Source organism: Canis lupus, chromosome 12 (assembly GCF_048164855.1).
Source record: "Canis lupus baileyi chromosome 12, mCanLup2.hap1, whole genome shotgun sequence".
NCBI classification, from domain to species: Eukaryota; Metazoa; Chordata; class Mammalia; order Carnivora; family Canidae; genus Canis; species Canis lupus.
Genome location: NC_132849.1, coordinates 36,240,180 through 36,312,268, shown reverse-complemented (window position 1 = coordinate 36,312,268; position 72,089 = coordinate 36,240,180). Strand labels below are relative to the sequence as shown.

At 38.0% G+C, this 72,089-nt stretch overlaps 1 long non-coding RNA gene across 1 annotated transcript; it reads right to left on the bottom strand.

The window, feature by feature from the left end:
- Positions 1-15,441: 15,441 nt before the first annotated feature.
- Positions 15,442-58,318, bottom strand: LOC140600704 (uncharacterized). Its single transcript, XR_012003867.1, has 5 exons — positions 58,108-58,318; positions 48,223-48,442; positions 45,221-45,365; positions 16,927-17,080; positions 15,442-15,740 (listed from the first exon to the last, which is right to left on the bottom strand). It is a non-coding gene; the product is annotated as an uncharacterized lncRNA (long non-coding RNA).
- Between the last annotated feature and the right edge of the window lie 13,771 nt (positions 58,319-72,089).

Below are 72,089 nucleotides of genomic sequence, written 5' to 3'. Positions count from 1 at the left end.
GGTTTTCCCTAATCACCCTGTGCCCCAGAATTTTGTCTCTCCTCTCTTTCCACCTACTACTCGCATGCTTGACTATATACTACCTGTATGATCTTTGGCATTTAACTTCTCTTCACCATGGATCCTTGTTTAAAATATGAAATTAATAATACCCATCATCATACATCACTGTATTTTTATAAGGATTAATTAATATAGAGAGTTACAATGAAAACTCTGAAAAGTCATTCACATGATGGTGTGATTTTCGTATTAGTGTATGTGTCAGAGGGGGTTGGTTGCTTTTGAAACTTTAGAGGAAAGCTACAAGCACAGGACAAAGAATATTTTTTCCTTGAACTATTAAGTTCAGACTTATGCCCAATCTTTCCCTAATACTTTAGTGTCTATTTCTTATAAACAAAGACACTTTCCAAAACAACAATAAAATCAGGAAATTGACACTGATTCATTACTACTACCTACTCCTCAACCTTTCAAGGATTTCCAAATAGCAAAATGATCCAGGTCAGACTCACACATTACATTTAGTCTTTAAGTGTCTTTAATCTCCTTTGCTCTGGAAGAGTTCCTCAGCTTTTCTTCAACTTATATGACATTGACACATTTGAAGATTAAATGGCAGTTATTTTGTGACATGTCCATCAGTTTCACTTTGTTTGTTGTTTCTCATGATTAGGTTCTGGTTAGGAGTCTTTGTCAGGATTATCACAGGAGTGATGGTGCATTCGTTCTAGCAACCTCTTAGGTGATGTGTGATTTTTGTTTGTCCCACTGATGATGTGAACTTTGATCACTTGCTAGGGATCATATCCACCAGGCTTTTTTCACAGTGAACTTACCTTTTTTCCCTTATTAATACACATTTTGTGAGAAAGGATTATGTGGAAGAGGTATTTTAAAACTGTGTAAACATCCTTTTTTTTAATCAAAGTTTCAACTTACTCCTTTGTTTATGTATATCAGTATGGATTCATGATTTATTATATTCAATGATTATTTATTTTGAGGCTCAAAGAGTTCAAAATTTGCCTGGGAAGAGCCAAAATATGTCATTTTGATGTGTCCTATCATCTTTTAGTACTTCCTTATTTTCTAGTACAAAAAGTATTTACCAGTATTACTAGTATTCCAGGCTCATGTATTTTTCTTGTCCCAGCTCTGGAGTCAGCCATTTTTTTCATGGATATGTGGTGCCTTTGAGACCTTTCAGTGGAAAATGGTATTTGGAAGCCAGGATGTGGGCTCTGGGTATGTTCCTTGCTATACAGGATAGGAAGCTATTCCAAGACCTTTTCAGTGAAGAGAAGAGTGAAAGTATATATCTTTGTGCATATACACAAGCATACACAGATAAGCACACATTTACATCAAATATGAATAGCTTATAAGAGGAGATTGGCTATGAAAGAAGAGATAGTAAAAAATAAGATCAATAAAAATAATGTAAGTTTTTCCTTCCTTTTTCCCCCCTTTCTCTCTTCCTGAATAATTAAGTCCTAAAGCCATTGGATAGGGCAAAGCAAGAAAGCTATCTACAGGGAAGCATGGCTAGTGTGGGATGGAGGAGCCCAAGCAGAGTGAGGAGTATGTCCACACAAAGGAAAGGCCCGGTTTGAGATATCCTAAGCACAAGGCAGAAGACTGGGGTGGGGGGGTGGGGGCAGGTGCTACTAAACAGGATAACTGAGCAGAAGAATGAGCTGGCATGTGCTATTGGAGCCTAAGCAGGGTGAAAGGGGCCAGATTAGTCTGAATTTTCCAGGAAAACAGAATCAATAGGGGAGAGAGAGAGAGAGAGAGAAAGAGAGAGATTTACTATATGATTACTGAGGCTGAGAAATCTAGGATCTACAGTCAGTAAGCTGGAGACCTAGGAAAGCTGATGATATAAATTCTAATCTGAGTCTGAGACCAAGTCTTGGCCAATTTTGGACAAGAGGACCAATGTCCCATCTCAAATACAAGCAGAAAACAAAAATTCTTTCTTATTCATATTCTGTTCAGACCTTTGACGAGTTGGATGAGGCCCACCCACAATGGGGAAGGCAATCTGCTTTATTTAGCCTGCAAATTCAAATGTTAATCTCATCTATAACTACACTCACAGGCACACCCCAAAATAAATTTTAACCAAATATCTGGCTACCCCATGACCAAATTATGGTGATACATAAACTTAGTCAGGATAGTATCTGTATGTGAGGATATTCTAGCAGCAATTTCAGAATCTAAGGGAAGGCCCAATGGGAGTTACTAGAACCCAAATGAGGTGGGAAGGGCATCCATGAATGGAGGTCACAGCATGGCAAGATGAACATATGGTCCATGCAGAGATATTGCATGGTGAGCGACATCAGAGCCCAAGCTGGATGAGCAGAGTGTCCACACGGGAAAGTTCAGCATGGGGTATAGGACAGGGAGCTAAATGGGATATAAGGACAGCATTAAGAGAGAGGACAGGGTGGCCATGTGATGGGTGATTGGTTGCACACAGGAAGGTTGATCAAATGTGTAACACTTCACATTGGCCTTTCCCCCACGTGAGCACACTCAACCTGCTTAGTCTCTAATGTCCCATACCAGCCAGCCATCTGTGTGCACAGCTCTCTTGCTTTGCCCCGCCACCTAATGGTTTTAGGATTGAATTATTCAGGAAGGGAGAAGGAAAAGGAAATGAGGCATAGTGTTCTTTTTATTGTTCTGTTGTTGTTGTTGTTGTTATCTGTTCTTCCAGCACTGCCAATATTCTCTGACAAGTTTTTCATATTTGCTGTCCTCGTTTTCTACTCTTTAGTTATTCCTCAAACTACTCCCATCTGGCTTCAGCCCTCAGTACTTTCTCATGTCACTGGATCACCAAGATCTTCTTTATTTTTAAACCCAAGAGATCTTTTTTAGTATTTATGCCACCTGATCTCTTTGAGGCATTTGATTGACCTCTGAACATAGACCATTCCTTTTGCTTCCATGGCACAGCACTCCTGTGATCTTTCTCCTGCCTCACTGGCTGCTTCCCTTTTATAGCCTCTTCTTCCTTAGGCTACTGCTTGAATCCTGGCACTGCCCAAAGCTCAGTCCTAGGCCTTTTGCTCTTTTCACTCTTCATGCTCCCAGTTCCAGAACTGCTTTGGCTCCAGTTGTCATCTATATGCTAATATTTTATATTTTTTTGTCTTTATCTCTGTAAGCCTGACCTTAAGCTTAAAACATATAGACCCCATTGTCTGCCATGTATTCATTCAATTTAACAGTATTTATTGAGCACCTACTATATCCTAGGTGCATTGTTGTAGGCTCTTACCATCTTCCTTTAAATGTCTCAGGGCACATAAAGCTCAGCATACTCATACAATGCTATTATCATCATCTTTCCTCCATGGCCTATGCATATATCCAAGGTTCTCCAACTCAGTACAGGGCATAACCATATTCTCCTCTGACAGAGCCAGAAACATTTGACCCTCAACTCTTCATCCTCACATCCAGCCAATTAGTAAGTCCTACCGATTTTACCTTTTATTTGTGACTTAAATCTGTCCAATTGTTTCCATTTCCATGAACACTTAGACCTGGCCACCATTGTTCCTGGGGTATAGCCTCCTAACTGGCCTCCCTTCCTCTAGTTTTTGACCCTCCACATACACATACTTTCAAATTATTATCCATATGGTAGTCAGAACATTCTTTCTACAATGCAGATATAACCATATCACTCCCATTTTTTAAATCTTTCTTATGGGCTCCCTTTGCCCTTGAGGTAGAGAGGAAACTCCAACATAGCTTCAAAACTGTCCATGATCTGTCCTGCTTAGCTCTTCAGCCCCACTTTGTTTTTTCTGCACATTGAATCTTCTCTACAGGCTCCAGATGGTTCCTTTTTTAATTGAAGTTCCATATGCCAACATATAGTATAACTCCCAGTGCTCATCCCATCCTCCTCAGCGCCCATCACCCAATTACCCCAATCTCCCGCCCACATCCCTTTCTGTAACCCTTTGTTCATTTCCCAGAGTTAGAAGTCTCTCATGTCTCCCTCTCTATGGCTGCCCCATTTCTGCTACTTCCACCCAGGAACACACTTCCTCTTGCCTTTTGCCTGAATAACTTGTATTCACCCTGCAGGTCTCAGTAGGAAGGTTGCCTCCTCAAAGAAGCCATCCCTGATATGTAAACATGGTTAGGTCCTCTGCACCCTGGAACACCCCTATCACTTCACATATCATGCTTCCTTTCTTACAATCACTTTGTAAAAGTCTGTGGTCCTAGAAAGGCTGAATGTTCCATGAAATCAGGAATCCTGTCTGTTTTACACCATCTATATCTTACATGGTGACAAGCACACAGCAGAAGTTCAATAAATATTTGCTAAATGGATGAGTGAATTATTGGTGCTATAATAATAAACTAGACTCTATTAGGTTTATCCTTTTACAATCTGGAAACATTATGAACTGATTTTAATGCATTCAATTAGTGTTAATAAATAAATATGTGATGCTATATGGTGTAATGGTTAAGAGAACAGCCTGCCTTGTTTCAAATCCCAGCATCTCCCCTTAATCACCGTGTGCCTTGGGCAGCCACTACCATTCCTGTACCTATATTTGCCCATCTGTTATATGTTGTTGTGCTGAAGATTAAATGAGTCAATGTGTATATGTTACTTGGAATAGTGCCTGCCAATCTACAAAAATACTATATAAATAAGAGTTACTATTATTTTTCTGATATTTTCATCTAACAAAAACCTTGCCCTTACAAACTCCCTTGATCATTGGGAATAGATTCAAAAGATAAGGAATTTTAGAAAAGTGGACAGAATAGTGAACAAGAACATTTTGGGGAAATATTCCATGGGAGTCCAGTCTAAACCTGCCATAGGGGCATGATTATGAGTAGCACCTCCTTTTGATCTCAATAGTGTATATCTCAAAGTTAGATAGATGATAAATTATAATGCCAACCCGAGAAGAGAGCCTCTCCATGCTTTATGGATATCATCTCCACTTTGGCCCTGAAGCCAGGGACCCTGATCCCTTCTTTGCAGAGATTTCCCAAGACTCATCATGGCAACACAGAAACACCAAGACCTCCCACTAGTATCTGGACATCACACATTGCTTCAGGCTACACATGACACCTCTCAGTGCCACATTTGTTCTTCAATGGAACTTAAGTTACAGGAGGAGAGAGAATGGAAAGAGTGGCTGGCTTAACAACAGAGGTGCCTTATGGGTTGGTGATCTATACCCTGTTCTCTTTTGATGTTGTATTGGTCCCCAGATGAGGACAGGCACAAGTACAGTGGAAACATCAGGCGTAGATCATGTTGTTAAAAGCTCACTTAAAAGTACCTGGCATAGCGGCACCTGGATGGCTCAGTCAGTTAAGCATCTGCCTTCTTCTTGGGTCATGGTCTTGGAGTCCTGGAATCAAGCCTCCTATTGGGCTCCCTGCTCAGCGGGGAGCCTGCTTTTCCCTCTCTCTCTGCCTGCTACTTCCCCTACTTATGTGCTTGCTCTCTCTCTCTCAAATAAGTGAATAAAATCTTTTAAAAAAATACCAGGCACAGTATTTAATGCATAAATAAATAAAAGATATTTAAACTTTTTAAATGGCCATAACAAAAGAGAATTTTTTTAAGTAATTGAAAATAGGTTTGTTTATAAGAGGATAGAGATTTGATGATCTATGGGTTTTTTTTTCAATTATGACAAATACCTGATTTTAAAATGTAAATAAGTGCTGGGGATCTAATGCATAGCATTGTGACTATAGTTAATAATACTATATTGCATAATTGAAAGTTTCTAAGAGAATAGATCTTAAAAGTTCTCATCACAAGAAAAAAATTTTGTAATTATGTATAGTGATGTAACTATGTATAGTGATGCATAGTGATGATGTTAACTAGACTTTTGTTGTACATCTGAAATTAACATAATGCTATATGTCAATTAATAACTCAATTTAAAAATTAAAGACTAATATCAGATACAATAAATGTGTTTTTAAAAAGTAAGTAATGTCTAAGATTTAAAAGAAGTTTTCCCACAGAGAGGCTTTTGTTTGTTTTTGTTTTTTAGAGACGAGGAGAAAAAAAGAGAGCACATGCAAGTAGAGAGACAGAGGGAGAGGGAGAGAGAGAATCCCAAACTGGCTCCACACCCAGTGCAGAGCCCAAAACAGTGCTTGATCTCGTAACCCTGAGGTCATGACTTGAACTGAAATCAAGAGTTGGATGCTTAACTGACTGAGCCACCCAGGTGCCCCTCCCACAGAGAGGTTTAACAAATATGTAAATAATATATATAAATAAACAGAAATATTTGGTAAATAGCATATATTTCTAAAAGAAAAATCAAGGGTATTTGTTTTAAATGATAGAAAAATGCATTTTTTAAACTAAAACTAAGCATTATTTACAAACCCATGCAACAAATTGACTAAATTAACAGAGAATTAGTGTGGAAGATGTTCTCTCTTACTTCCAGAAGATACAAGGAAAATCTGAATAAGAAATTAGATATCAATCCCCTGAGATTAACTCAACACACAATTTCTGCCAGCATCCAAAATATGGCACAGATTCAGAATCTGGCAAGGTATTCAATAAGAAAAGGAGTGACTAGAACCAAAATCACTAGGGATTTTGCATCATCTAGGGTTAAAGAGGAGGCCTTTATTCACACAGAAGCAAGTCAAACCCGAGGTCCCCCACTTACTAGATGTGGAAGTTTATGAGTGTGACAATTACCTACTCAACCATAATTTGGGTATAAAAACCTACTCGCTTAAAAGGTTTTTGTGAGTATTAAGTTAGTTAATACCTGCAAAATGCTACACAATGCCTAGCACATAATAAACTCCCAGTAAATGTTAGCTATTACCATATGTATTGCATTGATTTCCACTGCATCCTAAGTAGTGACTTCCTATATGCCTATAATCATGTATATCATTTCTAAAGAATGATATTTGGAGGCTAAGATTTTGAGATTTGCGTTTATTTGCACTTACAACCGGAAGGAATTCACCTTCAGAGTTAACAAAACCTGGCAATCAATTCTAGCTTTTTTCATTTGCAGGTAGTGAAACTTTAGGTGGGCAGTTTTAACTCCCTTGTCTTCAGTGTCCTTTTCTTTAAGAGAGAGTAAGACCTACCTTGCTGGGTTGTAATAAAGATTAAGGGAATAATATGTAAAGTGCCAGATACAGAATGATGTTTCTCAAAGAGCAACAATATAATAGAAACTAAAAAGAGATGCTTTATCAATGTTCCATTAGTATCTTATTGGGAAATAGAAAAATGGAAATTTAGGCGAAGAAAAAATACTTCAGATTGATGCCAGTTCAAGAAGGAGACAAAAAAATCTCTAGAGTGATAATTCTATCTCACCATTCCTGATGACTGGGATAAGCTGGTATGCTAATTATAAAAATTTTTGGAACATTTGGAAAAAATAAGTCATTTGCATATTTTGGCAGCATAGAAAGGAAGCCCTACTTGGTATGATTTGCTGTAATGATATATTTATCAGAAGCAGTTCACTTTATCTGCTGCAAAATGCTCTTTGATGTTATTAACCTACAGAAATAATTATAGCAAAGTAACGCAAGATTCTTCAAAGGGTGAGGTGACAGGGGCTTTCCTCCACTCCTGAAGGCTACATCAATTAATGCAGCAAACCACAGTCCTCTGGAGTCCAGAAAGTAAGCAGTCAGAAAGTACCTGAATCAAAGGTCCTTAAAGATTCTTCTGATCACTTATATTAATCATATTGACATTGATTCTTAGAAAGAAAACACTGGTAATTATTTAATAATGCAAGTCTTATGTAAACTCCAAAATTCACAAATCTGAAATTTTTTTTATTTTTTAGATTATTTATTTGAGAGGAAAGAAAGAGGCTGAGCAAGAGGGAGAGAGAAAGAATCTCAAGCAGACTCCCCACTGACCACAGAGCCTGACCTAAGGCTCAATCTCATGACCCTGAGATCATGACCTGAGCCAAAATCAAGAGTTGGTCACTGAACCACCCAGGCAGGCCACAAATCTGAAATTTTAAATGGTATTATAAATCATGATCAACATGCTCTTGTTGGCTTTGGAGGAGACAGTTTGGATTTAATAGAAAGAATATCATACTTGGACTCAGGACACCCAAGTTCAGAACTCTAGTCAATCACTTATAGCTCAATGTACACTGCTGCTCAGTGAGCTGCCCAAGTCTGTTTCCTCCCCTGTGTAATAAGAATGCAATCATATCTTCCACATATGGGGGTGAAGATTACACAAGAAAAAATATATTTGTTACTGACCCAGAACAGAAGCTATAATTATTAACTGAAGATTACTTTTAAATAAAATAATAATAATAGCTAACATTTGTTGTTTGTGTAGTATGTACCAGTCGTTGTACTAAACATTTTATGTTAATTATCTCATTTTTTCATACCATATGATCCAGTAATCCCATTTCTGGGTATATATATCTAAATAAATTGAATGCAGGATCTCAAAGAGATATCTGCATTTTCATGTTCATTGCAACACTCTTTACAATAGCCAAGATATAGAAACAAATTAAATATCTATCAATGGATGAATGGATAAATATATATACATATACATATACATATATATACATACATATACATATATATACACAAACATGCAAGATATTATTTCACCTTTAAAAAGAAGGAAACCCTGCCATTTGCAACAACATAGATGAATCTGAACAATATTATGTTAAGTGAAATAAACCATAAAACATAAACACAGCTCTTATATGAGGTATCTAAAGTAGTCAAACTCATAAGAAAGTGGTTGCTGGAGGCTAGGGAAAGAGAATGAGTTACTGTTCTTTGCATATAACATTTCAGGTATGCAAGTTGAATAAGTTCTAGAGATCTGCTCTACAGCATAGTGCCTATAGTTAACAACACTGGATTGTACACTTAAAATTTTGTTAAGAGGATAGATCTCATGTTAAGTGTTTCTATCAAAAGAAAAAGGAAAAAAGAAGAAAAAGAGCTATGAGGAAAGTTCTGTTATTATCTTTTTCTCATTTGGGGAAAACGTTTAGAGAAGTTAAGAAAACAGCCTAAGTTTACATAAAAAATAAGTCCCCAGACCAGGATAAGACAAATTTTTCTTATATCAGAGCCTGTATGTTTCCAGATTATTGGTTTTCAAATTACTTCTTAACAGAAGAAGACTTTATTCAAATGAAATGTATTGTTCTGACCAAGTACATGTAATAGATAAAAAACGAGAGACTTGGATTCAATCAGGAACTGAGAACTTTACCCTCACAGTGGCCTTAGCAATACTTCAGAGGAACCCTAGAATTCAACAAAACATGGTGTGAAAGTCATTGCTATGATGATCACATCCTTTTCACATTTATGATTGTGACAGTTTGCAACCTGCTGGAAAGGTCTATGACAAGTAATAATTTGTCATGTTTCTAAGGTATTAATTTGAATCTTGCATTGCAAAACTGTTGGGAGCAAGTCATTTAGCTGGTAAGTGAGCTTTTTAGAAGTGTGAGAATACCTCTAGGTTACACATGATTTGTGATACATATACAATTTGGGAGAAAGCCAGAGCCTGGGCAAACATTTCCATGCTCATGAATCAGGGGATTCACAAAGAATTTGGACATAACTATTGACAAAATGTCTAGATTGTACCATACACGATTACTGCAAACTGGCAAAGTGTGTCTTTCATTTTATTGCTAATGAGTAAAGAATGTCATATTACTCAGCACAGTGCCTCAACGTTTCCTAAGATTGCCAGACTTAACAAAAATATGAGATACTCAGTTTAATTTGAATTTCAGACAGGCAAAAAATACCTTTTTGTATAAGCATATCCCAAATATTGCATGGGACAATACTAAAAAAAATTATTTGTTGTCATTTCCTTAAAATATTTTTTATTTTATATGCTTACTTAGGAAGCCAGGTTTTTAACAACAGGCAGTGAATAGTAACATATCTTAATCCATATACACGGATGTTTTGGATAAATTAGTTTAGGCAAATGACAGGCAAGATGAAACATAAATTATAAATTATATAAATGAATTAAATATAATAATTAAAATTAAAATGATATGGACAGATTAGCACAGCTGAGAAAAGAACTGGTTGGATAAAAGATACATATTAAGAAATTATCCACAATGAGATAGGGATGTGAAAGAGGAATTAAACACATGAAGAGCAAATGAAACTGTCCTATATTTATTTAGTCAGAATTCCAGAAGGAGAAAATATAAATAATAATATAGAAGCAATATTGAAGAAATATTAGCTGATAATTTTTCAGAGTTGATGAAAATCATCAACTTAAATAGAACAGCTCCCATACAAAAGGGGGAAGTGGAAAACTCCCAGTTTTATACTAGACATATATAGTGTTGAAACTACAGAATACCCAAGATGTTATGATAGGATCCTGAAATTTAACATAGTAAAGAAAGGTAAATTTTGAATTTTAGGACTTAGAAAAACAAAACTTTCAAAAAAGGGAAAACATTTTCATGGCTAGAAAACCTCCAAGTGAAATATTTACAAAAAAATTTCTGTTAAAAAAATTTTTGGTCATAACTCTGATCATGAAGACCATACTTGAAAACACTAGGATATTTAAAAGGAGAACATATCAGTTAAGATTAAGAACTCCTTGATGAACTCAGAGATTTAAGTAGGATATTCAGGAATGCAGTTTTATATAAGTGCGAGGACACCTGACCCTTTAGAAAGCTTGATTTCTTTACAAAGATTTTATTGTGGTTGTTAGACCTAAGTGTGTTTCTCATAGCCCAACAGTAAAATAATTTCTAATCATCTACATAATCAACTTGAAAATATTGAAAGCTTGCAGAGTTTTCATTTAGTTTTTGAAGTGAGGAATGGGAAAGCATGAGTCCTTGAAGAATATTACTTGCTCTGCTACTAAATGTATTTTTATTCTTTGTGGTTTGTAGCTTTGAGAGTTGCTTTTGTTTTCTGTTATTTTTCCTGACATCAAAGGCATTTCCACATTTCCTCTGTTGTATATAAGTGCTGTTGACCCTTCAACAACATGGGTTTGAATTACACAGGACCACTTCTACATGGATTGTTTTAGCAAATACGTACTGTAACTGTGTTTTCTCCACCTTATGATTTTCTTAATAACATTTTCTCTTCTCTAGCCTATTTTATTGTAAGAATACAATATATAATACATATAATATACAAATATTAGTTAACCAACTGTCTATGTTATTGGGAAGGATTTTGGCCAAAAGTAGGCGATCAATAGCTAAGATTTGGGGGAGTCAAAAGTTATATGTGGATTTTTGCACAGGGTTGGAGGGCTTGGCATCCTTAACCCCTGAGCCATTGAAGAGTCAACTGTACTTGGTTTCTTACTCACATGACTCTGACATTAAAACTTAGAAATAATATGATTTTGAGGTGGATTTTTCTCCAAAATGAAGGCACAGAAATGGAATAATGAAGAAGATAGAAGTATGTTTACATTGGTATGCATTTACTGAGCTTCTGTTATATAAAACATTCAATATTAAATACAAAAAGACATGCAAGGATATATATCCAACAAATCAATCCTACAGAAGCTGAAGGCAGTTGGTAAATCTACTTCAAGGGTTTTCATTTTTTTTCAGGTTCATCTCTGTTTATTTTTTCAAAACAAAACTAAAAATCACCACTCAAAATGTTTGAGAAGAGTGCTCAGCTCAATCACCGTTAAAAGCTTTATGTACTTTGCAGCCAGAGCATCATGGACTGGTGGTCAGAAACGAGAGCTTCTGGCATTGGCACAGACAGGGTCTAGCAGCCTGACACAGCCCTCTCCTGCCTCGTCAGCCCCATTATGGTTCTCTGTATGCTATCATCCAGGGGCAGCAGCTGGATAGCCCGAGTCTGCAGAAGTGGACGGCATCCTCACATTGCAAGACATCTCAGTTCCCCACTGTGCTTCCAATTTGCCCATCCGGGACCTCCCTTCCCCAGTAGAGGTCCAAAAACATCCACAAAGAAGGCAGGCATGTCGAAGCCCAGGTGCTAGTGTTGTTGGGCTGAAGACCAAAACACAGTTCTGGCTCTGCATCTTCGCCTGGAAGGGTGAGCTCCCTGCCTGGGGCCCCCACCTGTTATGGAGAGTCATCATCGGAAATAGTCACACAAAATTCTTTTCTGCATTTTGTAAAAGTGCTGTCAATGACACTGTTTCATTGCTCTACATCCCCTTTTGGGGATCCTACATTAAAAAAAACCTCTTCCAGAATTTAATGCCAAGAAATATTTAGTGCTTAAATGTACAACAATAGGGAAATGCACAGGTAAATTACAGAATTTTCACATAACGGAGTATTATATAAACATTAAAATGATCATTCTGAATACTATGTAGAAAGATGGGAAATAAGTGAATAAAACAATACAAAGTGACATCTAGACTGTGATTACAAATATGCAAAACATAGTCGCACAAGAGTGAACATGCAAAGGTAAGCTATACATTAGGAGTAGAATTACAGATACCTTTTCCCTCTTTAAAAGCACAAAAATACATATTTGTATGAAAAACTTTGTCTTTCACAAAATTTGGTGATTTTTAAAATATTTTATTTATTTCTTCACAGAGAGAGGCAGAGTCACAGGCAGAGGGAGAAGCAGGCTCCTCACCAGGAGCCCAATGTGGGACTTGATCCCAGGACCAGGATCATGCCCTGAGCCAAAGGCAGAAGCTCAACCTCTGAGCCACCCAGGCATCCCAAATTTGGTGTTTATTCTTCATAATTCTCTTTTTACCTTGGGAGAAAGGAAGCTCAGAGCCACATACGTTGTTCAGTAACTGCATTATATTAGCACTTATGGCTGGCATTTTATTCTCTCTTTTCAAGTCTTTGATTATATGCTACTTTATCTCCTTTTTTTGATGGACTAAAAATGAAGAAAAAAAACACACTTGACACCCTTATCTTCAAATAGCTTGTAATATGCTTAGATATAAATTTTATGCAGTTAGAGATATTAAGAAATGCATTATGCTTAGATTGAGGTTATGTTCCATTTGAAAGGATGCCACGAAGATGTGCTGTCTGCCATGAATCATATCAGAGATTACATGATGTTGATATGTGTTGCGGGAGATCACTTGGTTAAGGTGGCTTTTCCAGGTTTCTCCACTGTAAAGTTACTATTTTTCCCTTTGTAAGTTAATAAAGGTTTGGAGAAAGACACTTTGAGACAAATATTCTTACTCTTCACAAACTTTCATCCAAAGATTTTTAACACTCATCAATGGATCTTGATTATAGGAACTTTTTTCTATGTTCTAATGCTAATTTTTCTACTTCTCTCATTCCTTCAACATTTATTTTTTGAAGTGGTTCTTATTTTTAAGATTTTATTTATTTATTTATTTATTAGAGAACAGAGAGAGAGATGCAGAGACACAGGCAGAGGGAGAAGCAGGCTCCATGCGGGGAGCCTGATGTGGGACTCCATCCCGGGGATTCCAGGATCACTCCCTGGGCTGAAGCCGGTACTAAACCGCTAAGCCACCCGGGCTGCCCTTGAAGTGGTTCTATAGGAGAATTTATTTCCTCTCCACTTACATATTTATTCACTTATTTATTTACATCAGTATAGATCCATGGATATTTACTTTATTCTTTGGGTTAAAATCAAAGACTATTATTTATTTTATTGATCAAATTATAACATGAAACTAGCCTCTTTTTTTTTCAGTACTGTGCTTTCTGGTCGCTCCAAATGCTACAGGCTCATCCTATATTTTCCTTGCCTCAGCCTTGTAATGGACCACTCAGGCTGTTTTCTTTTACGGAAACCCTGATTTCTTTTACGGAAACCCTGATTTCTTTTATTGAAGAATGGGATTTAGAAACCAATATCTGAGCATTAGCATTAGGGATGCTCATTGCTCCTGGAGTATCATTGCTTCCAGGCACTAACAGACTAAACCTTCCAGGAATATGGTCATCTCAGTGCCTCTGCTCCTCCCTTGGCTGTGGTTATGGGAGGAGCCCTACCATCTTCCTTAATCCTGCCTCTTCCCCAGTGGTATAGCATTTTCCCTTGTTTTCCTTCTCCAGTTACAGTGGGTTTTCACTGGTATCATAAACGACTACATTGCTGCCCTTCCCCCTACAGATTAACACTTTCATTCAATGGGGAAAATCAGTGGAAGGAGTCCAGGTGGAATTCTGTAATCCACCTTCAGGAGCTGCTCATTCTCTCTCCAAATTAGGACACTTTCTTAGGACTCTCTCCAAACTTTTCTGCAAGTTCTCAGTAGGGTTTTTTGGGGGGAAGCCTGAAGAGATTGCAGATTCACCAATTTCTGTGACCCTGGGTGCTTCAACTCTGTCATCTGTGTACATTTGGCCTCCATCAACTCTCTAATCTCCCAGGAGGATTCTTACTAGTGTCAACATGTGTCTACACCAGGTACCTCAGTGCTCGTGCCTGCTTTTTCCCTGCAGGTTCCTCTCTCATCTTAGATTTTGAGCCAGGTAGCTACCCTGTGATAAGTTCTCTGACAGGTTCAAAAAAGTCATGAACTTGCAATTTGGTTCTTTGGTTTTTGTTTTCATTTTAAGAGCATGAAAGATGTTCTTTCTAGCTCTGCATCTCTGAATGGGAACTCCTCTTTGAGTTTTATTTGTGAAATCAGCCCCGGCTTGTTTTTCCAGTCTTGTCTTAACACAATTGACCATTTATTTTTTTGGACTTCATAATACATATTAGCTCTTTTTTATGTGTGAAATACTCCCCATTTGAATTGTAAGCTCTGTGAAAGTTAGAAGCCTTCATGGACTATGAACTTCAGAAACAAAAAGAATATGAACTTTAGAAACAAAAAGAAACTAAGCTCAAATCCTGCTTCTGTGATCTTTGTGGCATGAACAAAATAGTACTTGTGCTTCAGTTTCCTCTTAATGTAGAATGTAGATGAGAATATTCAACTGAGAGGCACCTGAGTGGCTCAGTCGGTTAAGTGTCTGACTCTTGGTTTCAGCTCAGGTCACGATCTCAGGGTCCTGAGATCCAGCCTGCTTAGGATTCTCTCTCTCTCTCTCTCTCTCTCAAATAAGGTACCAGTCCTTCATGAGGGTTGCACCCTCATGATTAAAGCACCTCCCAAACGCCCAACCTACTAATATCATCACCTCTGGGAGATAGGATGTCAACATATGAATTTGGGGGAAGATCCAAACATTCAGACCATAGCAGGAAGGAAAATATTATTTTAAAGTTATATTTGCTGAATGCAAAGCCAAAACTACGCTCATTGGTGACATGTAGAATAAGATAGAAGCTGTCGAGGTTAGGTTTATCAGTTTTTATTTGAGTCATAGACTTACAACTTATAAGGGCCACACAAATGGTTTGTGCTAGTGACAATGACTGCGTCCACAGTGCAGAAGGAGAGTCACGTAGTGTTGACTGTTCATTTATTTAAAGTACATTTGCAAATAAAACCCACATTGTGTTTCTGACATCAATGTCTAATTCTTCTAATTCTCACTAAGGATTTGGGGGAAACTTCTTAACCAGAAGGCTAAGAGAAGATGTCTTTGTTCTGTCAGTTCCATTGGGTTTCTCCTCTTGCCTTTACCGTTCTGATCCTCTTCCCAGGGGCTCTTCATTTCCATGGTTTTATTCCACACCAGCTGGGACTGAAAAGGTTTTCATACTTCCATCACAACACATGAAAAACTCTCAAGTCTCTACTCCCTTATTTTCAGGACTAAGAATTAACATTAATGCTTAGTGAAACTACTTCCTTTAATAGGATCTGAAAAATTCAGGCTTCCTATGTTCCTTTAGAACATAAGAATGACACCTCTTCCTATGCACCTAACCCTATACTTTTCTCTCTCTGATCTCATCATTCTAGATTCTAATGAGCTGTTTCTGAGTTAGTGATCAGCAGTATATCCACCTTATCATTTGTTTCAGTCAGAGGAATACCGCTCTGATTAGAGTTTGAAATGAAAATAGATTGCTCGTGGGAAGGAACCATTACATGACTATCAAACACTACTAACCATCCCCCCAAATATAGGGGGATTCAGGAGTCTACCATTTCATGCCACAAAACAGTATGCCCTCCTTTAAGAAATGGTATTACTACCCTTCCAATGAGGCAAGAGTCTCTGTGGAAATCTTCACCGATCCTCAGATACCCCAAGCAATTAGGTAGGACTTATTAACTCCATAGTTCAAGCAAAATTAGTTTCTTTGCCATAATGGGATGTTAGGAAAAATACATTTTGGTTAAATCCTCACAGTGTTTCTCAAACTGCAGGTTATAATCTAATCATTGGTGAATTCTGAAATCAATTTAGTGACTTGTAACTAGCGTTTTCCTTTTCATTTTGGAGGATTTTATTTATGTATTTGAAAGAGAGAGAGAGAGTGCACATGAGTAGGGGAAGAGAGAGGGGGAGGGATAACAGAATGAGGAGAGGAAAGGGAAGGGGGAGAGGGAGAAGCAGACCCCTGCTAAGCAAGGAGCCCAAAGTGGGGCTCAATCCTAGGACCCTGAGATCATGACTTTAGCCAAAGGCAGATGCTTACCTGACTGAGCCACCCAGGCACCCGTAACATTTTCCTTTTACATAGAATGGAATAGAAAAGATAAGGAGAGGAATGGGGGAAATGCCCATGTAAGGGTAGATATTAATTCAGGAACATTTTGCTTTGTTTTAAAGAATAACCAAGCACTTGTCTCTTTTATTCAATAAGCATCTTTCAAGCAACTTCTCTGGACGATTTAATGCACATACAAATACCACCAAAGTCTCAGTCTTGTATACATTCACATTTTACAAAGGAATATCCTTTCTGCCTTTTTCCTACCTGGAAATACTTTTCCTATCAATGTCGTGGGTCTTAAAGTTCAGCAAGTTCCGACTGTATCACAAGACCAGATCCAAATTCAAGGTCAAGTTTTCCAAGTCCATCCAAGGCAGATAAATATCCTGAGCCATTGTTCCAGCTCAGGATTAGACTCCTAAATGGAAAAGTGGAAGCAAACAAAACACAGGTTAATTAAAAAGAGATAGCAACTAGGCTCCGAATTTTGATGACCAATTTATGATTTTTCAGCTCTACCATCGTGCAAAAGTGATACACATTCAGTAAAAACTGTAATTCAAATTTTGAATTTTGATATTTTCCCAGACTGCTAATAGGCAGTATGATACTTTCTTGTGTTGCTGAGGAGTAGCCACAAGCCACGGCTCCCAGGCAGCCCCATGATCACGAGGATAAACAACCAATACGCTGACAACCATTCTGTACCCATACAGCCATTCTGTTTTTCACTTTCGGTACTGCATTCAATACCTTGCATGAGATAATCAACACTTTATTATTAAATAGGCTTCATGTTAGATGATTTTGCCCAACTATAGGCTAATATAAGTGCTATAAGCACATGTAAGGTAGGCTACAATAAGCTACAATATTCAGTTGGTTAGGTTTACTAAATGCATTTTCAAAACTATGGTATTTTAAGTTTATAATAGGCTTATGGAATTTAACTCCACTGTAAATCAGGAAGATCTGTACTTATAATATCATACTATGAAAATAATTCACGACCTCTGCTAAACAATGTCTTGGGTTCTTCTTTAAAACAGAGCAAAACACTGAAGGAAGCAAGATAAAAAAAAAAATTCCGATTCCTTGGAGCTAGGCAGAGAGTGCCAAGTGCACTGGCAAACACAGCAAAGTACTACTAGGGATCCCTAGAGGGGCCTGACTCTTAGTCAAAGATAAGTAACACCCATGGCCCCCTGTGAACTGGCTGCCTTATAGCCCTACCCTAAAAAGTGGAATCTTGTCATTCACACAACAAAACCAGAGCAGAGAGAAATCTCTTTCCAAGGATCAGTGACCCCATGAAATCTGATCATGTCATCCCCTTATGTAAAACCCTCAGTATCTTTTCAATGCTTTGAGGAGGAAAAAAAGATCCAAACTCCTTAAAATGACCCACAGGCTCAGCCTCTACTATCTTTGACCTAGCTTTGCAGCCTTGCCCCTTTCACTTCCCACTATCCTGTATGACCAGCTCCAATGAACTTATTTGCCAAGAGTTCTCTCTCTCTTTATTGTTTTAAGATTTATTTATTTATTTATTTATTTATTTATTTATTTATTTATTTAAGAGAGAGAGAGAGAGAGAGAGAAAGACAGCATGAGCAGGGGGGATGGCAGAGGGAGAGAGAGAGCAGAATTCCCGCTGAGCAGGGAGCCTGATGCAGGGCTCCATCCCAGGACCCTGGAATCATGATCTGAGCCAAGGCAGATGCTGAACTGACTGAGCCACTCAGGTGCCCCTGCCAGGGAGTTCTCTTAACAGCAGGCCTTTGCACATGCTGTTCCCTCTACTTGAAACACAGTTCCCTTCCACTTCATCTGCCAACTTGTCTTCATCCTTCAGTTGTTAATTCAAGTGTCATTTCCTCTGTGCCTTCATTGCCTCATGCCTTGCCTTGCCTGGATCACTTGCCCCTCCTCTGTACTCTCATGGTTCCTGTCCTTCCAAATCATAACACTTTTCAAACTATGTTCTAGTCATCTGTATACTGTCCCATGCCCACACCCCCACATCCCATAGGACATTATGGCAGCAACGAGATCTTTCTAGTTCATAGTGCTTCTTTCCTGATCTTTGTTTCTCCTCCATCCTGCATCCTAGTCAGTGACAGGCCATAACAAATGTCTTATCATCTTTGTTGCTACTGTCACTGTTCTCAGTATATATTGAACTCTAGGTCTCCTCTGGGGCTTGTTTCCTACTCCCTATAGGTATAGCTTCTTTTTGTTTGAATCTTTTTGCTCTCTTCTTTGAAATGAAGGCTATGGTTAGGATTATATAAAATGATGAATATAAAACAGTGCAGTTCCTGGCACAGAGATATTCAATTTATGGTAATTCTCTTACCTCATCTCTCTTTTCTCATGCCTATTTAGTGGCACCTGTCTTACCTAATTGCAACCATCCCCTCCACCTGTCTATGGACAACAGTTGAGCCCCACTTCATGCATTTCCCCCTTTATCCTCTCGACTCTCCCAACTAGGGTAATATTCTGGGAGCTGAACTTAGCTAGGATATTTGGAAACTACTCTCCAAGTTACTGTATGGATCTCTGGATTTTCAATGCCACCAGTCTTTTCACGGAGTCTCTTCGTGGAACTGTTGATAACATCCTGACCATAAGCTGCTATATGTAGAAAATCTCTCTACTGACCAACCCTTTGGGGCTAACTTTCCTTGACAGACACCTTCAGTGAATCCCTGTGTGCTCACAACCTTCCAAAGAGGAGTCTGTTGTGGAAAACACACCAAAGAGATTCAGAGTATCTGGGTTCTGGTCCCTAGTCTGTTACATAGTAGCTGGTGACTTTGGTCAAATCTCTTGACATCTCTCCACCTCAATGTCCTCATTAGTAAAATGGGGAGGATTGAATAGATCATGTCTACATTCTATTGTAGCTAAACTATTCTTTGATATTATGATTCTGTGTTTAAGGTATATTTCAGCCTGGACTCTAGCAGAAACCAGATGGCTCACTCAAAGTAGGTATTTAAGAATTTAACAAGATGATCCTTTACAAAGGCATGGGCAGATGTATGGAAACCACAAAGGGTAACAACCCCAGGGTTAGTGACAGCAGAAAACTACAATCATCAATGAAGTTTTCAGAAAGAAAAGCTTTCAGATAGGAAAGGTGTGTTGGAGAGGACCACCTAACAGGAGCTGTGGCATTTGTATTGGAGGCAGCCAGCCTGAAGAGATCCTATAGGGAAGGACCCAAGAGAATATTTGCTCTTTCCAAGCCCTATTTCTCACTAATGCTCCTCAGTGGTGAATCAGCTGGAATCCAGAAGACCAAAGAACTCTCTCATATGACCCTTACAGAGCATCCTCACTGAGCACAATGCAGGGTGGAAAAGGACAAAGGGATGATTTGGGGGAGCAATCAAAAGATGTCCAGCCCACAGGATGCTAATGACATTTACGTGGAATCTTTTTGTACACGGTTTGTGGCTATCCAGATGAAAACGCTGTTATTGTCTAACAGAGTTCCACTGGTCCCTTAACATTCCATTTAGTGTAAATCATTTAAACTCCTTCAAAGAAATGGTGTTGTTACCACCAGCTCTATCAAATATTGAGAGCAAAGCCACAGGTTAGTGAAATCTGAATTTTTTTATGTTACTAGAGAGTATTTTTGGAAAATAACTTACGGCAACATGAAATGTTTAATGTCACCTAATAACCTATGTGCCTTATTTTAAAAATACTTTTGATTAGATGATCTACAGAGTATCCTTTTGAGAGCAGTCTAAATGATTATTATCCAATTCTTATGTAGATTTATAATTAATCTTACAACTATGATCTGACCATGAATATGCCTTTGCCATCTGGTATCTTTACCCTGAATTTGATCATGAATAATACATAACCATCTGACAGTTGAATCCAATCCATAATGTGACCATACATGATGCAGATCCATCTATAGTGTGCTAATTTGTATTCTCCATCATTTTCATCCAATTCCTACCCAGAGCTTTTTCATTGAGTTTCAAGCACCCGGGAACCATCTACCTACACAGTAGGCCATATGGGATGCAGTGCATATTCTCCAGTGTCCTGGGTCTGATCCTAATTGTCACCAGCTGAGCCAAAATGTGTCACTCCAAACACGGGCAGGGGCACTCTTGGGCATTCGTAAGATGCTTAATGGGGCTTTCAGTACAGTGTTGCTGACAGTGTGTGTTTTAATTAGACTTCTAAATGCACATTTATTTTCCCCCCTAGACCAGTCCCACATTCAGGTGAGAGAGACAGCCATGTGACTGTAGGTGTCATACAGTGGCTGGAGAGCAGGACTGCCTTGTAAGAAGTGCACTGTGAGCACTTAGAATTATTAGCCAAATAAAATGTTTCCCATCTGACCTCATCACCCTGCCCTACTTTGGTGTTACATCTGCACTTCATCTCCTGTGAGCTGGTACTCATCTATGGCTTCTTCTTTAGCTAGTCCCTTCTGGATTGGTGGAGACTGCTAAAATCTGTACTTCACATGCCTTTATTTGCATTCATATTCTAATTCAAATGCTTACAATATACAGTACTCATCAAAATGAAAAACACTTCTTGGCCCAATTTGGCTAGCAGTCCATTAGGTTATAAATTTTGTTTTATATAGTTATATGGTTATTTCTCTCCATCAATCTTAACCCCGGGGCATTCTAACAAGTGGAACCTAGGATATTTGCAATTCACAGCCATGATTTATTCCCCTTAACAATTAGTTCTCTACTCCCTATAAAATCTCTACTATAGTTGGAAATGGAGAAGCTTGGAACATGATTTAGTGCTGATAGAAATCTATGAGTTAAATTTTGTAGTTGTTGACTTTGAAGTGACAGTAAGCACATGACCTTGATATCTGAAAATAGTGCCACCTGACTTTGAAAGTGACCACAATCTATACGCATAAATGTGACAGAAGAGTTCTAACTTGTGGACAATGTATTTCACACTTTGTGATCACCAAATTTGGCTTTGATTTTTTTTCTTTTTATTGCAACTGTGAGTAGCAGATCCTACAGTTCCACTTCAATTAAAAGCTCCTTAGTTTCACATAGCCAGAGTCATTGTTGAAAAGCCATGCCATTTGTTGTTGAGCCTGTGGCCTAGTTCCTTTTGCGTGGGTCCGCCTAAGCCATGTTTATGACCACACTATCCTGTCTACTGCTAACTGATGGCTGGAAGACCTAACTCAAGGCTATAAAGAAAGTAACCTGCAAGTCAGTCAGTGATCCACAAGGTAGACTAAGACCTTGTCCATCAGGGAAGGAGCCTCAGATAAATAGATCAGATACCCAATTTGGGGGAATTTGAAAGTGACAGGTAAACATCTGACAGTTGGTTATAGGGGAAGAAACTGAAAGAGAACAGTAAACAAGAGCCAAGAGCAGACAAAAAAACATAATGTAAGAAGAGTGACATAAGCAGTTGAAACTGGGGCAGTTTGGATTCATCCCATGGTGGGTACAAGAGAATGAGCACACATTGCTTGGTAAGGGTTAGACAGCCACAGTGCTGAACTGCCACACATCTCAAAGACTCTTGCAGCATTGGGGGGAGTGTGGTACTGGTTAAATCACCAATTTACCTATTTATGTGTTTTGTCTAATCCCTACTAGCACTTGAGATTGCAATCCTGCCAAAAAGCCTAGGTAATCATGAATTTTCTGAGATAAACCGAAAAAGTTAGAAATTTAAAAAATAGAATAGAGTCTTTTTCTGAATTATCCAATTGAATCTTATTAATGACCAACCGTGATGTGTACCTATAATCTTTATGTTTGATTTGTTCTCAACATCTGGAATCTACTCTTTCTGCCCTCTATTTATCTAATTAGTGCTTCTGAATGGGGCCACTAGTAGTTTTGAGAGGGATAATTATTAACTAATTCCTTTCCATGTATTGCGAGGCATTTAGCCTCTTGAGCCCAATGACTAAAGTGGCTCTCCTCTCCCTTTCTACTTTTAAAAATAAGCCTACACATTTCCGAATGTCCGCTAGGGGGTAGTACTGGTCGGTTAAGAACTCTTGAACTAAGCCTTTCCATTCGTCCAGGGGCCGCACAAATCCAACTTTCTTTTAAATTCTTTGATTATCAGAGACTATAGTGATTCCTGTATCTTTTTTGAATTCCAACTGCACTAAGAGTCAATAATGCATCATTGACTTCTTACTTGTGTTTTAATTGCCTCATGTATGTTGGCTTCTCTTCCCAGTTTGAACATAAATTCTTTAAGAGCAGTAAAGGATCTAAGTATTTTTTGGTATCCCATATTTGTGCCTTACATAGTGCTGATTTTTTAACGAATTCTCATTGGCCTCAACGATCTAGTTTCTGCTTACCTCTTTGGCAATGTTTCCTACCACATCTCCACCCTCATGCCTGGCCCTTGTCCCTCTAGCATTTAGGTTCTCACTCTTTAGAGTTCCCCAAACATACCTTGTTAGCTCACCATCATGCCCCACAAACACTACACTTTTTGCATATCTAATGTTCTGCAGTTGCTCTTCTAGGTGAAATCTTACCCAGTCTTCAAATTCCAGCCTTTCTGGCTAACTATACCCTTCCATCTAGTTTGTATGAACTTGTATTGCTGTATAACCTCTTTGTTTACCTGTATCTTTCTCCAAAGAGGGCAGGAACTATGTCTAAATCATTTCTCTAACCCTTAACATGATTGGTACTTAGTAAGTGCTGAATAAGTGTTGATTGAGTGTTGATTGATTGATTATAATTGATTGTACCATATTTTTAATATTTATGAGCATGAGCCACACAGCAGAGAATGGTAAAGAATGTTAGTCACCAACTGGGAGCAGCCATTACCTTTCCCTTCACCATAGCTTGTTTTTTGCAAAATAACTCTAAAGAAATAGAATGTATGTGTCTCCCTACTTTTAAAGGCTTGATTCCAACTTACATAAATAACACATTTTTGTTAAAGCACCTGAAAGTCAACTTGGTCATGCCCTGTTTAACTTCTCTCATTTGGCTTGTTCCCTTTTACAGTGGTGCCAGGGAGATACTCAAGACAGGACATCAGCTGTTATCAGCCAGAAATCAACTAAGCTGAACAGTCAACAGGGAAGCCAAAGAAAGTAATAGTCTGCATTTTGTTGTTTCTCTTTAGCACTTGACTGGAGGAGGTTTCCTCTATTATTCCCCTATGGTAGAGAACAATGATGTCCATTTAAGCATAAAAAGCATCATACAAAATAATAATAAAAATAATCATATCAGAAATCCTGTCAACTAATGCGCTATCTAGGAGAGAAGCATTTGTAGATATGCATGCATTAACAGGTGTTCTGGGTCCAGGGCTCCTTTTAACAACATAGGTCTGGTAAGGAGAGTTTAGAGATCAGCAATGGTCTTTATTCAGTTCCCCTGATAACTGAGGAAGTTCTGGTTGATGAGGAAAAAAGCAAAGATAATGTCTCAGGGCTATATTCATCACTGACCAGCTAAAGACCGGAACCCACCAGCTACTGCTAGGGCCTTCTCCAAGAAGTAAAAAAGCTGTTATATCAGTGTCATTTTGTGAGGCCTCTTCATTTGCCCAGTAGTCATCCAGGTGGTTCAGGGTAGTCTCCCAAAGACACTAGGAGACTCAAGAAGCCACAGGCTTGGGATCCCTGAGTGACTCAGCGGGGTTAGTACCTGCCTTCAGTCCCGGGGCATGAACCTGGAGTCTCAGGATGGAGTCCCATGTCAGGCTCACAGCATGGAGCCTGCTTCTCCCTCTGCCTGTGTCTCTGCCTCTCTCTCTCTCTCTGTGTGTGTGTCTCTCATGAATAAATTTAAAAAGAAGAAGCCACAGGCTCAACCTCAAGGAGACCGTGATAAATGGAAAGGTGAAGAATCCCACAAGCAGAATTGCAGTCCATTTCCTTCCTTATATTTCATCTAACTCTCCAGCAATTAATAGGTTGTCAAAAAGGTCTCTAACTTAATAGATGTTTTGTTATACTATGGCTGGAAATGGCTGCACACGTGTATGAAATGGATTGGTGACAGAAATCTATTAGAAGAGATATGTTTGCCTTTGGCAGCACTGTTTTCATATAAACATGTTTTTATATTTAACTGCCTCATATAAATGGTATTAGTTTTATATTTGGCATGGGGGTTGAGGGGCAGCCCTGGTGAAAGGTCTTCAATCTCCTCCTTTGTAAAATGGAGATAACATTTCCTTTCCTAATTCATGGTGTGAAATAGAAATAAGAAATATATTACAGTGCTAGGCACAGAAGAAAGCAGTCAATGTTCAATGTTATTATTATACTTTCAGGGTTGAAGCGAGACCTAGTACCATTATCTCACCAGATTAACATACCATGTACCTAAATATCTTGATCATGCAGAAAGTTACTCAAAGGAATAAAAGAAACTATTTGAATCCTTCCTTTTTCTGAAGGAGAGCCCCTAAAGCTACAGAAAACTGGCCCATTTTGCTTCAGTCTCATCACTTACCACTTAAGAACTTTTCAGAAATTTAGGGGCATAAATTATAGTTCTGCTACCCTGAGAAATACTTTATGATAAATCCTTGCCACTCACCCAGCTGACTGCTTCTAGATATTTTTCTCTCATCTTTTCCAGTGGCTTCTCCACTCCTCTTCTCAAGAAAGGAAGCATCGAAGTATAATGGAAAGAACTTGAACTTGGGTCCTAGACAGAGGTTTCAATCTAGAGTTTGGTAATTATTTGGCCGTGAAACCTTGGCAGGTCACTTAATTTATTCGGCTCTCATTCTGCTCTTCTACAAACCAGGAATAATAAAACTTACCTAGTAGGACTGTAGGTAGCACGTTGTAGGGAAAGGAGTGTGTGTGTGTGTGTGTGTGTGTGTGTGCGCGCGCGCACGCAGGGACTGAACCATAGTTCCTATGGATTAGGAATTAACCAGAAAAATTAAAATTATTACTCTATAAATGTATTGTTATGTGATTGCTACATCAAGACATAGATTCTCCCCTTTCCCCACAAACAAGCATCCCAGGAATAATCTAGGACAAGAGTATTGGGTCAAGAGTAATAAACCCTCCATGTTGAGGCGGGTACTGTTGATATCCTCTGAAATATTTGGCAATTTGATTTGCATCTCTAAGCCTTATTTTCCTCTTCCAAATAAATTGATAAATTGGGATGATCTAAGATGTCTTTTCTGGGGTGCCTTGGTGGCACAGCCAGGTAAGCATCCAACTCCTGTTTTGGCTCAGGTCATGATCATCCTGGGATAGAGTTTCAGGTCAGGCTCCACACTCAGCATGGAGTCTGCCTGAGATTCTCTCTCCCTATCCCTTGCCCTTCCCACTCATGCTGTCTTTCAATAAATACATACATACATACATATGTATATCTTTTAAAAATACATAAAATAACATGTCTTTTCTACCCTTGAAATTCTGTCTCTGTCATTGGAGAGAAACACCTCAGGCTAATCATCTAATTGTTTTATTTCATTTTTAGTTTTGTTTTTATCTATTAATATTGAAATAATCTTAGAATTACAGAAAAATTTCAAAAATAATACAGTTTTCCATATGCTCGTATTAACATTTTATACATCCACAGCACATTTATCTCAAAACTAAGAAATTAACAATGGTACAATAGTATTAACTAAACTACGAATTTTATCCAGATATCTCCAGTTTATTCACTAATGTCATTTTTCTATTCTAGGATCCAATCCAGGATCCCACATTACATTTAGTTGCCACATCTCTTTGATTTCCTCTAATCTGTGACATTTTCTCGGTTTGGACACTTTTGAGGAGTACTGGTCATACTGGAGGAGTATTTTATAGAAATATCCCTTAGTTGTCTGATGTTTTATCATGATTAGACTGGAGTAATGGCTTTGGGAAAAGAATACTACATCATATCAGGGGTACATGATATTAATATGACATCAGTAATAATGTTAACACTCTGGCCACTTGGTTAAAGTGGCATCTGCCAGATTTCTTCACTAAAAAGTTACTTTTTAAATTTTTTTTTCCTTTAAGTACTCTGTTCTTTAGAAACAATTCACTAAACCCAGTCTACAATCAGAACAAGGGGAATAATCCTCCACTTCCTAAACAAAGTTGTATCAAAAATTCATAACCACATAACTTTAAGCCATCTGGATGGACCTTTCAGGCAGTTAGAGGAAATCCTCCAAATAAAGGCAGTATCCAAATACATTACCGTAGGCTTCTTAATCATCTTCTGCAAGGAGTAAATGTTTGACTTCCATCGCTCGATCTGTAAATAATCTTGTTACTTCATAAAATCCCAGATATGCCATATTGCTACCAGTAATGATATAGGAACAACTATGTTGAGTAGTCTTGCAAGGGGACCATTGTATGTATTAAGATCATGAATATCCTTTTATCTCAGCATCAATATTACAAATGGAATAATCTCTATTCAAAAAAAAAAAGCAATGCTATAGAGTAACTGTATTGTTTAAGGTAAAGCTACGTCTCTGATGGTATGGAGTATGGGGAGACAGCTGTGTGATCACAAAACTCTGTTTTATTTTTGTTTTTTTCCTCTCTGATCTACAGGGAGACCAGCTTCTAGTCCATTGTAGCTATGTAAGACCATAAATTTCAGACTTGGCCTCTAAAAACCTTCTGTGTGTGCCCTGCATGCTGCCTTTCCTCTTGACGGCTAGCTGGAATTAGAGGTTGCAGTGGAGGCCTCTGATGTCTTGTGGGTTAGGGGAGGTGCACTTAGATAGATGGAGCCTGGGTCCCTAAATAGTTGCATGGACCACAACCTCTGCCAGGCCTTGTTAGATTCTGAAGTAAATGACAAATGAACTTCTATTATGTTAGCCCACTGAGATTTGGGGGTTATTTGTTAAAACTATCAGATTCTCCTGATCAAAATAGATAGAAGTCCCCAGAGGGCAAGATTTTTTTCCATTAAATTTGTCTAGGCCCTAGCACAGTCCCATGTGCAGATGAGAACCTAAATGCCTTTGAAGATGGAGAAGAAGAGAATGATAAATGGCATGGCACTATAGGGAGGCATTTGGTTTTCAAGAATAGTATAGCTCAACTTTACTGTACTGCACCTGGTTTCCGATAAAAATCTTTGTCACAAAGATTACCTGCAAAAGAGAAAGGGGGATGGATGATAAAGTCTCCTGGAAATGGTAGCAAAAGCAATAGGCTTGAAAACAGCCCAGATCAAGTAAAAGTCCCATAGAGGTTTCTGGTTCACAATTTTGAGCCCATCTAGGAGCAATTATTCCAAGTATTCTTGAAACTAGACCACAGTGTACATTAACAGCACAAAATCCTTTTATCTCAGCACCAACTTACCAATAGAAAGCTGGTTGGGAAATAAAGCATAATCAAACTTAGTGAAAAATAAATAGAGGTACTTGACCAGGTTTCTATAGTTTTCTGAAGAATTGCCTACCTGGTAATCGTAAAGGAATGAATTTTAGCAGGTCTATCACTTATCAAGAGTCAGTGCTTTTCTGCTGCAACATATCCCATAAAAAGCCCTATTCTGCTATATTAACAATAGGAACTCAATTTTTATGATCAAACCTCAACATTTTATATCTCATTGAGTATACTGTTTTCCATACTTCAGTGTATAGTGAGACTTACTTATGGAAAATCTATTTATGTCAAGTTTTATGTGTAGACAACACAAAGGTTCCCTCTCCCCATGTCTTCTCAAAGATATCCCAAAGACCCCCAGCTTCCTGTTCTGACCTTGAACTCGTTGTCCATTTACTTGGCAAAAAGAATGGATTTACCTGAAACTTCTGAACTTTCTGACTGGAGTTCTCACATTTAGTAAGCTCCACATCTTGCAAACACAGAGTAAGCAGATTTTAGCAGACTTGCAAAGAAACATTGCCATCATCACTGCCGCAAGTTATATAAGAAAGTTGGCTGCTTATTGCTTTCTCTGGCTTGGCACCCAGGGGACTGGCTAAGAAAAGATGAGCGTTACCCATTGTAACACCTCACTGATGTTGAAGAGGACTCAATATCTTCATATGTGAATTTGTAGTTATTCAAGTATGAAAAGGCAAGGCCCAACACTTATTTCAGGAAAGATACAGAAGATAAATATAAATAAGGAAAGACTAACTCCTCCACAAGAGGTAATTTAATAATCGGTTCATTAATTTAATAGTTGCTTTACACTAATTTATTGAGGACCAACCCCACATGTGAACTCCTTCTAAGAGCCAACATATTGACATTGGCAAACTGGATTCAGTGTCACTATAGCAAGCTGTGAACAAACTCCAATAAATTAACTCCACCTTATGTCCCCTAATTCCTGATACTTAAGGTAGGTTCTAACACCTAGATAGATATTAAAACAACCCAGATATGATTTAAATTCACTTCAAATTTTCTCTGAGGAAGTCAGCCTTGTATATTAGCTAAGCCTTTGGCAGAGTAAGCTGGATGAAACACCTTCTTTGGAGTAGTTTTTACTAAATCTAACTATGCTGACTTGTTTGAGTCTTTTGCTATTTTCTATTTGTATTTTCTGTTGTTTTTTTCCCCTGTGTCTGAAAGGAGTTACTTCCTTAGTATTCCCATTATAGAACAAATTCTTCTCAACCCCATCCATCATATATATATATATGAAATCTTTATATATATATGTATATATATACATATATATATGTATATATATATATGAAATCTTCAGTACAGCACCTCAGCTGTCAAGTGGATTTAGTCTTGACCAGAGATTAACCATTTGCCTGTCTTCATAGGATGACTATATACTTTATCTTCCAAATTGGGATACTTTTTAGAGCACTATTATTGATTACACCTTGACAGCAGGCATAAACCAGGGCTGTCTTGGACAAACTGGGACATATGATAACACTATTGGGAATTCAAAACAGAACTGCGTGTGCTCCTGGGTCTCAGATATCATAAAATCTTCCCCCAGGACATTCATTTCTCTGAGGAACTCACAAAATAGGCCTGTTTGCATAGCATCAGCTGGAGACAGTATAGAATCTCAGGCTCCCCTATCCCACAAACCCCCTGCTCTTTGCCTCTGAATAACAACTTACTGTATCCCAGCTACAGAACCAGATCTCCTGGACTCAAATTCTAGTGCTTTCCTTTCTGAAAGATGTAGCTTTGGAAAATCCCCTAAACTTCTGTATCTTAGTTTCCTCATCTATAAAATGATGATAATATTTGAACATTATTCATAAAGGTCTGTGGAATAATATGAGTTAATAATTATAAAATGACTTTCAGAGAGTCTGATAGATCATAAGTACCCCATCATGCATTGGCTGTTTTAGTGATAACCCTCTTCTTTCATGAGAACATATCACTGGGATCCCTGGGTGGTGCAGCGGTTTGGTGCCTGCCTTTGACCCAGGGCGCAATCCTGGAGACCCGGGATCAAATCCCATGTTGGGCTCTCGGTGCATGGAGCCTCCTTCTCCCTCTGCCTGTCTCTGCCTCTCTCTCTCTGTGACTATCATAAATTTAAAAAAAAATTTTTTTTTAATTAAAAAAAAAAAAAGAACATATCACCATGAGCTTTGCCTTCCAGTCTTGCCTTCTGGTTAATACACTGCCTTCCTGCATGTCTTTCTGTCTAAATACTCTGTGCTGATGTGACCAGTTATTTTACACTCTGGTGATTGCCTGGGTGTTTCTGTCCCCACATTATTCTTCATAGTCTGGTTCCTTTTTATTTTCAGTATTGTCATAAGATTGCTTCCAGCCAAATGCATTGAGTCCCCTTTCACTATCCAGAGCCACTTCCACACAATCAAGTGTTAAAGAGCACGACAAAATGAATCTGCAACTTCACTTTTAGTGACACATTACTCTATCTCTATCTTCTTAGTAGTTTCACATCAAGCATTGGTTTTAGTCTGTTACTGCCTGAAGGTTACAAAAGAATGCATCTTTAGAATCATCATTAGTATCTTCTACTAGAATATGCATGACCCTCTGTGACAATTTAATAAATCTTGCATGAAAACTGGCATGGGGACACCCTTTGTCAAAGGAATCAAGGGGAAAAAGGTGTTTTCCAGGTCTCATAAGGAACATGACCTTCATTCTTACTGTGTATTATGTCCTTGGATAAGGTATCTCACCCCATCTGAGATCAGAAAAAAGAGAGAGGGAGAGATAGAGAGAGAGAGAGAGAGAGAGAGACAGGGAGAGAAAGAGAGAGAGAAATCTGCTCTTATCTCTCAGCAGGTATTAGCAATTGTGAAGTTGAAATTATTTGTGTGAACTATAACAATTAAAGGAAGGAAAGAAACAAATAGACTATATTGTGCTTATAAGCATTTGGTTTATTTACATTAACTGATTAAGATAGTTAGGCTTAATTTCAATATTTTATTCTTAAATTTGCAGGAGGGAAGAAAGGATAGAGGGAAAATATTCTCACAGCATTGACTACATCCTATAACCATGATTATTATCATCCTAATTGTCATCAACACTAACAATCCCTGAACATTTATTCTGCTTCTGGCATTCTGCATGCCTACTCTCATTTAATACTCAAAATAACACTATAAGATGGGTTCTGTCAGTAGTGTCATAGCACAGGTCACAGTATGAAGAAACAAAGGTGTATTAAAGTTAAATGACTTTGCAATGTCAGTGAACTGGAACATAAAACCAGATCAGGCTGGATCCAACACCCATATTAACTACTAGGTTGTACCTTATGTCTTGTTGAGGTGAAGTATGGATTAACTTTGCCTGTGAAGAGTCCTTAAAGTATGTGTTTACTGATGGTGAGTCAACAGGAAGATTTTTAATTCATGGAGAGCAGCATGTAAATATAATCATCCCCGCTTTCACAGGGAATATGTTCCAAGACCTGCAGTGGATGCCTAAAACCACGGATAGTACCAAACCCTGTATATACTCGTTTTTTTCTTCTACAAACATATTTACCTATGGTAAAGTTTAACTTCTAAATCAGGCACAATAAGAGATTAATAACAATAACTAATCCTAAAATAGAATAATTATTACAATGCTCTGTAGTAAAAATTATGTGGATGTGATCTCTTTCTCTCTCCAAAAATCTTAATTTACTATACTCATCCTTAATCTTGTGATGATGTGAAATGATAAAATGCCTATGTGGTGAGATTGAAGTCAATGGCATAGTCACTGTGACATAGGATTAGACTAGTCTTGACTTTCTGAAGGTAAGTCAAGAGGATCATCTGCTTCCAGACTGTGGTTGGCCACAGGTAAGTGAAACTTCAAGAAGTGAGACAGCAGGTAAGGAGGACTACTGTATACACAAGAGTATTTTACAAAAGGACAATTGATGAGAATCCTAGTATGCTAGTGTGTGCTATGCAATAATCTCAGCACTCTTGGTCCCAAAGACAGAAAAAGACTAAGTCAGCACTAAAACTATGAATGTGGGTTGGACTAGCTGTCATTTATCAAGCAGTTATTATTTTCTGGCTTTGCACTTAGTCCAATACTGATAGTATCTTATTTCAGCCTCCACTTAAGTCTTTTCTGATAGGCATTGTTATTCTAGTTTTAAAGACACAAAACCAAGATTTACAGAGGTTATTTGCCTGTTGTCCCACAATGATGAGTGGCACAATCAGTGCTTGAACATAGGATTTTTATCTATAAGTCTGTGTTTTAACCTCCATGACATTGAGCAAATCCTTGTTTAGATAAATTTTTTCTGCCATTTGAGCTTTGTGCATTTTGCTTTTTTATTCTTGCATTTTATCCTAATTTGTTAAAACCCATTGTTATGCTTAGTTTTCCCTCTCAATATTTAAATTTATCAATAATCATGTCTCCCAAACAAGGCAAAATCTGGAACACACTTTTCCTTAAATCCTCTTTGCCCTTGCCTTGGCAGTATCAACTAGGGTATTCATTCTTCATTGTTAAAATTATAAAGCTTTTTATAGAGCCATTTTTTCTTTAGACATTAATAAACTTGATCAGCTTCTTTAAATGCTTTATTTTCCATACTCATTTATCCCTCGATATTGATCATACATTTTGGTAGAGCACTTCTCACAGAAGCTCTTCAAAAGAGGATTTTTGAGTGGCAAACTTTTTAAAACTTTGTTATTCTGAGAATTTCTTTACTAAAATGGTAGTTTTTCTGGATATAAAATTCTAAATTCAAAGTTCTTTTCCTTCTAAACTTCGAGGACATAATCCAGTGTTGCTGTTCAGAGGCTCACCATAAATCTGGCACTTGTTTAGGTCTTTTCTTTCTCTCTGCAAGCTTTTAAATTTTCTCTTTGTCTTTATGCTCGTAAGTTTAACCATAATCTGTCTGGATATTGATTGTAGTTTTCTTATCTGTCCTGCTCAGCACTCCATTAGCCTTTTTATCCTGAGCTTTTATATCTTTCTTTAATCCTGGGAAATTCTTGTTCATATTTTCTCCTCTGTTTTGATTCTTTCTCACTGTCTGGGAATTCTATTTTATATATTTTGACACTTTTATTTCTCTGTTTCATGATTCAACATTTTTCATGGGTTCTATCTCTTCCTGACATTTTTCCCTTCCTGATGTCTTCCAGGAAAGTTTTGTGACACAACCTTTTGGCTTACTAGTTTGTACTTCAATCATAGCCATTCTGTGATTCCACTGATTCTCCAGTTACTTCCTTTTCTTCTTTTCTTAATCACAATTATTAGGTTTTCATACCCCAAATTTTAAATTAGTACTTTTTCCTACTCTATAATTTCAAAAGCTTACCTTAGCTCTCTGTGAGGATATTTACTAAGGCCATTATAAATTCATATTCCATTTCATTAGCTCTGCTTCCTCTAGAAAGTCTTTTAATTTCAGTACTCTTTCTTATTTGTGGCTTATGTTCCTCAAATAGTGGATCTTTTTAGAGAGAGGGGAGCACATGTTTTATTTCCTTGGAGCAGTGGTTTGGCCCTAGCTAGGGGGTCTCTACAGGAGCGGGGATGATGGAGAGTACCTGGGGGCAGAAGACTGCCAGTGCTACTGTCTAGACTCACCCATTCCATTCCCTTACCCAAGTTCACAGCCTGCTCCTGATCTTGCGGAACCTCTGCCCTGGGCACTGCTCTCAGCAACAGTGAGGCAACCACTCCTCATTATAACTGCCTCATGCAGGAGGAGAGGGAAGGAATGGAGAGCATATATAGAGTCTAGCTTGTCCACTGTGCCCATCGCATTGGCTTTTCCCTAGAAAATCACTGCTTCTCCAATCTGATAAGCTCCTATTCAGCGGGGCCATGTAAGAAGCCTTGGAAAACTGCTGTGATTGCCACTTGAACTTCTACTTTCAGGCCCACAGAGAAAAATGTAGGGGAAAGAAAAGAGACAATATTATAAAGTTCTCTCCCATCCATCCTTCTTTGTTTCCTAACTCTACTCTCCCACCAAAAACAAGATCAATCCTCCCTTTCCCTTTAAGCAACTTTCAGTTTTGTATTAGTTACTGTAGCCCATCAATGTCTCTGTGTCTCTTGCAGTCAGGCCCAGTTTCATGGGTGACTGTCCAGTGTAGTTGCACAAACCTCATGCTTAAAAAGGTCCCCACATGATTTAATGCTCTGCTGTCACCATATTGAAATTCTGATACCTTTGAACAAGAGGCCCAGTATTTTCATTTTACACTGGTACCCACAAATCATGTAGCCAGTGCTGCCTGTGGCATTTCTAAATTTGGCTTCAGTAGCTTTAATCAGATCACAACTTACCCAAAACTAAAAGAAGTTAGATTTCTAAGGACTTCTTCCCCACAGTTTTCTACAAATGATCAAGTTCTGACTGTATCTTCAGATTTAACAAAATTTCAATAAATTATTGTGGGAGGGAGGAGAGGGAGGCTTCAAACCATCATCTACTGGCTGTTGTGGTAGCTAAAAGAAGCAGTACCTGCATATCACCTGCCTCGAAGCTTCAGAAAAGCTGGAGAGTGCTTTTTTTTTTAGATTTTATTTATTTATTCATGAGAGACACAGTGAAAGAGAGGCAGAGACACAGGCAGAGGGTGAAGTAGGCTCCATGCAGGGAGCCCAATGAGGAACTCGATCCCAGGACTTCAGGATCATGCCCTGGGCCAAAGGCAGGCACTAAACCGCTGAGCCACCCAGGGATCCCTAAAGCTGGAGAGTCCTGATATTATATATGTAGGTTCCCATCTAGTAAATATTTACCTCTCCCCTTTTTTTTGGAGATCCAAGTTTCGGAACCATAAACTTTGGTAGGTAAAACCTCAGACTTTGTTTAACCTGAAAAAATATATAAATGCATGCAAAATTGTGCATATATACTTAGGAACATTTTCCTGAGAATAAAGCCTATAGCTTCACAATTACCAAAGACATCCAGGCAAAGAAAAGACTGTGAAAAAGTGCTCCATGGGTTCCATGAGAGAGAATTCAGTTTCTACTAAACTCACACACACACACACACACACACACACATACACACACACATGCACACACACACGGGACACACAAAAGATTTTTCTCACCAGAAACTATATTTTCTTATTCTAAAGGTATGAATTATGACTAATCACTAACTATTGATGAGGAATATTTGACATTAGAATATACTGCTTATTGTGTGTTTTTAATGTCAATTTGAAAGAGGTTCATCAAACAAAATTCTGTCACAAATGGCCCAATTCATATTAACCTTTTTACCGGGTTTCCCTTCTAGTTGCAAAACCTAAATAATAAAACATGTTTTTTAAAAATTCACCCAGTAGTGCAAGGAAGCCATAAAAGTAACAATTTATTGTACCAATTTTCATTTATGCTAATTGAATGCTGTTAGAATTGTCTATTACCAAGGATTTCCTTGAAGTGAGGAAAGGCCATTTACTTTCAGTGTTGCTGCATCTTTGGCCACTGCTTCTCCCTCCCAGTCACCCTCCCCACCCACTCGGCCACTGCACAGTTCCACCAAGGCATAGCAAAGTCCCCGCTGCTCCAGTTAATCAACTGCTTTCAACAAAGAAAAAAATGCAAGTCATGGCTCATATTTTTCTAGTTCACCTTGATAATGACCAGAGTTGAAGGTTAGAGATGTATAGTGATTGGTAATCTGGTTCACTCCCTAGCATTAGAGCCAGCCCAGAGCTTAGTAAAAGCTCGTAGAAGAAAGAATGAAGGAAAAATACACATTGGTAACAATAGCAGACATTCATAGGGTGTTATTTTCCTGACATTGTAAGCACTTCACAGATAATTTCAAAATAACCCTATGCCTAAGAGGTTATCATCACCCTTTTGAGGAAACTGAGGCACAGAGAAATAAAAGTATTTGGCCATAGTCAAATCACTAGTCAGTAGAGGACCCAGGGCTTGACCAACTGTCTGATTCTAGAAATCAATGTTTATAACCACTAGATACCGGCTCCCAGAGTCAGAGCTCCTGGTCAGCGCAAGAACACCACAGTTACCATGCACCTAGTTAATAAAACTCTATCTAATAGAAATACATTAGGTCATGTGGTTTGTCTGTACAGATTAATCACCAGTGAACATGGAGTCTCCCATGGGAATTTTGAAATAATGAAAATATTCCCCAGAGTCTTGTGATGCCTGCAAGGAATTCAGGAAATGCCACATTGGGAAAGCACAGACCAACTCCTTTCCAAAGCAACGCCCTCATCTCTGTACCCCTGAGTTCATAGCCTGAGTCTAACTGACGTTGAATAAACATTTGCTGAATTGAACTAAATTAAGTGTGACCTTGCACTATTCACCTCTCTAACACTGAATTTCTTCACCTATAAAATGAAGAGGTAAATCTAGATCCATGGTTTTCAATTATGCCTGTACAAGAATCATGTGGGAAGGCATATCAAAGACACTGATGTTCCAGCTCCTCCCTAGAGCCTGTGGTCTGAGGCGGGTTCCAGGCTTTGCTACTCTTTTCTTTTTAACCCCCAGTGATTCTAAAATGAAGCTAGAGTTGAAAACCGTGGACCAGTGTTTCCCAAAAGTTTGCTGCCTGGACCAGGAGCAGCAGTCTGTAAACCACTCAAGGTCATCCTGAAAATATGCTTCCGTGGTATATAGGGATGCAGGACAGATGAGGAATATTTCCCACAGAACAATAACTGGATTCATTAGCATATTTAATTTCTTACAAACCCTTAGACACATATGTTATAGTTGGTTCAAGTGCAACCGGCTGGTGGAAACCCCTGACCTAATTTCCAAGCCCCTTGCCACCCACTTCAACCAAATCTCCCGGGAGGGAAAGATGATCAATATGCTAAAGCTGACAAGTCCTAGGCAGCCATTCTATGTTCCCCTTCTTTACCTCCTAGAGGCATTTCTAGTGGCATTGCAACTGTCATCTTTAAAGATTCGTATGCAAGGAAAAATTAGAAAAGGGAGCTTCTAGTAGAAATAAATGGAGAAAGGCTTAATTTTCCTTCTCATCTGATTAGATACCTAGATTTGGAAATCTATAAATGCGTCCAGGTCTGCTTGCTCCAAAATACTTTTTAAAGGTCATTTACATAATTCTGTTGAGAATGCTCTATGGGTAGTGGATCAAAGGCATTGCCCTTACTCCCACATCCATCTTGCTGTCCTGAGATTAGCTTCCTTTGCCTGTTCTGTGAGCTAATGGACACTTTCTTTTAAAGCTAATACAGTGCTGGTAACGTTTTTCTCTGTGGATTTGGAATTTTAATTCAAAGATTATACAACCACTTTTTTAAGAAGCAATTTATTTTGAGGGCAAAGTGCCCTGTCTTAGGCTAAGCAAGAAGAGATATTTTGCTAGCAAGAAGAGATAAAGCTTTCTAAGAACAAAAGTGTGTGCATATTCCATATCACTGTGCCTTTCTGATGATTTTGACTCAGCTGAGATCCTCAGTCTCATTTCTGAAATAGTCCCTAGGGAATGTTTTAAATGTTTCAGAGAACAAACAAGTCTCTGGTGTGATATTCGTGTTCATGACATTTTTGCACTTGTGAAGGAAGAGATAAACAATTACCACAGTGAAGAGAAAAGAAGTATTTTTAAACCCATAAATGTATGTATGGAGAAGAATGTCTCTGTGTGTCTATTATATGTCAAAGAGGCAGTGTAGGCTCACGGTTGGAATCAGAGAAACATAGGCACCACTTCAGGTTCTGTCAGTTACCTGTTGTCTGATCTTTGGTAGGTTATTTATCCTCTCTTCGTTTTTGCTTCCTTGTCTATAAAAAGAATACTAATAATAAGCATTCCCTGAGCTGTTGTATTAATTAAATCATGTAAAGTTCTTAATTTTGTGACTCATTAAGTAACTTCTCCACCAAGGTTGTTAAAAGGATGGTGGTGGTAGTTATACATGTGGGTTTTCTATGTACCATAGAGGTACCATGTACCCCATGTACCACTATGAATCAAAGACATCCTTGGACTTATTTATCAGATGATGGTGACACTCATCCATGTTTATCTGGTGGTGTGCTGAAAAATATTTAACAAGTGACTCTTAGGCAAGGAGTGAAGTTGGGGAAGGAAAGCCCCCATGTATCACATTTCCTTGGTGTAAACACTACCTCCTTTGTCAATTTCAGTCTACCAAAACAGCATGACATGACTGAACAATTAGTTGGAAAGAGAAACACACTACTGGCCCTCGGGCACTGGCTGGGACTCACCCCTGCATTTATCTAACAGTTCTTGGTACCAGCACAATGGGATTGCTCAGCATAACACAGATCACTCTCCCTTAGACGCTAAATGGTTCAAAAGGATTAAATTTGTCCCTATTTGCATTATACATGACAAAGCTAAAGAAAACCTGAAGACTATGGCTAACTAAGGCTCATCTTGAAAGGTCTTCTTAGACAGAACGTGTGATATGGGAGCAGAGAGAAGCAAGAGATACCATCCAGCCTCTGGTACCATCCCCAATTCTGAAAAGAAAATTGAGCACCAAGGCTTATGACATTAGGTGATCCACTCACAACCCTATTGCCAGTTCCTAATAGTGCTGCAATTAGAAACAACATCTCCTTGACTCCTGTCTTCTTACTCCTACTTCTACCAGCAGAACTTACGCAGTCTCCGGCTACTCAGGGGCAGAACTCAATAACAAAGGAAGAATCCATACTTATTTGCTGTGATTCATCTTTCTTTATTTGAACACAATACCAAAAAAATTTGTTTTAATCAATCAAGATTTTTCCCAAATGCTCACACATGGACTTAGCTCTAAGACTGCCCTATCATTGAGATAGATGTAATGAGATGTTCTGGGTATAAGCAGAAAGAAACTGACCAATGGACTTTACTAGATGGAGGTCACTGGCATACAGTTGACCCTTGAACAATGTGGGGGTTAGGCACACCAACACTCCACAGTCAGAAATCCACATGTAGCTTTTGACTCTCCCCAAATTTAGCTATTAATAGCCTACCCTTAACCGGAAGCCTTACCAATAATATAAACGTTGATTACCAATATTTTGTATGTTGTATTACATACTATATTCTTACAATAAAGTAAGGTACAGAAAATAAAATATTAAGATAATCATAAGGAGGAGAAAATGCATTTGCAGTGCTGTATTTATCCAAAACAATCTGCATATAAGTGGCCCTGTGCAGTTCAAACCCTGTTGTTCAAGGGTAGACTGTATTTCCAACAATAGTTCCAGTGCAAGAGTAGGGAAGGAAACTTGATGAAACGAATTAAAGAGAGAATACAAGATTAAGAAGTGAAGACAGCAAGTACTGAGCACTCTATCAAGGAAGGGGACCTTTTCCTAAAAGATGGAAGATACGTCAACATGTCTGTATGCTAATGTAAAAAAGGTAGCCGAGGGAAAGTTTTATGTTGAGGAAAGATATAACTACAGAGCAATATTCTTGAGTAGATGAGAGAATGTGAATCCAACATACCAGATGGAGTGATCATGGCAACTAACAGTCCCTCCACTGTGACAGAAAGAAGACAGCACACAGAAGCAAATATGTGAGTGGGTTGGAAAATGAAGTAAGGAAATATAGGGAAGCTCTCTACTTCTATTTCTCTCTAGCTTCCATTTCTACAACTGAAATAAGATGCAAGGTGATCTAAGAACTATGATCTAAGATCAAGCTAAAGCTGAGAATGAGTTAAGGAGTGTGGAGATCTGATAAGAGAGAGTAAATATGGCTACGGTATTAACTGATCCACTCAGGAGAGAAGATTCTTGAAGGAAGATCTTAGGGAGAGGATAGGTTATGGGAATGCATTGTCTACATGAATATTGTATGATGTTACCAAACATGATGACAGGATTAGTGGGAGAAAGACAGAAAATACACCAAGTACTTTTATCTTTAATGAATTAGGGAGAGTGTCTGGGAGGGGAATAGTTGATTTCCACATGGAGGAATAGTGGCAGATGATGTAGGCTAAGGCAGATGTGTCAGAGAGCCTGTGTATACTGAGGTCAGAGTGGTGAAATTAAAGAAAATAGGAATAAAAATGACACAGAGTAGGCACATACATATACATAAACACATAAGTGCATACACACAAAAACATAGAAATGCACACACAAACATGTATACACAACCACAAATGCACACCCTACCCTCCAACCTTCCTCCTCTCAGAATAAAAACAGATTTAAGGGGTACCTAGGTGGCTCAGGCAGTTAAGCATCTGCCCTGGGCTCAGGTTATGATCTGAGTCTGGCTTCCTGTTCAGTGGGGAGTCTGCTTCTCCCTCTCCCTCTGCCCCTTCCCCTTTACTCATGCTCTCTCTCAAATAAATAAGTAAAAATCTTTAAACAAGTAAACAAAAGCATATTTAAGAGCTCTGGCTCCTCTGGTGACCTTGAAAATATTTGATTGCCAATAACCTGACCCCATACATATATGAAGAAAGTTGGAGATTTAACTTCAAAGTAAATTTTCCTTCATCTCTTTCTTATCCATTTATCTTGTACCTTTTCTCTTTTCTCCTCACCTTTCTTTTTTACCATGTTTTAAATAGAACCACACTCTACACATCCCGGGTCCTTAAGAATCAGAAGACTTATCTTTAATTGAATGCTGTTGCTTCTTCTCAGTTAGGTTTCAGGCAGGTGGGGAATTCAGGGGCGGGGGAGCAGGGCCAGCCTGATCAAAATCTTAGCTGAGCCTCCCTGCAGAGTGTAGGGGCATGAGGATAAGGAAAAACACACAGGAGCTGGATCCACAGCACGAATATTGTTAACCACAGATTGTGACTGATTCATAGACTGAAATCTATCAAATGAGTCATGACCAGAACTTTTTTTAAATAAGATTTTAAAAATAGAATGGAAAATTGTCAGAGTGCATTTAATGTAATGAGGGCAACATTTAGGGGAGGGGACATAAGTTTATATGAAGATTATATATAAATTTATATGAGTATATATCATATATAAACATTCATATTCATACACATACATGTAATGAGTCATGGTGTAAAATAAAGTATATTACAGATCACAGTCAATAGTTTGAAAGCAACTGCCCTCGTGAATCCTATCTACTCTAACAGCTACCAAATTCCAAATTCTTTTTATAAGAAATGGATCCAGAAACTGTATCTCCCTATCCTTTCTCCACATCTCAGCCTGTATGCTTACTTGCCTACTGAGAATCTGACCAAACCCTATATTCTAGTTGTTCAAATGAAGACTACTGTCTTCACTCTGACCAGAGCCTCCTGTAGACCTGGCTATATTTCTAAAATAATTCATCCATTTGTTCAAATGCAAACCTTCAGTTAGCCAGTCATCTGTGAGAATGCTTAGACTCTTCTCCTATGCACTTGTTCGTTTTCTGTCCATCCATCTAAATGCCACCACTCTCATCTGCCCCTCCCCCATACTGCCCTAATAATCTCATACCAGTGTCCCAGTCTATGACTTCCTAAAGTATATAAGCCATATACCATGGCCACTGAAATTCTCTAACACACCATGTTGATGCCCTTGATCAAAAACATTCATTAGTTCCCCAAAATTTATCAAATAAAATCCAAACATTCTTTTATAAGCCATCGAATTGTTGGTACTTAGAGCACAGAGACTTTGTCATACACATCTTAGGACACTGTTTTCCACTAACAGGGTGGTTATCTATAGTAGGCACATAATAAATGTTGGAAGACCGAATAATACACTTAAAATTGTTATTAAACCATCAGTGTATAAAATAAAAATAAAGTTCTCTTTATGAATTAATAACTATATTAATCAGAACTTCTTCGTGGGATCCAACACCTCAAATTCTTAAGAAAGCTAAGAAAAGATGAGATCAGCTAACATTATATTCTGAGCTACCTAGGTAAATACCATCTCCTCAATGCAATATACATAGGAGCATGGCATTAAAAATGAATGAATGGATTCATTTGTATAAACAAATAAAATGACTTTTGTCCATGACATCAGCACTATATAGATTTTCATTAAATTATTTAACTTTAAACCATGGTCAGTTCTAACAAAGGGCACAAAATCAGGATTTTCATATTTGTAAATAAGTTAGACTGTCTGAAAGAGATGGCTCAAGACTTTTCTCCTATATTTCACATATGTGTGTCCAAACTATGAGGAGATGATTGACAGGATGGCCCAAAATTACTTCCACTTCCATAAAAAGGTACATATTAAATAATAATGGGAAAATAATCTCAATGCACCAACTCTACATGAAAACTAAGCTGAAATCAAAACTGACAGCTCAGTTCCAAAATGCACATTCAATCTAATGGAAGAGAATGTCAGCATAAAATAATTACCCATTATTTTCATCCTGTTTTCAGTGAAATTAACATGAAAATCTTTCAAGTTGTTGTTGGAGGAAAACTGAATACACAGGTTAATCTTATCTTTAATTATAAAAAAGCAGGGCACACATTTTTTAACATGCAAATTCAATTGTATATTACTCAGTGTGAGGAAGGTTTGCCATCATGGAGAAAATATCTTTCTTTTAGAACAATGGTACCAGGTGCTAACAAATGCATTTCTATTTTTGGTTGTAATTTAATTCTACTCACAAAGAAATGTGCTAGACAGAAACACAGATAAGAGAAAATTACATCTAAGTTTTGTTTTATTTTAGCATTAGCTAACTAGATGAAAACCTATGGATCTTTGTAGGAAAAGAATTCTAATTTTTAAAATACGTTGTAATAGGATGCTTAAGAGTCATAAAGCATTTTACAGTTTATAAAGCTTTTCAAAGATGTTGCCACACCCCCTTTGCTGAACTTGCAAGTTTTAGGTCCATTACACTGATGTGATGCGTTGTGATGTCATCAAGAATCATGTTGCAGAAAAATATTTACAGCAGATATTGAAAATAATGTCAATCCTATACTAAACAGAGGTTTAGTATTAACTAGAATAGGAATGGCAGAGAATTCTCTAGATTACTCTTTCTCAAATTTCCCTGCTGGTTGTTCTGAGGTTGTATCTTCCAAGCAGAATGACTTAATAATACAAGACAATTGTAAGGGTTTTGCTGTTGCTGTTGCTGTTGCTGTTGCTGGTCTTGTTTTTGATCTACAGTAATCTCTACAGAATAAGCTCTGTGATTTCTCTGCTATCTTCCAATTTAGGTAACTGTTCCTTGAGAAGACGACTCATAGTACGATGATAACATTTTGATTAGAACCAGGCTGCCTGGGTTGAAACTTAGCTCTGCCACTCAACAGTGTGTCCTTGGGCAAGTTACTTAACCTCTCTCTATAAGTGTATGAAATGGGGTTGAGAATATTTCCTACCTCAGAGTATTGCTTTGAGGATTAAATGATGTACTTAAAACACATAGGGGATTGAAAGTAGTAAAATTAGAGTTTAACCTTAATTTTGTAAAATATTAAGAGCAGTTTTTGAGTGTTGAGACTATGTGAAAGGTATTTTTCTTACTTGTGGATAATTTTAGATTTACAGAGAAGTTGGAAAGACAGTAGAGAGAGCTCCCATTTCCTCCCCATGGAAATGTCTTCTATAACTATGGTACATTCGTTAAAACTGGTATATTGATATCCACCTTACTACTAATTAAATTCCAGGCCATATTTAGATTTCACCAGTTTTTCCACTGATGCTCTTTTTCTGTTCCAGCATTTTGCTTTACCTTTAACTATCATGTCTCCTTAGTCTCAGTGGTCTATGACAATCTTAGAATTTCTTTGTTTATCATAACCTTGGCAGTTTTGAGGAATACTGGCCAGGTGTTTTGTAAACTGTGCATCAATCTGGGGTTTTCCTGTTTTGTTCTCATGTTTAGACTGAGGATATAGGGTTTTCAGAAAAATACCACAAAGATGAAGTGGCTTCCTCATTACATCAAATCAGGGGTATGTGACAACAAAATGACTTACCCTAGTGATCTTAACTACTTGGCTAAAGTGGGGTCCACCAGGTTATCTCCACTGCTAAGCTACTATTGTTTCCTTTCCATAGCAAAATCTGGAGACAGGGGTGCCATGTTTCTAGATCCTATCAGAAGACAGAGCTAGGAAATAGTATGAGTGACTTCTATTTTCTTCTTTTTTTTCTTGTCTATAGTTTCTAAATTTCCTGCTAATAATGTTGTATTCATTTTCTATTGCTGCTGTAGCAAAATACCACAAATGAGTGCTTTAAAGCAACACAAATTTATTATCTTACAGTTCTATAGTTTATAGGTACAATATGGGACTTACTAGCCAAAATCAAGGGGATCAATAGGGTTGTGTTCCTTTCTGGAGACTCTGGGGCAGAGAAAGAATCCACTTTCTTGCCTCGTACAGCTTCTATAAATGCCCATATTTCTTAGCTTCTATCAGCTTCTTCTATCCTCAAAGCCAATAACAAAGGGTCAGGTTCTTCTCAGACAGCATCATCTGATCTTTTGCTCTGCTTCCCTACCCTACTTTTAAAGACACTTGTGATTGCATTGGGCCCAGTGAGCTAATCCAAAATAATCTCCCTATTTCAAGGCCAGTTAATTAGCAACTTTAATTCTTTTTCACCATGTAAAGTAATATATTCCCAACTTCTGGGTACATGGACGTCTTTGAGGGGTTGAGGAAGCATTATTCTGCCTATTACAAATGTGAATTATTTTGTAATAAGAAAAACAGATAGGTAATCATAAACTAGTCATTCACAAAACTTTCATCTAACCAGTAACATTGTTTTGCTCTGCAAATTAGAAAAAGTACCTTTTTTTCAAGGAAATTTATTTGTATCTGATGAAATATTGTCATAATATATTGGTTTGGTTAGAACAGGACAGTAGTATATTAAAAACACAACGTCTGTTATATTATAATAAATATATATAAATCTACAATGACTATTATATAAATGATATCTCCCTAAATATCGTGCCCTCATGCTGTAGATGACCTGCCCTAGCATCCATAGTAGCCAAAGGAGAGTTAAGTGCACTGTTGCAAGACAGGCCCCACATTAGGCGCTTTTCACACATACATTAAATTATTTAATGTTCCTCATACTCTGCTAGGTGAGGATTAATACCCCGCTGAATTTAGATGAAACTTGGGGTACCTGGATGGCTGAGTTGGTTAAGCCTGCTTTGGGCTGGAATCATGATCTCAGGGTCCGGGGATCAAGTCTGCCATTGGGCTCCCTGCTGAGAAGGGAGTAGGCTTGTCTTTCTGTGCTTCTGGGCCCCCACTTGTGCTCCCCCTCTCTGGAATAAATAAATATTTTTTTTAAAAAATTAGCATCTAAGTAAGACTAAGTAATTTTCCCAATGTCATATAGCTACTAAGGGTCAAAATTAGAATTAAAAGTCAGTAAGCCTAATACCAGAGTCTTCATTCTACAGGCATCACCCTATGTCTTTCAAAGCCAAAAAAAAAAAAAAAGGTAAGAACGCTGAGTTCCTATACATGTTGGAAATGCAGGTTCAGGAGACTCCCCAGTCTTTCTGCTAAACCAAGGTCACCATATCTCTTTTTCCATGTCACCGTACTCTGCCACCACCACAATTTTTATTATATTTAAAACAAAGACTATATTTTTTTTCTATCACACCAATAGCACAATTATTTTTAAAATTGTTCCAGTGCCAAATGGAAGTAAGGAATAGAAACCAAAACTATACATGGTTAGTAAACAAAATTCAATAAGAAAAAATTAAATAAATAAGCATGAGGAAAAATGTTTACCCTTGCTATTTCAAATAAATATAAATTAAAGCAACATTTGTGAAACATTTAGACTAAAAAAAAAAAAGCTGGGATTTTTAAATAGCTCTTCACATTTGGAGAGGTTCCTGTGGAACTGGGATACTCATTTACTCCTGGTGGCAAATGGAAACTGGTACATTTTTGGAAAGCAACGGAAAAATAGCAAGAACTATACACATTTTCATGTATCTTTGATCCAGACAATCCAGAAAGTGAAATAAGTAAATTATTCAACAGTATAAAAATATTTACATGCACAGTATATTTATCATCAAAAACCTAGAAATACCCTAAATGCACAACAGCATAATGGTTTAGTAAATTATAGTACATCAACTTGATAAATTATGTTGTTATTAAAATTGTAATTGCAAAGTAAATGTAGAAATATAGAAAATGCTTTTATTTTATAGTTTAGTGGGAGGGAAAACATAAAAAGAAGCTTGTATTCTATGATTGTAACTGTAAAAATGTGTATTTATTTAGACAAATACTGAATTTTCTCAATTCTAAAAGGTGTATTATTAGCATGTCAACAGTGTGAAATCAGGATGCATCTTAACAATCAATATTGTCTTATATTTAACTGGGAGCACTTCTTTCTTAGAGGTACATAGGATAATAATACATTTTAAATTAAGTGAAATATTTAAATTAAGTGAAACTAAGTACTATTAGGAAATAGGGCAAATATGGAGCCATGGTGTTGAGACGCTTTAGGTGTTTCGTTTTACCTATGTCCAAAAATAAACTTTTTTCTGTAACAACTTTAAAAGAATGATACATGAATGGAGTTAAGTGAGTCCAATGGGTGATGGAAAATTCTAGAAGCATTCATATGGATTCATAAGGACTTTTCATAGGCAATGAATAAACCATCTTTTAAGCAAAGTATGGAAGGAATTCTAAAGGCAGGAGCCTATTTTTAGCAAGAAAGCATGAAGAGGAAAGGGGTTTCAAATGTTTTCTAATCTACCTTGTGATTTGTAGGATGCAGTTTCTTTTATGTCTAACTTAAGGAGGATCAGGAATCCTACGCCATGGAGTAAAATTTAGAAATTAAAGATGACAGCACCTATCTTTCTTATCATCTTTTATTAAGAGTGGTTCTGAATTCAGACATAATTAAATTTGGCATGAAGGATTTGTAGGTAGGTAGTTTTAATCTCACAAAAATTCTTGCCCAAAACAAGAAAAAAGTGATATAAACTTCACGTGGGATCAGAAAGAGTCCTCAGTTTTAAAAATACAAGTAAATAGTGAATGTAAAAAATGGGAGCAATATTAGGAAAGAAGTAAATATCAGATATTTAAAAGTAAAATTTATCACAAACATTTTGAGTTTTTAATCAACTATAGTTAGAGCAAACAGAAAAATGAGATATCAATCCATTCATTTTCTTTTTTTTTTTTTGTGAGAACATAGGAAATAAGACTTATTTATGTCTAAATGAAATCAAGAGTTAATGCAACTCAGAGAGTAACCTAAATGAGAAACCTGATTAAGTTGTAAAAAAAAAAATGTCTGAGATCTGTAATCATCAGAAACTAGAAATCCTAACTACAATAATTGAGTCTAAATCATCTATGGCTTCCTCCCTTCCTCAGTAGTGGAGTCCCCATTTTTAGTGGGACACATTACCTCCAAGACCAGTTTTCATTTTCCAGCTCTTCTGTGGCCTGTGGCCAAACACTGAGCAATGAGATATAAATCAAAGTCTTATATGACCCAACTGGACCTCTTTAAGTCCACTTTTTTTATTTATTTGTTTGTTTGTTTGTTTGTTTGTTTTTATTGACATATAGTTGGTGCACAATGTTACATTAGTTTCAGGTGTACAACATAGTATTTGACAAGTCTGTACCTTATGATGCGCTCATCAAAAGTTTAGTTACCATACAACACTGTTAAAGTACCACTGACTCTATTCCCCCTTCCTCATCCAATGACTTACTCACTCCATAAATAGAAGCCTGTATCTCCTACTCCGCATCACCCAATTTGCTCATTCCCCCACCTCCTTCCACTCTGGTGGTCACCAGTTTGTTCTCCGTATTTAAGGGTAAGACTTCTCTTTTATCTTTTAAAAAGGAGATGAACCATTTCATCTTCCTCCAGTTCCCTCTGCAGCCACTCTTCAGTGTATATAATGCCTAGAGCTCCATGAAGCAACTTAGGTCATGGATTGACACAGTAACTAGCAGCCAATGCTAAGACTGGCAAAGCAGGAGAGATCCTAGGACATGAAGCCACCACGGGTCTGCTCTCCCAGCCTTGGATGACCACCCCTAGATGCCCCTTGCACATCTTCTGTCTTGATTAAGCTACAATTATTTTTGGTATTTGATACTTACAGTTGAACTCAAGCCATAACTTATATGTTAAGTGTATGTTATGTTGCTCCTGCTTTGTCAGGAACTGTTGTAACATTCTTCAGAGAACAGGTTTTATTTGTTGGGTTTTTTTTTCACCTCATTCTCCAAATTGAAGAATCCATAAGTACCAACATCCACGCAATGATGCTGTGCTCTGCCTTTATGGATTGGCACTAAGAGGAACCAAGATGAGAAGGAACTGCAAAATACAAGGGGTGTAGTTGGATAAGATGGTAAGGAGGAAGAGAGTCAGCAAATGGAATGTCTCCTCTTCCCTGTAGAATATTTATTAAATGCATCTTTAGCTACTGGAGAGGTGGAAGACTAAGGTTTAAAGCTTTGGATTTGAAATCAGAAAACATTCTTAGTTCTGGTGCTGTGACCTAGAGGTCTTTCTGCAGTCTCACTGGGTCTGTTTCAATAGTTGACTAGATACCAATCTCTAGTAGGTGGGACAGCTTTAGGGTAAAATGAAATAATCTTTGCAGAAATGTCCATTTTCATAGTTTTTATGGGTTTAGACTCCTTGAAATGATTAGAAGTGCTCTCCCTACTGACTTTTTTCTCAAACACTGATCTTTGTCTAGAATACATTTTCTGACCATCCCTTCATTATCATTTTAAAACATTCTGAGAAAAAAAAAAAAAACATTCTGAAGTCCCACTTCATGGATATAATTCTTAAGACCATTTTCCCCTTAACTTGCAAACTGAGTGTTTCATGCAAATGCATTTGATTACGGAAAATTTTGTTTAGCCCTGATAGTGCTTACTTAATGGTCAATTTCTAAAGAGAAATAAATTTGGGGTTTACTTTCAACTGGCTCCTAGCATGGTTAATTCAACTCATATTCATTAATCATCAACTATGTGCATATCACTATGGCAGCTAAATAGATACTTTTTTGAGGTTGAGGGTGAGGTTGGTAGAGGTGGTGGTAATGAGGATAATTCAGCATACAATGTGACTAAGGGCCAATTAATAATTAATAATGCACCCTCAATTAATAATGAAGAATCCTTCATGAGCTCATAAAAAATGCAATCATGAACTCTATGCCTTTCACCTCACATCCAAAGCCTGCTTGAAGAAGGAGATATTTATGAAGGACTTTCTGATAGTCTTTCCATTCTTCCTAGCATCTCAGGTTTTGCCCTCAAATCAAGTTAATCCCAGGGAAGGAGCACACTTGTCCTGAGACATAGTGGCCCTTGAAAATGGATCTCATATAGAATTGTCTCTTTGTAGTTTACCAAGAAATGATACTAATGTCACACAGCTTTGTGCCTTGCTGTTGAGAATATGATCCACCGTCCTTAGGAGAAGTTCCATGATCAATTTAGTTTAGATTTTAATCCAGGGAAGTATTTTTTCTCACCAACGTTGATATTATTCTTTTAGATATTAAAACTATATCCCAAGCCAACTTTTGTTTTCATCTCGGTTGCCAACATGAGCCCAATTTCTTGTTCACCTCTCACAAATCTGAAGACCCGCATAGTATGAACACTGAGATTTCTTCTTTTTCCTTTCATCTTCCTGCCCATCTTATTTTTTCTCTGACTCAAACTTACATTTGCCCTAGTCTTAACATTTTTCTCTCCTATTTATATTTCACTGTGTTGATATATGTGTTGGCCATAAACAACTTAAAACCTGTTACAGAAGAAGACAAAGAATAGATAAGTAAATTAAACTAATGAATAAAATAAGGATCCACATTATATATAATTCAGGCAAAGATTGGGCAAATATTCCCTGAAATATTCCAAGGACCTGAGTCCTAAGGTCATTTCACTCTACACATACCTGCCTATCCAGATATGATGGTGCTGGTGCCATGGAGTCTTCTCAACCCACAGCAAATCAGCATAAAAACTCTGAAAACTATCCCTGATGCCACAGAGCTGGAAACATTGACCTGAAAGAAAATCTTTAGCCTCCTAAGAAAATTGGCAGTCCCACAGGATGAGAACTTCTGGAGGTCCTTGAACTCTGGCTTCACCGTGTCACCAAAGAAATCTCCACATATGGCAGTAAGAAAACAAGTACACTGTGGAGCCTGGCCTGTTCTAGGAAAATTTGCCACATAAAACAAAGGTTCGTCTCGGTTTGTTAAGACAATTGGAAGGTTGACATTTGAAGTCAGGTCAGTTAATAGCTGACTAGGCCAACATTTCCATACAACTGCATTCTCAATCAGGTAATCATTAATTAAACATTAACTAAGCACTTACTATTTGTAGGACACAGTGCTAGCTGCTGTGAGGGACATAAATATAAATAAGTCATAAGTCCAGTGCTGGAGAAGCTGGCAGTGGAGTGAGAAAGGCTGAATTAATACTCAAAAACCCATAAATACACAGACAACCCACTTCAAATGCTGTGCAGGAAGTATAGTGTTTCATGGGGTGGAATTAAGAAAGATTTCATGGAGGTTATAAGTTTTAAGGTAATTCTTGTAATGTCTAGAGCAGGTAAAATGGACAAGAGAAGTATGACAGGTAAGGGGAAAAATGAGCACAAAGTGAGAAATACTCAGAAAAGATCCCAAAGCTAACCCACTTAGGCTGCTTCAGTAAAAGTGGAAAAAAATAAGCCACTTGGCCTGGCATGCCGTAGAACAGTGGGGAAGGACACTGGGGAAGAGCATTAGCATAGGCTCATAAGTTTGTTCTAAATTGAGTGGAAAGTGAGATATCCTTGAACATTTCCAAAAAAGGGAATGATAGCATCAGAGATTCCTTGAGAGGTTTGATCTGGAACCAAAATGAGGGATGAGCTGGGGAGAAAGTAGTAGCAAAAAAAGAAACAAATCCGGTCTCCTGTTTGTTTAACACCTCCTCACTGAACGGCAAGTGTTGATTCTACACCAGTTGTGTACCCTACATAGCGAATCACACACAAAATCACTACCAATAATCCTTGGAATAATTTACTACTGAAACAGAGTTCTAATGATATGAAGCAAAAATAGGTTTCTGAGATACAGAAATCTGTGGTTGCATCACCATTAAACTATCTCAATCATTTGAGTTGAAAAAAAATCAGAGTATTTCCAGCAGTGTCTTTGGATTTTTTTTACTCTAGCAATCAAATCAGCAAGGGGTCTGGTTTCCTGAACATTATTGAGTGGAAATGTTTACTTCTGCAAATCTCTGCCTTTGCCTTCAAAACTTTAAGTGTATTGGTTCTCCTCTAATTCCTTAAGTGCTTTTGCTCCATGGCCACCCATCTGAACAGCAGAAAAACCTTCAACAAAGCAATTTCTGTCACAATCAGAACTAGTCTGAAATTTAGACTTAATGTAAAAAATAATTTATTTTCTGCTTTTCAATGTCCTTTTCCTAGACACCAAAGAATAATTCTATTAAAAATACAATTAGCCGCGATCACCATGCATATCCAATGCAATGTTTCCTTAAAGCCTTCTTTGAGCACATCGTTTTTTAAAAGTTCTGTGGTTCCAAATATACTTGAATGTGTCTGCCGAGGGGTCATATCTGGACGTAGTTACCCATTTGTTGTGCGTGCCATTCTCCTAAATTCTGCTGCAGCTAACCCACTGAAACTCTTTTCAACTCAGAGTAGCCTTCTCACTCTAATTAAAAGGAGTATATTTGCAAAGTTGCACATTCCTCCCCTTGGTGAGAAATGGTAATCTTTTTCATTAATATTATTTTTGAGAACTTTTTATGAACCTCAAAAGATAAAATTAAAAACCTGTTCCCCCCCAAAAAAAATTCCTGCATCTTGCATACATGCATGCATGATCATATATTGACATTTTTTAAATTTTTAAGGGAATAATAGGTTACAAATCAAATGAAAGTGCTCTTTGTCTCCTCTTACCCTCCAACTCAATTTCCTCCCTCCTTCTCAGAAGCAACTCCTATATATATATTTATTATTATTAATTATTATTAACATTATTATATATAATATATTATTTTTATATAAATATATAATATATTTTATATATGATGCATTTATTTTTTATATATTCAATACATTACTTATGTACTTGTGATATTGGGCATATATTTATGTATCCATAGATAATGCATATTTTTTTGTGTGTGTTGCTTTCCACATTTAAATAATCTGCATCATAAAATGATATTGTTCTGCAGTATTTCCATTTAATATTACATTTGTGAGATCTATCCATGTTCCCGTAGAGAGATTGTATTCATTTATTTTTTTACCTCTGGATTATGTTCCATTGTATGAACAAACCCCATTATATTTATTCTGTTAGGATATTTCTTTATATTTTTTTCACTTAGGTTGTTTCAAATATTTTACAATGCTGAAAGAGGAGCAGCTTTATGCAGGTCTGCTTATGCAGTTAGATGAGCTTCCTCTTTAGGATATAGATTTGGAAATGAAATGAATATGCACTTTTAGTTTTTTTGGAAACTGCCAAATTGTTCTCCAAAGTGATGATATCACTGATATCCTACTGGCTATTCAATCTTTTTCATTTTTGCTAATCTGATGGGTGAAAATTGCTACTAATTGTTGTTTTCACTTGCATCCCCAAGATTATGAGCAAGGAAGGCTTAGTGAAACTCTTTTGTAACACACTGGGGAACTGGCCTTGGCTACAAAAAGGTGACAGCACTGTCAGCAGCCCTGTCTTGGCAGGGACCTGTGTTATCGTCAGGTTGCACACTACCACTCACAAGGTTCAAAAATGTGCCAGAGTAAGATCATCAGCCCCAAAAGGCCTGCACAGTAGACCGTGCCTAGCAAGCTTTTCAGGGTTGCATAAGAATACGAAGCAAAAAACTCCATGCATCCTCTGTGCAAGGGTAGAGTGAAGAGCAGCCAGGGAGACTAAGAATGTCTATACAAGAGAGATATTTCAAAAAATAGAAATTTTCTGTTCAAAGCAGTAAACTTCTATCATACTCCACTGAAGTAGAAGTTTGAAACTTGCCTAGCTGTAATCAGGGGTCCTGTCACTCTCCTGTGATCTCTTTCCCTTTGTTTTTATCCTCCCGAAAAAAACCTGGAACATACCTCCTTCACCTAGTGATTCACAGGGAAGCAATAAAGTACAAACTGGAAGTCAGACGTCAACCCTGGGCCCCGTGTTGCTGGTAAACTAACTAATGCAACACCTTGGGCAAATCAATTTTCTGCTAAGTCTTCTCTTTCTTACAGGATGATAAATTAACACCAAAGGCCATAATCTTGGATTTGTAGCCTTTATGTCTTAGATTTTCCTTCATCACCATCTAGCTAAATAAAACTTAAGATTTGGCCCTGTCTGTCCCTCCATCCCATCTGTCTCTCTGTCTCTCTCTCTGTCTCTGTGTCTGCCTGTCTCTGTCTGTCTGTCTCCCTCTCTCTCACACACACACATACACACACAGAGAGACTACCATTCTAGAGACTGAGAGATCACCTATTCCAAGTTGCTTGCTGACTAGCACATCCCATGGAAGGAGGATGACCCACCAGAAACAGCAGGACCAGACCTTCATCTAGAGCAGTGAGTTCCTGTCCTGCCCCAAACCTGCTTTCTCCTGCCTTTACAGCCAAGCTCCCTTTTCCTTCCTTGCTGATTCCCTTCTAAGGTTAGCATGATGAACTAGAGAAAATCCCCAGAGACCTTCCCATTTCCCTCATCACTCGTACCAGTTGATGTAGATTTGTCATTCATTCTACAAAGAACTAGGCTAGAGGATTTCCTTCCCACCAATGGATTTTGACTTCCATAGTCCTCTTAGAGGGCAACAATACCATGTCAAGGGGTCTCTCTGACTCAGTGAGTCACAGAGAGTGCAAAACTCGCCCAGGCTTTATGCAAACAATCCCTGTGTATGTGTCTGTAAAGTTAGGGCATGGAGAGTGTGGCTGGCAGACCAGCTCCATGATCTGTTTCTTGGTGTTCACACACTTCTATAGTCCACTCCCTCTGTGTATCGGCAGTATCTGTGACTTTATTCTAACCAACAGAATTGATTACGGTGATGGGATGTCATTGTCTGATTACATTATGTGTTGGTTCCTCTGCATAGAAAGAGAAAGGTCTACACTAAACCTATTCTTTCAGCCCTGTGACCACAGTCCACTGTGTGACCTCCCTCCTCTGCTGAGAGGAGACCAGGACCTTGGATACCTGTCACATATAAAACCAGACTATCCAATCACAGTGAAGACCTCAGGGCTTTCATGCCGTTTTCAATATCTGGCTGTGCAGAAGAAATGTAGAAAAAGTCACAGTAGGGTTTTTAAAGGGGCAAAGGACTGAAGCATGTCTCTACCCTTCCAGTTAGATAGACTCCAATCACTAGTCCCCAGCTACTCCTACTGATTCTGATACAACCCAGTCAGGCTAGGCTATTGCAGGTGAGTCCTTTCTAGAACTAGTATAGGAACAGAATATTTTATTATGCGCTACACAAACCCTGTATAATCAGGCCCCTGATCATTTGTCCTATATTTCTACACTCCTGTCACACCTCCTTTTAGTGCCAGTACTCATCTTGCTTTCTCTTGCCATGGGCATTTGCACATGCTCATCCCTGACATGCTATTTCCTTCATTTTCACAAAGTTAATTCCTTCCTCAGATCTCAGCTCAGGTGACATTGCCTCCAGAGAAACCTGTCCTTACCTCTGTAACTAGACCTAATGCCCAGTGACAGGCCCTCAGGATATGATAGCTCTCACCTACTCAACACTTGTCACAGCCTAACTGTCCATTAGCCTGTGTCACTATTTGCTTAATGCAAGCCTTGCCCCACTAGACTCTGAGCCACACAGGCGAAAACCAAGACAAGTTTTGACTTCTCTCATTGACTTGACATTAACTTGCCAACACTGAGCCTACAGCTTGGCACGTAGTATGGTTTAACAAACATTCATTCAATAAAGAACTGAATAAAACCTATTTGTCTAAAATAATTGAGGAAAAGATGAGCCCTGGCCTGAGTGTCAGGGGATCTGGCTAGGAACCAGCTTTCCACTCAATTTCAGCGTGACATGAAGCAAGACATTCCAACCTCCCACTTCTCAGTTTCCCCAGTACCTTGTGGATCTTTAGATCTCTGATTCACTGACAACGTTGCCAGTTAGTCAGTTGCCTGTTATTGACATTGTTACCACTGTACTTTTCTTCACTTTGCCTCTTCAAGGAAGCAATGATGGGAAGACCTCTGAAATCCTGCTTCATTTCCTCAGAGCCCTACAAATTCTCAATAAAAACTTCTCAAAAGCACTACACGCTGCATGGAAACCACAGAGTCCATTGGGGCCTAAAGTTAAAAGGTCATATTGTGTAGAATGGTCCTCATAGTCATCTGGGAACAATAACTAAAACATATAAATTACAAAACCTGGATGGCCAGCAGCTGTATCCATGGAAACAGATGTTGGCTTGGCCAAAGTGCTTTATAATGATTATGATTAATCATCCTTGAAATCACTGTTATTTATTGGTGTATAACTGATGGAACCATGTTGGAAGGGCTATATTGTACAGTTTTACAAATTTCCAGTTGCTAGAGCTAGCACCCTGGCCATAAAATAGCAAAAAAAAATGTTCTTTAAAATATACTCATTAAATATCAGTCAAAGAGAACAGGAAAATATAAAAGCCATAGCTTGGAATAATAGTCAATAAAAACGTTGTGCCAACACAAGTCACTAATGTTCAAAATAAATATTCTTCCATGCTTCATATAAACTTAGTGCTAAAAAAATTACTTAAATAAGTGGGAATCCTTTGTGAGTTCTCTTTAAATCTTGTTCACAATTCTGCTTTATCTGTGTTTAAGTCAGAACCATACATCTGGGAAAAGGTTATGGGTTCATTTATTGTTGCCTCTTCCTTTAGCTAATCTTCCTTGTCACTAGTATTTTCTACCTATATAGTGTTGTAGATATTCTAAAGTTAGATTCTATTGTATGCCACCAATTAAGTGTGATTTATTTTAACTTAATCACATGTATAATTGAAGGATGACTAGAGTTTGGGAAAAGGCTTCATTCAAACATGTTTGGGATGGAACTGGAGGACACTTTATGGAAACAAGAAGTATCTGGTTCTTTTAGAGCTTCCTCTTAGCTTCCTCATAGCCTCTTACGACTCTGTGTCCCAACCCTGACCATGAAGCCCAACAGACATCTAACAAAGCATGCACAATCTTACTTTCCTTCACCTGTGTAATGACGTACATCTGAGACAGAGGAATACCAAGGGATATGCCAACAAACTCAGAGGCCACTGTGGGCTTGGGTGCATTCCTAATGCATGTTTTCCCAGAACATGTCCAACTCCTCAAATACATACAGCATTGTTTTCAGGGACAGTAGAAGGCTGAGAGAAAGGGCCAGAGCCTCAGGTACTGTTGATATAAGACTTTCCTAAGCACATTCATAAAGCTACTGCCATATCATTCTTGATCTAGTGCCACAAATTAACAGCAAGCCCCTGGGCCCTAAGCTATGCTCTTCGAACAACTCTGGGATTGTTCTGCACAATGCTCTGATTGTCTGTGGGGTGGGGCAGAGAATTGGAGTGGGTGCTAGGAGTTTGCTATAGCAGCCATGCTAGGATATATTCTAAGCACCAGGTGTGTTAGCCACTTGATGTGCAGAGAGGCTCTGAGATGTGTGCACAGCCACAGTCACAGCAAACCTCCTGTCCTAATATATTCAGTAGATGTAGTGAATGACTCAGCATGCTCTGTGCATTGGGGAAGGATAAGGCAAATATGGTAAATTGGAAACTAATAAACAAAGCAAAAATGTTTTAAAGGAAGCAAGATTTGCAATTATTCTCCAGTAATTTCAGCTAGAGTCCTTTATATGATACATCCTAGAAGGGTAAACATGAAGATTGCATGCTAAATATTTAAATATGCAGAAAAGCAGAGGACTCCCCCAAGGAGGCTTGTAGGATCTGATCATCAATCCAGAGAATTGAGAGCTACCTGAAAAGGCCACTTGATCCAACTCTCTGTACCTTCCAGAACTGAGAATCGTCATTCTGTGTGTAGATAGCCTTGGAAAGAAGATTCCATGATCTTATTTCAGGGCATATTCCAGAGATTCATTATAAAGTACAATAAAGAGAAGCAACTACATAATGTAATCTATTTTTGTGGTCCTCAACTGGGGAGGACATTGCTTTCTGGGATACCTGTAGCGACATCTGAAGACATGTTTTACTATCACAACTGGTGGGGAAGGCAGGTGTTACAGATGTCTAGTGGATAGAGGCCAGAGATAATGTTAATCTTCCTACACTGCACAGGACAAAACATTATCCAGACTAAAATGTCAATAATGCCAAGTTTGAAAAACCCTTATCTAGACAAATAGTCAGTATGACTAAATTATTCCTCTCTGAAACAGTTAAGGGCAAAAAAAATCATAGTTTGAATAACTGAACGAATCATTAAGTCATCTGTGTGTACAGTGTCTTGGTCTCAGATGACTGCATTAATTTCATTGAAGGATAATATTGATAATTATTGAAATAAAATTAATAGACAACTTTAAATTGCCTAACATGCAGGCAGACCCTATCTTGAAAAGGGTCACTATTTGAGGGGGGGGGGGGTTAGCATGCATAAAAGGTGTTTTAGAAAAGGAAGCAATCCATTCTTCTCGGGTGTGAGGGAAATTTTCATATAGAAAGCTGACTTTGAACTCTCAAGCTAATTACACTTTGCTTTCTAATAATACAACTTGGCCATACTTTGGAACCCTTGATTTCAGTAATACCAAGCACTCTTCCAAATACTTCACATTCATTATTTCATCATATTTTCTGAACAATCCTATGAGGTAGAAACTATTATTCTCATCTTAGAGATGAAACAGACTCTAGTGGTGACTTACCTGTCTCCAGAGTGAGTGTATGTAACTGCTGTGCCACACAGCTTCCATGAAAATGGAGCCAAGTGATTTGGGCCACATGTATCACTTCCCAGTCATTAGCCTCTCCCCTCCATGGGGAGTAGCTAACAGTCTTCAAGTTCATTACACCATTAGCATTCATTATTCTAACAGCAACAGGATATTTATTTCACAAAATTATCATCGTGGGTTAGGCTCCACACTGTGGAAGGAAAGAGGTCTTCAAATTATCATAGAAATGGTAACATTTAAGTAGCTATCTGGGATATTAACTCTATAAGGAATTTTATCTTAGCCTATATTCTCCAAATGGGCAAAACCAAATGTTCCTGTCATTGCTTCTTTAAAGCCAAATCATTTTAACCCTGATTGTACGAATACAGTCTAAACTTAGCTTTCATTTCATTCATTCATTCACACATTCACTTATTCATTCAACAAAGGCATACTGATAATCCACGATGTTCTGGACAATGAGCTGTATACTTTGGCTATAGCGATAATAAACTAGATACAATGCCCAAAATCTCATGGGCATTCGATTCATTCTCATTCGATGAAAATTGAGCTTTAAGATTAAAAGATCTCCAGGTAAGTAAAGTAGACATAATGTTTCTTATCTTTGAATTATTACCATCATTATTCATTTGAATTTCCAATTTAGACCTAATCTCACTATAAAATGTTCGGTGTTTTCCCATGTTTGTTTTTCACATAGATGTAGGTATGATCTTTGGAAGGCATGAATAAAATTGAAAGAATGTCTTCACCTAACTCTTTCTGAGGTATTTAAATAACATATAAAAATGTATTAATCTAAATATACTAATATGATTCTCTTATCTTGATTCCCTTTTTTTTCAGAGAATTTCTAAGTTTCATTCCAATGTAGAGTAACTAAAATATTTTCACAAATTTATTCCTAAAATAAAATATTTCAGACAGAGATTTTAGATGCAATTTCATTTTATATCATGCATCTTTTTCCACGTTCTATTTTAGAGATCTCCGTTGAACAGCTTTGCTACATCACTTTAACTGTAATAAGGAAGATTTTATGTTTGTTCACGTTGCTCCCTGCATCTGGAAACCCCTATTTTCTCTTCACCAACCAATCTGCAAACTCTCCCTTCAGAACTCTATTTGAGATTATTTCACTTATGTTTATGTGTTTATTTTCATATTTTGCCCTATTCCTGAAAAGATTTGAAACAGCCTACAACAAGACACATCAAAGATAACCCTATGGCATCTGTTAAAAGTGGGGCAAGAGAAGAAAGTAAAACAAGAGTAGAAGCAGAGCCAGGAATGAGTCGAAAAATGCATATCATAATAACCCACATGTGTGCAATAGGTGGGCCATAAATCTGGTCCTAAATTTTCTGGCAGCCAACATGAAAAGTTATGCAATTCACAGTGTCCATAAGATACCAACAATCCAAATTTCCTGGGGAAGTCTAATTGTTCTTGGTACTCAGACAAGATAGGAACTTTCCCTGGAATCCTCATAAGTAGGTGATATAATGAACAATCATCACAGCTTCTTTACAATTCATACAACAAGATCCACGGGGCTGCTTATTAAAATAACTCGATATATGCTACTGGCACATACATGGATTGATACAGAGAAAAAGTTTTCTTCTGGAAAGGGGGAAAGAGAAGACAGAGATGATTGGCACAACAGAAACAGAGTTCCAGCCTCTGCTTATCAGCTTGGATCTAAGGATTTAATTCAGAATATCTGGCATTGGAAGAATTTTAGTAACCTTCTCTAAATACTGTTCCATCTAGCTTTTGATTGATATTGTGTGGTGATGGCAAATGTTTTGAGAATGTCTATTCCCTGGACCATTGAATTCTTCTTCCAGTGCCCAAGCAGACCCCAGAGCTGGAGTTAGAGCCCACATCCTTTTGCAGAAGCTGGGGACTCCATCAAGCAAATATCCACTGAATGGACATCCAGGCCACCCTTCTATAAGGTCAACATTGGGAGTTCTATCAAGGCCAGGATGACTTTAAGAAAATTATTTTGAAACCACTGCAAACCCAGATAAAAGTGGTAAAGCCTCAAAATTCTACTCCATCTAATATTAGCCTGATTAGCAAATATAACCAAACACCCATCTTTAGCAAAATAAAATATCAACATAGTACTGAAAACCTCTTTAGCTTTGAGAAAAATGCTTTCTATTGTGTGCTCTAAGGGAAACCATTATGAAATGCTCATCGAGGAAATAGCAACAAGTTGTGTGGGACTGTTATTTATTTATAAACATGCTAAAAGATGAGAATATCTAGCAAAGACATAACTTGTTTGGAAAAAGAAAAAAGTAAGAAAAAGGCTAAGAGCCTTATCAGTGGCCTTTTCTTTGGGCGATAATTGGCTAGTGGGGTCAGAGGCCTATTCAGGCCACTCCTTGCTTGAAATAATAGAGCCCTAACACTCATGTAAGAAAGAATGTTTGTGCGACTTTTCTCTATAGCCAGGAGTGGGAGGGGTTGAAGTGAGCTCAACCAGATCGTTAAGAGCCAAGTTTCAAAGAAAGGAAACCAAACACAATCCAAAGGCTATGGTCTTCTGTGTTGAAAGACTGTTCCTATTGGCTCCAATCCGAGCAGAGCCATAATAGGGCCAGGTTTGCAAAAGTATCTGTACCTGAGGTTCTGTCTAGATTGAGCTCATGCTCTCCAACCGGCCAAATCTTGTACGTAAGAATAAAGATCAAGGAATTGTCAATAAATACAGCAACAATTTGACATCTCTAATGTATTTTTCTAGGATAGAAGAAAGAAGATGGCAATGTTCTATAAAGAAATGAGCTTTTCTTGGTGCTTTCTGTTCCTCATATAAAACATTGACCTATGAAAACTAGCTTGTAACTTGACAATCAAATACCTGGCATATAGTCTGGGACTATTGTCCAATAAAAGAAGGCTACCATTTTGAATAGGGAGTATTGTCCTTTTAGAATATGGAATAAATTATATTCATCCAATCAAGTAGGATTGTCCCTGTACCATAAATAATGGTGATAAAGTTGGTGAGAGGGAGGCCTTCCAAAGCTTTGGGAGGGGGGAATCTTCCCTAGAACCTAACTACAATATCTAATAACAGTAGCCTAACTCAGATTCTGACACAAATTATGTTTTTAGGTGAGTGTTTTTGAGGTGCTGATAAACATGAAATAAGTTTTAATTGAGGTCCTCAGTGATCACGTGAGATTTTTTTTCCTGTGATACCTCATTAACCTCTCTGTGGAGGTTTTAAGTTATTCTACTCCCTGAAAAGGGGAAATTAGATCCCCTCTTGAGAGTCTAAGTAGTCTTCAAATAATGGGAGGCCACCTCACACACCTGAAAACCACTTTCAACCTATATTATTTCCTAGGGCTACCATAACAAAATAACTTTATCATTCTGTAAAGTATTTACAAACAAGTTCATATTCTGAACTACTAAAGGTTATGACTTCAATATATCTTTCTGAGGGGATACAATTCAACCCATAATACAACACTAACTACACTAATTCTGCAGAATTGAGAAAGATGCTTCAGAACTGGCTGTTTCAAGCAGTGGGAGGGCGGCTTGCCTATCCAACCCTGGGTCATCCTAAATTAAGGAACAATACCTTTCTGCACTCACCATGAGAAACAGTCACCTCTGATCCTCCTTGAGGAACCAAGACATAAACCATAGCATATGCCCCTCTGTTCTCCCCAGATTAGAGGCCATGTAAGGTGGTGACTGATTGTTCAGAATATGTAGCCACACTACCTGTATTCAAATTCCAGCACCACCACCCATTACCTATGGGACCTTAAACAAGTCTCTTATTGTTTCTGATCTGCAGTTAACTGGTCTGTAAAATGGGGACAATAATAGAACCTTCTCCCAGGGATGTTTTGAAATTTAAATGAGTTGATATGTGTAAAGCACTTAGAACAGGGCACAACCCACTATGTTAATGTTAGATATTTTTAAATATTTTAAAGTAAGACATTTCAAATAAAGATGGTATTTCTAAGTATTAAAAGTAAAATGCTTACCGTCTCAGCAGGAAATTGATTATCAAGGAAGGTAGATTTTCCACAAGAACTCCCTTAATGATCCTTATCCCAGATTCCTTCTACCTATTTGTGATTCCTTTTACTTTTCATGATCATAACCAAGAAGCCTCACAGTCTAGTTTTGGCACACTCTGGTCATTGTCTCGAGTTGCCTCATTTCACCAACATCAATATTAGAAGGCAACTGCTTCTTGGACCTGTGTCTTCATCTCTAGACAACTTACCTCTTCCAGATTACTATAGGCAAGTTCCTCAAAACAGGAGCTAAGTTATCTATTTCTTCTATGTCCTATAAAACTTAGAACAATACAATGCACATAAGCAGGTGCTGGATAAATCCCAAATGGTTAGAAGGTAAATACAAAGTAAACCTATGCTCTAAGAAGAGGATCCTTTATTACAGACAAATTTGCATATCCAAGGATCATTTTTTGTGAACCATTGTTGCTCACAAATATTCAGAAAACTGCAGCAAGGACATAGAATACAAAACCTAAGGAAAGATTATAGTCAGGAAGAATTGGCTTTAGGCCTAACATTGCTTTATCATGGTTCTGGCAGGTAATCAATAGGAAACTCTGTTGCATAGACATAAATCATAATTGAGTTTTCATCAATCCTGTGCCAAATCTGTGCCTGTATGAAATCCAAGATCTCAGTGCCAAGGTGCCTTATCAGTCCATATGCAAATATGCCTTTTGATGAAATCAAAGAACAGCAGAATTCAGGCAAGATTGCAGCCTTGTGCTGCCAAAACAGGTAGACATTTAACTCTTCACATTGGCCAATGACTAAAGAATGTCCACAGTGGGAGGGAGGCATTTCTCACAGAGTGCTTCCCCTTAAACACTCATGGGGATTCAGAAATGGGGAAAAAAACAATTCACAATGGTCATTTTCCCTAAAAGCCTATTTAAAATGATCTTTTTTTCCAAAATCTTTAAAAACTTTATCTGATAGTATTGAAAGATTATTCACTAATATTAAAAATAAGCTTTATATATATATATAGTTTCCTTAAGACAAAAGGAGAAAGATGATATTAAAGATTATCTTCTCTGTTAGAACAGATGACAAAATGTCCAGACTTTCTGCCTTTTCTCAGACATAACACACCTGAAACTCAAGATGATTTAAATTGGTTAGATTTAATTCTATGCTCACTTATTTTGAGGATTGATGATTAAATTAAGATGCATAAATTAGATTACAGATTTATAAGGATCTGTACTTTTGAAATTCTTTTGAACGTTTCTTAAAACACTTTTTTTTTTTAAATCAACCACTAGATCTTTTTATAATCCACTGGGGCTGAGTTGCCTAAGAGAAAATTTTATCTAGGTTTACTCAATTCAACTGCTCCCACCCACCTTGCAACATACACACAAAGAAAAAGATTCTCTAGATCAGCACTGTCCAATACAGTAGCCACCATACACATGTAGCTATTTAATTTTAAGTCAAACATAATTCAAGTAGAAAATTCAGTTCTGCACTGATTTTAGCTATATTTCAAGAGCTCAATACCACATGTGGCTAGTGGCTACAGTACCATATGCTGCAGGTATAGAAATTTTCTGTCATCACAGAAAGATCTCTTGGACATTTCTGCAAGTTTACACCATTCCTTTCAAGTCTAGAAAAATCTAAGCTTTGTATCATCACAGAGGGAGGGGCCACTTTACTCTCTAGATTCTCCAGAGAATCTTGATCTCACCACTGTCACATTTCTCACAAAAAGTGTTCAAAGAAAAGGCCACACATTTCCCACCCAGAGCCCAGATGAATATGGAAAGAACTAATGGTCTTCTGATTAGGCCAGCAATTATCAACCAAACTGGAGGGGAGAGGCACATCAAATTTGCTGTAGGGAAATGCAGATGCAAGATGTCGGCAAGATGACAGAACAGGACATTCCAGCCCTCATACCTCCATAGAAATGTCAATCCTGATAACCATAAATGGACAAGAATACCCTTGTGGAAGTCTGGGAATCCAGTGGCGAGATGACAGTACCTCTTTTGAGCAAAAGAACAAAAATAGACACATTGAAGGGTGTAAAATAAAAGTTTCACTTTGCTTATGTCAGCCTTCCCCCAGGGCAGCATAGCTCAGTGCCAAGGGGGACTCCTCAAGGAGTCCATGGTTTCACCCACCAGGAAAATTGTACACTTTGTTGAATTTTATGGTATGTAAATTATATCACAATAAAGCTGTTTTTTAAAACCACGGGGTCTTAAAATTAAATTTTAAAAATTTTCTAAAAATTTTCACAAACCTTAAAAATACTTGCTCACAGAAATGAACAAAATTTGCAGTAATTTTGCAGAGGACCAGAGAAAGGAATGTATGTTTGGCTCAATCTTGACAAACTATCTACAAAAATAAGGCTTTAGTTTTTATTTCTTACATATTTAAGCATACTTGATGCAGTACATGAGAGGAGTTTTAAAAAATCAAAGAAAATTGATTCCACAGTGACATCAGCAAATAGCAGGTTAACAATAATGCTTGGTTTCTGTTAACCTTCTGGTAGCTTCCTTATATCTCTATCTTGAGAAATGAATCAGTTGGCACCAGATAGTATAGTGAAAAGCAAGGCCTCTCAGAATACAAGATCAGAAAGGACATTTGGCCCACGATTAATGTGCTTAGAGAGCCTCAAAATTCAAATTTTGATAAGACTTCTAAGTGAGTTTATAACATAATCACAGAGGTACACAGGCATACTGTTAAGATTTTAAAGGTTCATCATGTATCTTGTGATGGTTAATTTTATATGTCATCTTGACTGGGCCATGGGGTTCCCAGACATTTGCCAAACATTATTGTGAGTATGTCTGTGAAGGTGTTTCTGGATGGGATTAATGTTTGAATGGGTAGGCTGAGTAAAACAGATTGTCCTCTCTAATGTGAATGAGCCTCGTCCAACCAACTGAAGATCTGAATAGGACCAAAAAAAAAAAAAAACTGAATTAGAGGGAACTCCTCCTGCCTGACCCCTTGAGCTGGGACATTGTCTTTTCCAGCCTTTGGACTCTGACTGAAACATTGGCTTTTCCTAGGTCTTGAGCCTACTGACTTTTGGACTGAACTACACATCATCATCATCAGCTCTCCAGATTCTGAGGCCTTTGGACTTGGACTGCAATTATACCTTTGGCTCCTCTGGGTCTCTATCTTGCCAACTGCAGGTCTTGGGATTTCTTAGCCTCCATAACTACTTGAACCAATTTCTTATAATAAATCATAGATGAGGGTGCCTGGGTGGCTCTGTCAGTTGAGCATCTGCCTTCAGCTCAGGTCATGATCTCAGGGTTCTGGGATAGAGCCCCACATCAGTCTCCCTGCTCAGCGAGAGTCTGCTTCTTCTTCTCCCTCTGCTGCTCCACACCACCACCACCCCCCCACTTTCCCCTGCTCTCTCTCAAATAAATAAAAAATCTTTTTTAAAAAATGAATAAATCACAGATGATAGATTGATTAGCAGATATTTCTGCTACTAATACCAATACTAAATAATCTTTAATTTTGTGCTGTTTTACGAGAGCACAACTCTTACTATTTAGTCTATGACTAAATATTGTTAACACATTAATTATATTGTTTAAAGTGTGATTATATCATATGACATAGTGTCATATGTACATTACAAATATTTTTCATTAAAATAGCATTTGTTATATACTACAACTTTCATAATCTTATCTAAGCTTTCCTAGAAGTTTTCATCTATAGAGATTTTATGTAATAGTAAAGGTCCAATTTTTTTCTCAAGCTTTGTGAAACACTGGTGGAAAATCTATATAAGTCAGAACACCTTTCTCTCCATTAATTTCTATGATCTTAACTGAACCTTGACTCTGATGTGTCTCAGAGTAACCAAACGGGCAATGATGGTGATAATTTCTACCTCTATCAATAAAGTTCTTAGTAGGATCAAATAATAGCTATGAAAAATGCCTTCAAAGATAAAACAGTAGTGATATAATATTACTATGTTTAAGTAGTTGAATGTTTAATATTTTAGTATTAACTGAGGTCTCTAATAACAGTAGAGAAAAAAAGGTAATGGTCAGCTAACCTAGAATAAAGTCTACAAGTTAGAATAAAACTGGAACATATTAAAAGTACATAATGTAAAGAAAATCATTAGATCATTTTCTCCTTCTTTAATTTAATGTGGAATGAGAAGTGAACTTGTTATATTCATGGAGCAGATGAGCTATTAAATTAATTTCATGTAAACAAACCAGATAAGAGGAAGTATGTTTAATGACATAGAAAGCCACTTCACTTTTATATAAATTACTACCATACAGATGCTTATTAATGTAATGTTTTTCATGTAATACCACCAAGGAAAGCCTGTCTCACAGAGAGGAATCAGATTGTTTGAAACTGCCAAAAAACTTTGAAGCACAGTCAGGTATAGCATAAGTGCCTAGTTAATATTTGTAGATTGATTAGGAGAAAAGAAACATATATGTATAAACAAGAATATTAAATATAGGAGCACACAGATAATTCTTTTACTCAGTATCTCAATACTGTGTCCAGTTTGCAGCCTGAAACATGAATGTTTGGAGAATTTGGAGTAGTTCCAGAGAAAAGCAATGAAAATGATTAAAGAGTTGGAAAATGGGGTCTATAAATCATGGCTACAGGAATTGGGGCTTATTTAACCTGAAAGAAAAAGCTACATGACTGTACCAGATTCTTATATCTGAAACGTAGAGATGGTGAGATTTGCCATGACCCATCTATACAGCTGTGCAAGCAGAAAGAAATCCAGAAGCAACAAAGATATTTTCAAAGCATCACTATTATTCCTGTAAATATCTAACTCTCTCTCTCTTGTGGTTTTCAAAACAACCAACAGCAGCCCTTGGCCAGGTAGGGTGTGCACACCAATTCAACCCACACACATTGATTATCAAGTGAACCTTGCTGCGCATTACAAAGAGGAAGGAGTAGGCACCTCCTGGAGCATGAGGGTTAGTCAAGGAGACTCCCATGCAAAGAGAGTCCCAGGATGCTTGGAAACTTCCCATGTCAGAGACAATGCCAAGTCCCTTAGTGCCTCTAAGGAAGGCATACTCAAGTTTACTTGGGACACTAGAGAGGAGAAGGAGCGCTTCGCTGGGGTCTTGATGCTGCAAACCAGTTTGCTGGAAAGAAGTAGGCTGGAGGGCAGTAAGGCCATACTGTGTAAATGGAAGAGCAAGCCCTGAAAAATCAGGCAAGACTGAGGAGATTTGAGAAATGTTATTACATCCACTTCACATACAAGAAACTGAGGCCCAAAGGTCTCAATGACCTGCAGTTAATGTCAGAGCCGGGACTTGAACCCACAATTCCTGATTGAGTTTGTTAGAGCTCTTTACAAATCCTCATTACCTATTTAGCTGTTCTAACATACTGTAGTTTGTCCAGTTAATAACTTATTTCAGGGCACCGGGGTGGCTCAGTCAGGTAAGCATCTGCCTTCAGCTCAGGTCATGATCCCAGGGTTCTGGGATTGAGCCCCACATCAGGCTCTCCACTCAGCAGGGAGACTGCTTCTCCCTTTCCCTCTGCCTGCCACTCCTCCTGTTTGTGTGCTCTCTCTCTCTCTCTTTCTCTCTGTCAAATAAATAAAATCTTGGAAAAAAAACTTCTTTCCATCAGAATTGAAGCTATTATCTATAGGAAATCTACCTTGTTGAGTAATTTGGTTGGGGAAGGTAGGGGGAAATGATACAAAGTCATGAATTCTGTAAACACACACACACACACACACACACCCAAGTGAGAGTTTGTTTTAGCCAGTCATTTAATAAAGAATAAAGTATCTCATCTTTATTTGTTCTGATACATACTGCATGGTAAAAATAATACATATAACTGGAATTAAATCATTTTCAATTTTTTTGTTTTAAATTAAAACAATACACCACCCTACTTGTGCTATCAGGAAGAGCACTTTCTGTGATCGATCCTGCTGCAGCCTCACGTCTTTTTCTTTTTTTCTCGTGTTTTAAATGGAAATGTTTCATATGCCTTCAATCTAACAATAATCAAAAAATTATTTCAGGATCAACACATGCAAAATTCAGGGAGAGAAGCAGCTTTTTGGAGCCCACACAAATTGCAAGACAAAATAGGAGTCAGTATATTGTGGAGGGGGTGGCAATTTATTAAATCTGAATATTTTATGTCACAGTCAATCACTGAAAATGAAGAAAAAATATATCTCCCATTCTTCTTATTTCTGTTTTGAAGGTTCAGCAGAATAAATTTCACAGAAAACAAATACCAGGGAAAATGGAACGATTCTTCAAGACATCCTGGTATTTCTTAAAAGGTTCTCAGGCAATCTCTCAGTTAAATAAGTAGCTCTAGAAAACCTCACACCAACATTCCTACCTGACCACATTTTCAAATTGACCTCCTTTTACCCCGTTACATGACTGGAAATCGCCTTAAAATTCAATATGAGAGGATGAACTTTCCTGGTTCAATTTCTCAAGTGTCCTAATTGTAATTATATCCAATTTGTTGGTAGCAGCTGGAGGACATGAAAGCTGTACTTTTTGTCCTTGCTGCTTGTCTTCCCCTCCTTGCACCAGAGCTCTACAATAAGCTAGGAGCACACAGTTGTGCTCAGTGATTCACACCCGCTTGTGATTGCCCCTGGGTGCTTGCCTGTAGGAACACACCGGAAAGTCACTGAAAAGGAAGCCAGTTTCTTAGCCATGAGTTTGTAAGAATCCCGGCTGCCCCAGTAGGATTTATAACATGAACATCATGACCTAGATGTTCTCAAAAGGAATTAGTCTCCCCAGCCCCCTCTCAGGGCCCTCCTGAGTTATTTTCCTTGGAAAGTGCATCTAAAAGCTAATAGTTTTGAGTATAAGCTTTAGTACATGTTTGAACTCTTGACTTCATGGCAGGCTAACCTAAAAAATTGGGAAATTCAATCTCATCCTGTTGTGAGCACTAATCAAGTCTGACATCACTGAAAAGAGTGTTTGAGTTCAGAGATTGGCATTAGCCAGTGCCCATACCCTGCAGAGAGATCATGCAAGCTTGTCTCTGCAGGGATGGGTCTCCTGGGTAAGGGTTGGAGGTAGAAGCCCCCCTCACCTAAAGCTGCAGGTACAAGGTACATGAGCCAGAAGAGCAGTATAAGCTCTATCCTGAAGAAAATGGCTCAGGTTAAAATGGGAGAGTTTGGAAAGTCGAATAGAATGACAGACAAACCATATTCTCCAAGCTGGGATTTAAGTGGCCAGGCTGTCTTAGGATCCAGCAGATTTCCTTAGTGAACTAGGGAGGTCCTCAGGGAATGTTGCCCTGGGCAGAAGAATCATAAAGAGCTCTAACTCTGTCTATTATGAAGGATGTTTTGGTGACGTCAGTGGAAGCAGATTAAAACCTGGATAGCAATGCAAGTTCCAGGGTGATGAGGGGAGAGGAGGAGAGCACAGTCCCTGGGAGCCAAAAAGTATGAGAGAGCTCAAGAAAGAAGCATAGCAGAGTTCTCTTGACCTGTCAGCTCATCATACCCTCTTTATGACTTCATGGGGTCAGAAAGACTACCTTTCAAAAATGTCTTCTAGAACAAGTCAGCTTCATTGTTGGGTTATCTCATATGCAATAACAAATCAAACAGAGGACTTTGAAGCAATTGTCTTGTTTTTTTTAGAATTAATTGACTCAATTCTTATAATGTCCATTTGCTTCCCATTCAACTCCATTATAGGTCTTTCTCTGCTCTGGTCTTTGTCTCAGTCAGCTGACTCTTATGGTGAGAATGACCTGAACTCACTAGCCCACTAGTTTTCAGTTGGGTTTGGTCAACAGGACACAGTTGCAGAAGATATGAGGGTGGGAAAAGAGATTGGGTTACTGATTCTCCCTTCTTAGACAAAAGAATTCCGGCAGATGCCATGATAGATCCCATAAACCATTTCCTTCCCCGCCCTCTGCCCCCGCCCCCCCCCCCCCCCCCAGGGCTTCAGCTAGCTCTTGCACTGAACAGCAATCAGCAGCATCCAGCAAACAACAGTTCCTCAGGCTCACCTCTTACTCAGTTTCATAGCAGAATGTCTCTTAAAAACCCTTCCCCAGGGTCGCCTGGGTGGCTCTGTGGTTAAGTGTCTGCCTTTGCCCCAGGGCGTGATCCGGAATTCCAGGATCGAGTCCCACATTGGGCTTCCTGCATGGAGCCTGCTTCTCCCTCTGCCTGTGTCTCTGCCTCTTTCTGTGTCTCTCATGAATAAATAAAATCTTTAAAAAAAAAAAAAAAAAAAAAAAACCTTCCCCAGCACCTGATTTTCTGGCAAGTTCCAAAGTGGGGGATTTCCAGCAAGTTCTGCCAGTGCAAAACCACAGCAACTTCTTTACCATCCAATGAGCCATGATTGTGTTGTTCAGTGAGTACTGACTCTTAGCATTTCCCACCCCAGAGTGGGTGGCCTTTCCTTGGATGTTCTCTCTTAACTAGAGATAATGCTGAGCATTATATCTGCCATTCATAAATTTCTTAGAATTCTGTTCTTACCAACAAATCCCTCATTCTAATTTCATGTTATAGTTAATAATACTTTACATTACTTTTTTTTCTGTTTAAATTACTATGTGAATTCACTCTCCTTATTGAAACCTAACTGATACAATAGTGAACAACTCTTGGTAAAGATCCTTTAACTTACATAGTACTTGCATTCCTATTAAATTCAGGAATTATATAATGCTGCAAAACATAAACTTTTTGTTCATAAGTAAAATGGAGTTAGGGTACAGACTCAGAAAATTATAAACCGTCTTTTTTACCTATGTGTAAGCATGCAGTTTATAGTTGTACATATTGTACACAACATTGTCCTATGGGGCCACCATGCCCAGCAGATCTATGTCAGTGGTGCTTCCAAAAATCCCACAGTCCACAATCTGAACACTATATGTAGTGGCTCTATATTATAGATATACCCATTCAGATATTTAAAAGTTGGGTGAGATGTAGGACAATTCTTCACTGTGTAGGACCATCCCACCTATTGCAGTACATTCAATGTCTCTCATCTTCATCCATACTATACCATATCCCAATCATTCTGACAACTGGAAATATCCCACACATTTACAAACTGCCCTGCTGGGAACCACTCACTCATGCCTCATTTCTCTGATCTCACTTTATAGGGCTTATCTTGCTCCAGTCACACCAATCTTCTTGATATTCTCTAACTACTCCATGTTCTCTCCTTCCTCAAGAATCTTTGCAAATGATTTCTCTACGTGGAATGTTCTTAGGCTTAATATCTCCAAACTCTCTTTCACTCCTTTCAGACTCCTGCCCAAATGTCCTCAGAGCCCTTCCCTGGTTATCCTATATAAAACAGAAATCCCTCACCCACCCAGCACTTCTCATTGCTCTTATTTTGCCTTATTTTTCTTAACATCATGACCACTGTCAATAGCACTATACATTTTACTGAGTTACCTATTTTCAGCATCCCCCCACTAGCACTTAAGCAACTTGAGACCAGGGATTTGACTTGTTTTGTTCACTGTTGTATGCTCAGCACTGAAAACAGTGCCTTATGTGTACTGGACACCAATGATTATTTGTGAAATGGATAGTATATAGTAACAATCTCACTCATAGTAACACATGCTCAGTAACTCTCCTTTTCCTGTTTCCCCAAGCCAATGAATTCAATCACTTTACTTTCCTTATCCCCTTCCCCATCCCAAGCTTGAATTGCACTGTACCAAAGTAAAAAGGATCAGAGTGTCAGCAAGTCCTGTGTTACAATGTTAAAGGACATTGATGTTTCTTGGATGGCAGGATAAGTGAAGAATAGCTTTCAGATGAGGAATGTGTGATTTCCTTAAGTTTAC